The 71,555-nt window shown below is 45.4% G+C and overlaps 3 protein-coding genes across 5 annotated transcripts; 2 read left to right on the top strand and 1 right to left on the bottom strand.

Annotated features, from left to right (window-relative positions):
• The first annotated feature begins 22,774 nt into the window (after positions 1-22,774).
• Positions 22,775-32,647, top strand: LOC124688630 (vacuolar sorting protein 18-like). Its single transcript, XM_047222287.1, has 24 exons — positions 22,775-22,891; positions 23,045-23,340; positions 23,420-23,632; positions 23,715-23,854; positions 23,959-24,054; positions 24,464-24,531; positions 24,647-24,748; positions 25,466-25,604; positions 25,715-25,855; positions 25,933-26,052; positions 26,229-26,285; positions 26,367-26,426; positions 26,763-26,870; positions 27,009-27,169; positions 27,662-27,740; positions 28,358-28,420; positions 28,556-28,689; positions 30,111-30,216; positions 30,526-30,714; positions 30,832-31,059; positions 31,230-31,385; positions 31,690-31,851; positions 31,965-32,081; positions 32,157-32,647. Exons 2-24 carry the CDS (start codon positions 23,181-23,183, stop codon positions 32,331-32,333), a joined length of 2,976 nt encoding a protein of 991 aa, XP_047078243.1. The 5' UTR covers positions 22,775-22,891; positions 23,045-23,180; the 3' UTR covers positions 32,334-32,647.
• A 729-nt stretch (positions 32,648-33,376) lies between these two features.
• On the top strand, positions 33,377-35,055 carry LOC124683004 (sugar transport protein MST5). Its single transcript, XM_047217593.1, has 2 exons — positions 33,377-33,527; positions 33,628-35,055. The coding sequence occupies exons 1-2, from the start codon at positions 33,395-33,397 to the stop codon at positions 35,034-35,036; spliced, it is 1,542 nt and encodes a 513-aa protein (XP_047073549.1). The 5' UTR covers positions 33,377-33,394; the 3' UTR covers positions 35,037-35,055.
• Positions 35,056-43,503: 8,448 nt separating this feature from the next.
• On the bottom strand, positions 43,504-49,736 carry LOC124688604 (diacylglycerol kinase 1-like). Of its 3 annotated transcripts, XM_047222276.1 has the most exons (14): positions 49,512-49,736; positions 47,678-47,913; positions 47,474-47,596; positions 47,255-47,383; positions 46,755-46,840; positions 46,144-46,267; positions 45,980-46,028; positions 45,692-45,774; positions 45,505-45,572; positions 44,803-44,880; positions 44,472-44,559; positions 44,279-44,395; positions 43,752-44,115; positions 43,504-43,720 (listed from the first exon to the last, which is right to left on the bottom strand). In XM_047222276.1, exons 2-13 carry the CDS (start codon positions 47,897-47,899, stop codon positions 43,771-43,773), a joined length of 1,512 nt encoding a protein of 503 aa, XP_047078232.1. In that variant the 5' UTR covers positions 47,900-47,913; positions 49,512-49,736; the 3' UTR covers positions 43,504-43,720; positions 43,752-43,770. The 3 variants fall into 3 exon arrangements, with proteins under 3 accessions (XP_047078232.1, XP_047078221.1, XP_047078226.1); XM_047222265.1 differs by having other exon boundaries at positions 43,504-44,115; XM_047222270.1 differs by having other exon boundaries at positions 43,504-44,115; positions 47,678-47,900.
• Positions 49,737-71,555: the final 21,819 nt, after the last annotated feature.

The raw sequence follows: 71,555 nt of genomic DNA, 5'->3' as shown, positions 1-71,555 counted from the left end.
CAATCCTGCCCTAGTTTGTCCACCATTAGAGCCACTTCAAGAAACACAAGAATCACGAGATCTCCTCCTCCAACCATCCAAAGCTCTTGATCTTTGGAGAATCAAAGGAGAAGACCCCGATCTACATCTTCACCGAAGCGATTTACATTTCCCCCTCATATGCTTGAGGGCCCCTTTGCTAGTGTTCCTCTTTGGAAACCCTAGTTTTTTGTGGTTGATTTGTTCTTGTTGTTGTTGTGTTGTTTCAGATATTGGGAGCCTCCAATTCGGTTGTGGATGTGTGCCCCAGGAACCTTGTAAAGACCTGTTTTCTGCCTCGAGGAATTCCCTTAGTGGAAGTGGGCTAGGCCTTTGTGGCGTTGCTCACAGGAGACCTGAGTGAGGCCTTTGTGGCGTTGGTCTGGCCTTCGTGGCGACCACACTCCTCCAAACGTAGACGTACTTCCTCTCAAAAGGAAGAAACTACGGGAATCATCTTTGTGTCTCCGCGTGCTCTACTCTCGGTTACCTCTATCCATATTAGCTCTACTATATCTTGTCTAGCTATATCTTGCTTAGTTGTAGATCTTGTCATATAGGTAAATTCATATAGTTGCATATCCAGAGAATTTACCTTTGTGTCAAACCTAAACCGAAAAAGAACTAAAAGTTGGTTAGCACCTAATCACCCCCTCTAGGTGCGTCATACGATCCTTTCCCATGCAACATAGATGCATATGAATGATTCATATAGTGCAACATAGATGCATATGAATGATTTTAGAAATTTATGTGCATAACATTGACACAGTAAACCATTGACCACGAGGGTACTAAACTAACGACTCTAAACAAAATTGGTTACTAATTTCCTCATCATGAAGATGAAGATGCCGACAACATGCATGAACCTTCGACACAACTCTCCTAAAAATGAACATGATTTTGTATGTTGGTTGCTACGACTATTGTCAATTTATTATGTGGTTTTTATTACATGATTTTATTAACCGTGTTAGCAAATAGATGACGTCCTACAATGCGAGCATCCAAATTACGACAATTTGACTATCAATTAAGCAAATGTTGCGGTCAGAAACCCACCGGCGGGCAGCGACTGGCAACACCGTAGAGCCGGGAACAACTAGGGCTGCGGCTGGCCCCAGTCCCTCAGAGCGACGGCCCGCAAAGCCTCCTGGTCACACGTCCGATGCTCGTCGCAAGGGCGTGCCACCCGACCTATACCCGGTCGGGAAGGTGTTGGATGATGCCTCGCTTAGTTTCCTCGCATGGCATACACGTAAACGTTAAATACGAGCCTCGATCGGCTCTCGGGTTGTCTCGTGAATCGGCTCAAAGAGCCGATCCACCCATGATTCGTACAAGGTGTCCGAATATATGGTGGTCCCGCTTGATCAAGATAAAGTTAAAACGATCTACGACGATTTAGGGTTTTCACCGCATAATCGGATCATCCTACTCACGATTGGGCCTCGCGCTCGCGTACGGTGACCGTAAGCCGATCCTAGACAAGGCCTAAAAACCAACACGAGGTTGATCCCGGAACATCCTGTCTAGGGCTAGCAAACTCCACCCTACACGCCGCTGGATCCTCCAACCCTTTGTAAGGCCTAACTATTGCGGATATTAAACTAATCCTTGAAGAACAAGGAGCAACCGTAACGGATCGGATCTACTAAACTATGATCAAGCGGGGTGCCGCCCCTACACCTAAGATAGGTGTAAGGGCGGCTAGATGCATAAGGGTTGCACTACGACAAGCATATGATACGAAGAACAATGCTAACCCTAACACATCTAAGATAACTACGTTGCTCGCCATCAAAAAGGCTTCAGCGACGAGCAACGCATGAACAACGAGATAGGCTTGTGCTGCCTAGATCGCAAGATGCGATCTAGGCAGCATGGTGCTTACCGGAGAAACCCTCGAGACGAAGGAGTTGGCGATGCGCCGAGATTTGTTTGTGTTGAACGTTGGTTGTTGTTTATTTCATAAACCCTAGATACATATTTATAGTCCAGGGGACTTTCTAATTCAGTGCGTGCACCTAACCGTGCACGAGTAAAACTCTAACTCCTAACAGACACGTATCCTACTATGGTACAGATACATGGGCAAACTAGCCCAAACTTTGCATGTAAGGCCGATTCACATATTCCTTCTATACATATATTCTTCAAACCCATCTTGATCGCGGCCCACCTCTGACTCGGTCAAATTCTGGTGATAACACATGCCCCCCTGGTTTTGGAAATGACATTTCCAAAATCATTACACTTTTCTTTCGTCGGGTCATGTTGTGGCAGAGCAGAGCTGCCGCAGAATCTTCCATCATTTCGCCGCGCCTCCTTGGCTACTCTGCAAAATCTTGACAGCCTCAGCATCACTCCCTCGGAAACTGCAATAGCATTAAATTTCCACTAGGCTCCTTCTTTATTTAACAGTGCCGACTGATTAGCCCTCTTCATCCTCTTCCTCTGTTCTAGCTATCGGCACCAAAAAACCCTCTTCCCTGCAGCAATGTCTTCCTCTTCCTCTTCCCCCTCAGGCATCCCCCTCCAACCGTCGCCGAAGAACAAGACTGAGGACGACCCCCACTCTGGGGCGAACCCCATCTCCTCCGGTAAGGAGGAGAAAGAAGGAGAAGTAGAGAAGACCAAGGCCTCCCCCTCCACCAAGCTCCATCCGAAGAAGCGCTCCCGCATGTGGGCGGACAGCGAGGACGAAGATGATGACGAAGAAGGAGAAGAGGAGGAGGAGGAAGATGATTCCTCCTCTTCCGCTGGGTACCCGCCGACGAAACGCTTCCGCTCTTGGGCGGACAGCGAGGATGATGATGATGACGAGGAAGACGAAGCTCCGACCAAAGGCTGGGGCAGCAGCGACGAGGAGCTTCCCGGGAGCAGCGCCGACGACATCGACGACGGCGATGATGAGGACAGCGACGACTAGTAGAGTAGGACTAGTAGTAGCAGTGCACTAGGCACCAGATCCCTCTTTTGAGAGCCATCGGCTCTTTCTTGTAAAGCTGCTCCTTTGAACTAATGAAAATTGTTCTCCCGATTTATCTTTCAATTAGTTCAATTTCAATCCCCCAGCTCGTCTCACCAAGGCCGATAGCAACGTATCAGACCCCTCCTCTTTTTAGACGCCCATGAAGCCGGGCTCAGATATCGATTAGACCGTCAGTCAAGCACTTCTCAAATTCAGACTGTGATTTGGCACTCCGCAAACCTATAGCCGATGACTGTTCATCGGCCATTTTTGAGAATCCAGTCTTCCTCCCTTTCTTGTAGCAACAGGACGGTCCAAACCCTGTAAAAGACGATAGCCTCCCTTTCCAGCTCCCCTCCGTAGCCTTAGCAGTCTTCCTCTGCAAGCAGCTCAGCGTTTTCGGAGAAGGCCGCGATACAGGGTCAGCCGATGCAACTCCAATCGGCTCCCGAAAAATAGAGCATCCACCAAATTAGCTGCCCCCCCGAGCCTTAATCAAGGCGAGAACATCAGCGAGGATGCACAGATCTAACAGGAAAGGCTTTGACTTCAGGTAATCTGGTAATCCGAGACAGCCACCAGGAAGAACCAGCCAAACTTGCCACATCGATCAGCTTTTTTCCGTTGACCGCCGGTGTCTTGCATGTCAAACTGATGTTACCGCTGAACTACCGCAAAGGGTTGTCTTTCATTGCAATCTTTGGCGCAAATCTGAGTCTCGGGCCATGCATCGGCTTTATACCCTTAAGACGATGTCTGCTGCATCGGCTGTGCTTAAATTTTTTTGAATTTTTTACGGCCGATTTATGTATCGGCCCCCATACTTCAATACCCATCATCAAAGGATATCTTAGGCTGCTGGGCATTTGCGCTGCTGGGCATTTGCAAGACGCTTCTACTGAATATCCTCGTGTTTTATCCACCTGGGTGCCCCCCCGAGCCGATTCTTTCAAGGGACTTGATGGTATCGGCTCTGTTGGATTAAATGTTGAACCCAAGCAGAATGGAAGGTGAGGATAATTTTGGCCGATTGCTGGAATCGGCCTCCACGTTGCTTGCTCGATGAAGGTTTTGTAATGTTCCTCCATAAATTTTTTGGGGCCGATCACAAGGATCAGCCTCGCCACGTTTGCTCATTGATTTGCTCTAGCTACATGGTTAGGCCAGTGGATACGACCAGCCTAACTTCATCCTCTGTCATGTCGATGCGCTCGCCGTCGTCCACCTTGAGTGCATCGTTTAATCCTCGAGCAGTAAACTCCGTTGGGAGGACGAGGACCATGTTTGTGCCAGCCGATGTCTCATCATCGGCTTTCCTTCGCTTGGGGCGCCACTCTTTTCTTTGTGGCCGACCTTCTTCGTCCAGGGTTCGCTGAATTTTGGCGGCCAGATCAGGCCGTGCCTTCCTCAACGTGTGTAGGTATAATCTTTCAGCTTCCTCCAACCCACGCGGACGCTGAACCCTTCGCTTCTCGGGAACGGCCGAGCCCATCGGGGCACCACCTTGGCCGATGATACTTGTCTTCTTCATCATCGTCCTCTAGTTCCTCGAGATCTTCCACCCGAGCGGACTCAGCATGCTTGTTCCGAGGCGGGAGAGGCCCTAGACGTTTGAACACGGACACGTTAGCTGCATCCTTCTTCTTCTGTTTGCATTCTGGGACAATCGGCTCATTCCTGAATCCCAGCAGTGTCTGAAGAAGGGGCAGTCCCAGTGCCTATCCACGTCGTCTTGCTCCCTCGACTTTTCCTTGGCGTGGCGCTCGTATCGCTCCTCGTCGTGATCATGCCGACGACGTCTCCTGTCGTCCCTAGCCAGACGATCTTCTTCATCATCGTCGTTGTATCGTCGGCGTTGGTCATACTGACTCACATACTTGTTGAGGAGGTGATCAGAGAGAGGTCGTGTATATCTTATGTTCTTCACTTCTCCCTCCGTGACGTAGCGCTTGCCGTCTTGGCGGAGCCGATCGCGTGGAGCGGCTTCCTCTGTGTCTTTGCTATGAGAGCAGCTGCCCTCATCTCCGTCCTTACCAGAGTGGTGCCCAAGCCCTACCATGTTGATATTGCACGAGAGATCCGGCTGGCACCCTCCATGGTAAGTATACTCCACCATGTTCACGGCGGGAAGGGGTGTGTGTCGACCTTCATGGCGTACTGGTTGAAAATTAGCCGTCCATTTTCTATCGCCATTTGGATCGCTGCCGCCACACCCTGCGGTCGTTAGTGGTGTGGGTGAACGTGTTATGCCACTTGCACTATGGCTTTCCGTTCAGCTCCTGCACCGTGGGGATCTTGTGGCCTTCGGGTACCTTTATATGCTTCTCCGTGAGTAAGAGATCGAAAATCTGCTCAGTTTTGGTCACGTCGAAGTCGAACCCTTTTGGAGGGCCTTGTGGCTTCACCCATTTGCAGGACACGGGGCCCGCCGCTCGAGTCCATTCAGCCACTGCTACCTCTCGATCTCCCGCAAGCACCTTCATCCTCGTCCGCCTCAACCGTGGCCACCGCACGCTTGAATTTGTCCTGGTAAACATCCGGGTGGCGCTGTTCATATGCCGACAGCCTCGCACCATGTGCGCCAATGAAGGGTAGTCCGCTTGGGAGGCCACGTCCTTGATCGATGATGAGAGACCCACCACCGCCAACTCGATCGCTTCTTTTTCACTTACGTGAACCGAAAAGCATCGGTTCCTAATGGTCCCGAAGCGCTGGATGTATTCGACACCGTCTCCCCGCGCTTCGTCGTACTTGTGCTAGATCGGCAATGCCAGCCTCGGTAGCCTCCGAGTGATACCGCTCATGGAACCGCTCTTCCAACTGCTTCCAAGTCCGGATGGAGTTCGGTGGCGGCGATGTGTACCACCCGAAAGCCGATCCCGTGAGGGACTCGCGCGAAGAACCTCACACGCAACTCGTCTGATGCTGAGATCGTGCCCAGCTGTGCCAAATATCGGCTCACATGCTCGATGGAGCTGGAACCATCCGATCCACTAAACTTTGTGAAGTCCGGGAGCCGATATTTGGGTGGTAGCGGGATCAATTCGTAATCATTGGGGTACGGCTTGGTGTAGCCGAACGTCTTCCTTTTCGGCATCATGCCGAACTCGATCTTTCGAATTGTACAAATCTGATCCGCGGTGATGGCCGAAGGTGTCGAACCCCGAAGATTCGCCGGGGTGGCATACTTAGCCAGCCATGCTTGCTTTTCCGGCTTCCGAGCCAACCGCAGGAGCCGGGCTCGGGAGGTTTGTCGGAGTGGCGTACCGATACGTCTCCGACGTATCGATAATTTCTTATGTTCTATGCCATATTATTGATGATACCTACATGTTTTATGCACACTTTATGTCATATTCGTGCATTTTTCGGAACTAACCTATTAACAAGATGCCGAAGTGCCGCTTGTCGTTTTCCGCTGTTTTTGGTTTCGTAAATCCTAGTAAAGAAATATTTTCGGAATCGGACGAAATCAAGACCGAGGGCCTTATAATTCCCTGAAGCTTCCGGAGCACCGCAGAAGAGCCGGAGGGGTGCCGTGGGGGCCCACACCACCCGGCCGCGCGGCCCAAGGGGGCGCGCGCCCCCCTATGGTGGCACCACCCCGTGGCCCCTCCGACTCCGATTCTTCGCCTATTTAAGCCGTCGTGACCTAAAAACATCGAGAGAAAAGACGAACCTCCAGAAAGACTCCAGGGGCGCCGCCACATCGCGAAACTCCAATTCGGGGGACAGAAGTCTCTGTTCCGGCACCCTGCCGGGGCGGGGAATTGCCCCCGGAGCCGTCTCCACCGCCGTCTTCACCGCCATCTTCACCGCCATCGCTGCCTCCATGATGAGGAGGGAGTAATCCACCCCCGAGGCCGAGGGCTCCGCTCGTAGCTATGTGGTTCATCTCTCTCCCATGTACCTCAATACAATAATCTCATGAGCTGCTTTACATGATTGAGATTCATATGAGTTTTGTATCACCACTATTCTATGTGCTACTCTAGCAAAGTTATTAAAGTAGTTCTATTCCTCCTGCACGAGTGTAAAGACGACAGTGTGTGCACCGTGTTAGTACTTGGTTTATGCTATGATCATGATCTCTTGTAGATTGCGAAGTTAACTATTGCTATGATAATATTGATGTGATCTATTCCTCCTACATATGCATGAAGGTGACAAGTGTGCATGCTATGTTAGTACTTGGTTTAGTCTTTTGATCTATCTTACACTAAAGGTTACTAAAATATGAGCATTATTGTGGAGCTTGTTAACTCCGGCATTGAGGGTTCGTGTAATCCTACGCAATGTGTTCATCATCCAACAAGAGTGTAGAGTATGCATTTTTCTGTTCTGTTATGTGATCAATGTTGAGAGTGTCCACTAGTGAAAGTCTAATCCCTAGGCCTTGTTCCTAAATATCGCTATCGCTGCTTGTTTACTCGTTTTATCTGCGTTACTACCGCTCGCGTTACTATCGCTTGTTTATCGTCTCCGGGCAAAGCACTGTTCGGTGCCGTTGCTACTACTTATTCATACCACCCGTATTTCACTATCTCTTCGCCGAACTAGTGCACCTATTAGGTGTGTTGGGGACACAAGAGACTTCTTGCTTTGTGGTTGCAGTGGTTGCATGAGAGGGATATCTTTGACCTCTTCCTCCCCGAGATCGATAAACCTTGGGTGATCCACTTAAGGGAAACTTGCTGCCGTTCTACAAGCCTCTCGCTCTTGGAGGCCCAACACTCGTCTACAAGAATAGAAGCTCCCGTAGACATCAAGCACTTTTCTGGCGCCGTTGCCGGGAGGAAAGGTAAAAGGCTCTCATACTCCGGTCTCGTGTAAAGTATTTTTCTCGGCGCCGTTGTGTGTGTGCTCGAAGCTATTTCCTTTAGATCCTGCAATTGCATCTTTTTGTTTCTTGTTTACACTAGTTAGGCATAATGGAAAACAACAAAAAGTTTAGTGAGCTTTTTAATCTTTTTCCCGATTTAGAATTGTTTGGTGCAAACATTAAAAAACCAATGGAACCTCATTTGCATGCTAGTAGCGATGTTATTAGTATGAATGCAATTACTGCTAATGCTATGGAGAAGTCTAAGCTTGGGGAAGCTAGTTTTTGTGATCTTTTTAGCTTCCCATCTTCGAGTGAGAAAATTTGCTCGATAATACTTTATCTCCCATATGCGATAACTCTAATGATGCTTGTGATATTTTAAATGCACCTACCGAAAGTACTCCATATAAAATACCTATGAAAATTATTGAACGTGTTATGGATAACCGCTATGAAGGGGATGGAACCGTGCATCCTGGAGATCATTTACTCGTTTTTGCATGAATTATGCGGGTTATTCAAGTGTGCAGTATCTCTATGGATGAAGTGAAGAAGAAATTATTCTCTATGTCGTTGTCCGGTAAAGCGGCGCATTGGCATAAACTGTCGAAGGATGAGCATTCTCTTGGTTGGAAGGATATTGTGCATCTATTTTATTCTAAATTCTATCCTCCAAGTGAAATTCACAAAGACCGAAACCGAATATATAATTTCTGGCCTCATGATGGAGAGAGTGTTGCCCAAGCATGGGAGAGATTGAAGTCTTTAATGCTCAAATGCCCCAATCATGAGCTTCCGTGTAATATCATTATTGATAATTTCTATGCGAGACTTTCTCTTCAAGATAAGACTTTGCTCGGATGCTACTTGTTCCGGATCATTCACGCGCAACAAAGAAGAGTTTAAAAGGGACCTTCTTGATCGGATTAAGGAGAACGTCGAAGATTGGGAGAACGACAAAGGTAAAGAGTCAGGTATAAATTATGATTATGACATTGAAACTTTTATGGATACCGATAAATTTCGAAATATGAGTGCTACTTATGGTCTTGACTCTCAAGTTGCTGCAAATCTTTATAAAGCCTTTGCTTCTTATTTTGAATTGCCTAAAAAGAATTTTGATAAGTATCATGAACCTTTTAAAGAGGCTTGTATGAAGAATGAAATTGTTGTTAATTATTGTAATGAGCATGCTCAAACTCCTAAGAATGTTATTTCCTATAAGCATGTTAATTTTTGTGGAATACATAGACCTTGTGGAATTAATCAAATCAAAGATGAATACCGTATCCATCATGCTAATGAAAAAACTAGAAAGTGGTTTAGGGCTCTAGATGATCTTGGTAAAAAAGTTTGTGCCCTCTATCCTTTTATTTGTGAAGTTTGCCATGAAGTGGGTCATTTTAATTTTCAATGCTCCTCCAATGATAAATTGAACCCAATGAGTGCTGCAAATTTGTATTGTGATGATGAAATTACTCCTAATCAAGCATGATGAACTTACTTTATTTTTGGGGTGTGAAGAACTCGTCGAGAAAAATCTCTTTGTTACATATGAGTGATCTTGATGTTGATGATGTCCCGCATGGGTGTTTTTCTTATTGCATTGATAATAGCCATACAAATACTTACATACAAAATATTTTATAAGATGACACCTTGCCAAAATATGATAGGACCGCCGTGTGTTTTCAACTAATTAATGAAAAGGAGGGATCCTCCCAAGTTTCTTCTATTGTTTCTGAAAGTAAATCAGGTTATACGGACAAGCCACCCTTCAAGCCTCTTCCTCCTAAAAAAGGGAATGAGGAGAAGGAAGAGAAGAAGAAGAAGAAGGGAACGAAGAAGAAGAAGAAGAAGGAGAATAAAAAGAAAGAGGTAACGGCGTATCCCCGCGTGAATGAGATAACGCTAGGTAACCGTAAGTATGTTGCTCCTAATGATTATTGTGACAATGAATCTGAATACGATGATCTTCCTATGCCCTTTACATACATTAGCGATCATGATTTGAATGAGCACACTACTTTTGATATTACAAATCTCTCGGGAAACTAATTCTGAAAATGATGATAATAATTGCCATAGTGTCGATACTATCCATGCTTCCTCCCATAATGATATAGAAAGCTCTAAGCTTGGGGAAGAGGTGTTTGAAAATCCTTTAGCTACTGGTCATTATGTTCTTGATACATCTCCTTCTAATAACAATGATGGTGTGGACACAGATAAATCGACTGTGAAAGATAACTATTCTATTTCCTATGATGACACTGTGCCCCCGATCTCTGATGATTATTATAAAGAAGGGATTTCTATTTTCGTGCCCTCGGGTCCTTAGTTGTACTCAGTTTTCCCCAGCTCCTTAGTTTTTCCTCAGTTTTCCCCAACTTCTTGTCTATAACCCGCAGAAAGAGCTCGGACGGAAGGAATCCCGTTTAGTTGACGTTGGTTGGTGCCGGCAAGTGGGGCCGCCGTTGGTGCCCCGCAGTGGACACGTCTCCACTTATCCGCATCATCGTGGGACCCACAACTTGTCCACGTGAGAGCGCCGGACCCACAGCCTACCTGTGTGACCGTTGCAAAATGGGAGCCCGAGCTAGCACCGCGCCCATGCCCGTGCCATTGCTTCCCCTTTCTTTCTCCGCGCCCCATTGTTCTTCTTCTCCGCCAGCCGGCAGCCCTTCTCCGGCACGCGGGTGATGTCTAGTTTCTCTTCGACCTCCCGTTCTTCATGGCCGCAGTATGGACCCGTGCCTTTGACAAGATGCCTCTGATCGCCCACGCCACGAGCCTCCGAAGCGGTCGATCCGTAAGACGGACGAGAACGGCAACCGTGGACGTGAGTTCGTTGCATGCGAGAGCTTGCCATATAGAGAGGGGGATAAGGTTAGATCTCGCTCCAATTTCTCTCGTTTTCTCTCGATTTTCTTGTTATTCCCTCGAATTTGGGATTTAGGGTTCACGTTGTTGTTTTTAGATCTTGAAGAAATGCAGGCATTTCGAGTGGATCGATGTGTACGTTCGCGAGGCTTCGCTTGCAGGAATCAATTGGCGCTATTGGGGGCGCAATTTGGGAGGGGGGACTTGTCTGTAGAGAATGCGGCGGAGAGAGGAGCCGTTCCGATTAGGGACCTTCCGATTATGCCTAATGCTCCCAATGCGGAACCGGTGGAAGTGAAGGGAGAACCGAAGAAAATGAACAAGCGATTAAGGCAGCTGATCGAGTTGAAGAAGCAAGCTAATCCGATGGCCGGTTGTTTTTTTTGTTGTATAATTACGATCGGATTCTTATCATTGCTCACCAGGCGCTAGAAGTTGTTACAAGGGATACCTAGTTACAAATCCATTATTCAGCTTGGGATGTACTTGTAGTTGTTTTCAAAGTTAGTGTGTGCATTCACCGAAATTACCAAACTATATTCCCTAAAAGAAAAGGACAACTAAAGATAGTTGATAATTGTTAGAGGGGTGACAAATAATGCAATCGCCGAAATTCGCAAAAATGTATGCCTCATGTTTATAACAAATTTATACCACTTTTAGGCCGTTTCAAAATACCAATACTATATCCCAAACTATATTCCCTAAAAGAAAAGGACAGCTCAAGATAGTTGATAATTGTTAGAGGGGTGACAAATAATGCAATCCCGAAATCCGCAAATATGTATGCCTCATGTTTATACCAAAATTATACCACTTTTAGGCCTTTCCAAAATACCAATACCATATCCCAAACTATATTCCCTAAAAGAAAAGGACAGCTAAAGATAGTTGATAATTGTTAGAGGGGTGACAAATAATGCAATCGCCGAAATCCGCAAAAATGTATGCCTCATGTTTATACCAAAATTATACCACTTTTAGGCCTTTCCAAAATACCAATACCATATCCCAAACTATATTCCCTAAAAGAAAAGGACAGCTAAAGATAGTTGATAATTGTTAGAGGGGTGACAAATAATGCAATCGCCGAAATCTGCAAAAATGTATGCCTCATGTTTATAACAAAATTATACCACTTTTAGGCCGTTTCAAAATACCAATACTATATCCCAAACTATATTCCCTAAAAGAAAAGGACAGCTCAAGATAGTTGATAATTGTTAGAGGGCTGACAAATAATGCAATCACCGAAATCCGCAAATATGTATGCCTCATGTTTATACCAATACTATATAGGGATTAAGTGGCAAACTCGTCATTGCATTCTCCACCGACAGAGAGAGAGAGAGAGAGATGGGTGGCCACGAAGAGAGAGAGAGAGAGAGAGAGGTTGCCACGAAGAGACGGATAGGGGTATACTGCCTGCTAGATCGCTGGATCAACGGTTCGTGGAGTCGATCCGTGTGACAACGGCTCAACCAATCGTGATAAGTTTGGGCTTCTCGCAGCATTTGTGACAAGTACTTGAGGGCAAAACTGAGTAGTACTAAGAATCCAAGGGCACATAAATAGTAAATAGACTAAGGGATTCAAACAAAAGAATTACAAAATGAAAAATGTGTGTTTTGTACAATATAATTCATATTGGGCTACATCAAATTATTTGCAATTCAAATATACATGAGTGTGACAATTATGGCATCATTTAGACAAACTATGTTTTGGGAAAGATGTTTTGCAAAGGGGTTTGGGTGGAAAACCATGCATCTTCATAGCTACACTAGTGATTCCGAGAAGTGGCAATTTGTGGTAAAACTTGATTTATATATGTTTGTTAAGGTTTTCTAGGTGGCGAGGTTGCGTAGGAAGACTCCATGAGTAGTTGCCACTATGTTTTTATTTTTTTGGATTTTTTTGCGCATGAAATGACTCAATTAGCTATGTTAATCTCATTTGTTGACTCTCTCGTTGACCAGCTACTTGAGGGTAAACCGAGTATATTGCACTTGCCGGTCTAAGTCCTCGAGGGGAAAACCGAGTACGTGATAAAATTTCCGTATAAGGCCCGAGGTTATAACCGAGTACACCAAACGTCCCGTGGTTAGACTCGGGTAGCGGTGCACGCCGTCAGCCGTGCATAGCGGACGCGTGTTGCCGTGCATAGCGGACGCGTGTTGCGGTACACGCCACCTTCGTCTTTATAGAGCCCCTCTTTCTCTCCCTCGACGCACGTTCTCACCGGCTCACCGCAACCGCCTCTCCCGTCCCATCATCTTCTCCACAACCGAAGAAAAACCCCGAAGAAAACCACCGGCGATGGAGAAGAATGAGATGCCCATTGTTGGCACATCAGCCCGCCGCCCCGTCCGGGCCCCTGTCGGCTGCTTCCATCGTAGCAGCCGGCGCATCGGCCGCCGCCCCCGTCCGAGCCCCCGTCGCCGCTTCCAACGTAGCAGCCGGCGCATCGGCCGCCGCCCCCGTCCGTGCCCCCGTCGCTGCTTCCAACGTAGCAGCCGGCGCATCGGCCGCCGCCCCGTCCGTGCCCCTGTCGGCTGCTTCCAACGTAGCAGCCGGCGCATCGGCCGCCGCCACCGTCCGGTCCCCGTCGATTGGGACCCGTACGAACCAGTGCGATACGACGCGCCGGAGAACCCCTACGACACCACCATCGTCGACAACGAGCCGGAGGTAACCCTTTGTTCCCTAGTTCTTATCTCATTTCAATCATTTTGTGTTAGATCTACCGTTATTACGGTTCGTCCGTTCCTAGTTCAATCCTTTTTGTTAGATCTTGCGTTATTACTCGTTCGTCCGTTCCTAGTTCGATCCTTTTGTGTTAGATCTTGCGTTATTAGTGTTTGTGATTTGCTTTTGTTTAAGATTTGTGCCGATGATGATGAATATTTGGGCATAAATTGATTCGGGGTTTGGTCGATAAACAATTGGTGTGTACAAATTTGTTGTGCATGATCTTTGGTTTGCCGACTCAAATCCTGGATATAAGTGTGTCCAATGTAACTGAGGCTACCTCTTTTTTTCGAGCCCATATTATCATGCATGATTTTTTGTTCACTCTCTGTTCCATCATCGTTGCAATTGACTCCGTGTTTTTTGCACGATCTTTGGTGCTACGTGACAGGTGCAGAGCAGCGGCGTCGACAGCGACGACGAGTCCTTCCACACCAAGACTCGTCACGTCCTCAGGAGGCTGCAGTCCGGCCATTACGATGGCCCTTTTGCTCGAGGCATTTACAAGTGCCCCTTCTGCAACAGGAAGCTCCGCGCCACCGACTTCAACTCCCCGGTGAACCATGCTGAATCCATTGGCGGATGTGGCGCTAGAGTTGGAAGGACCGTGAACGTGCATGCGTACATGACCAAACACAAAGCACTTGGGATTCACTCGCGCAACCTCCAAGCGAGTCACACGCGCTACCCGGAGGCGTTGAACGTGCCTACTTCACTCTCTCGTATGTGATCTGCTCTATCCGTAGAGCAGCTTAATTTCATGTAAATTGTAGCTTATGTTGGATCTATCGGTACTACTTTTGGATCTGTCCCTGAATATATCTATGCTATGTTGGTTGCCGTATGCAGCTTATCCTATATTTTTTCTCCGGATTTGTGCCCTAGATTTCCTACCCGATTGGGTAAAAACGAAGGCATAAAGAAATGAATGGCGTTAAAAAACGAAGGAGAAGTCTGCTCTAGATTTGCTACCAATTTGGGCTATCAAATATGAATAAGATCGAGCGATAGAGAGGAAAAAGGTACATTGAAAACTGCTAATCTGGGCGGAAGAGACAGAAACCACTCGTGCCCCCGTCCCGGACCCACACGGCTCCACACGCTACGGCCCCACACGCTACGGCCACACAAACACGGCCTCGTCTCCGTCCCACGCGGTCCCACACGACGCGACCCCACAAACGACACGACCCCACTCGTCGGCACGGAACGGTCAACTTAACGGATTCCTTCCGTCCGAGCTCCTTCTGCGGTTCAGACAAGGGCTTGGGGAAAACTGAGGAAAAACTAAGGAGCTGGGGAAAACTGAGTACAACTAAGGACCTGAGGGCACGAAAATAGAAATCCCTATAAAGAATGCTATGATATAGGTTCTAACTATCCTTATGAAACTTGTCATAGTCATGATTGGATTACCAAAAACAATTCCCTTAATATGCAATTTGTTTACCATGTTCAAATTCTTGATAATAATCTTGCTCCAATTACTATTAATGAGAATAACTTTTCTTATGCCAAATTTACTTCTATGCATATGAACCATGATAAGAATGTTTTAAGTGATGGGTATATTGTGGATTTCATCAATGATGCTACTGAAAGTTATTATGAGAGAGGGAAATATGGTTATATGCATCTTAATAATATTAAGTTTCCCCTCTTTATGTTGAGAATCCGGAAGTTACTCGTGTTTTATCCTCTTATGCTTGTCACTTTGTTCTTCATGAATTCATTTGTGTACAAGATTCCTCTTCATAGGAAGCATGTTAGACTTAAATTTGTTTTGAACTTGTCTCTTGAAGCTCTCTTTTGCTTCAAATACTATTTCCGCGAATGGATTATTAAAACTACCGAGCCCATCTTAATGGCTATAAAGAAAGAACTTCTTGGGAGATAACCCATGTGTTTATTTTGCTACAGTACTTTGTTTTATATTTGTGTCTTGGAAGTTGTTTACTACCGTAGCAACCTCTCCTTATCTTAGTTTTATGTTTTGTTGTGCCAAGTAAAGTCTTTGATAGAAAAGTAAATACTAGATTTGGATTACTCGCGCAGTTCCAGCATTTCTTTGCTGTCACGAATCTGGGTCTAATTCTCTGTAGGTAACTCAGAAAATTATGCCAATTTACGTGAGTGATCCTCAGATATGTACGCAACTTTCATTCAATTTGGGAATTTTCATTTGAGCAAGTCTGGTGCCCTTTTAAAATTCGTCTTTACGGATCGTTCGCTTTTGACAGATTCCGCCTTTTATTTCGCATTGCTTCTTTCGCTATGTTGGGTGGATTTCTTTGTTCCATTACCTTCCAGGTAGCTTTGAGCAATGTCCAGAAGTGTTAAGAATGATTGTGTCACCTCTGAACATGTGAGTTTTTGATTATGCACTAACCCTCTAATGAGTTTGTTTCGAGTTTGGTGTGGAGGAAGTTTTCAAGGGTCAAGAGAGGAGGATGATATACTATGATCAAGGAGAGTGAAAGCTCTAAGCTTGGGGATGCCCCGGTGGTTCACCCCTGCATATATTAAGAAGACTCAAGCGTCTAAGCTTGGGGATGCCCAAGGCATCCCCTTCTTCATCGACAACATTATCGGGTTCCTCCCCTGAAACTATATTTTTATTCCGTCACATCTTATGCACTTTGCTTGGAGCGTCGGTTTGTTTTTGTTTTTTGTTTTGTTTGAATAAAATGGATCCTATCATTCACTTTGTGGGAGAGAGACACGCTCCGTCTGTAGCATATGGACAAGTATGTCCTTAGGCTCTACTCATAGTATTCATGGCGAAGTTTCATCTTCGTTAAATTGTTATATGGTTGGAATTGGAAAATGATACATGTAGTAACTCTAAAATGTCATGGATAATTTGATACTTGGCAATTGTTATGCTCATGTTTAAGCTCTTGCATCATATACTTTTCACCCATTAATGAAGAAATACTTAGAGCTTGCTAATTTGGTTTGCATATTTGGTTTCTCTAGAGTCTAGATAACATCTAGTATTGAGTTTTGAACAACAAGGAAGACGGTATGGAGTCTTATAATGTTTACAATATGTCTTTTATGTGAGTTTTGCTGTACCGTTCATCCTTGTGTTTGTTTCAAATAACCTTGCTAGCCTAAACCCTGTATCGAGAGGGAATACTTCTCATGCATCCAAAATCCTTGAGCCAACCACTATGCCATTTGTGTCCACCATACCTACCTACTACATGGTATTTATCCGTCATTCCAAAGTAAATTGCTTGAGTGCTACCTTTAAAATTCCATCATTCACCTTTGCAATATATAGCTCATGGGACAAATAGCTTAAAAACTATTGTGGTATTGAATATGTACTTATGCACTTTATCTCTTATTAAGTTGCTTGTTGAGCGATAACCATGTTTCGGGGACGCCATCAACTATTCTTTGTTGGATATCATGTGAGTTGCTATGCATGTCCGTCTTGTCCGAAGCAAGAGAGATCTACCACCTTCATGGTTGGAGCATGCATATTGTTAGAGAAGAACTTTGGGCCGCTAACTAAAGCCATGATTCATGGTGGAAGTTTCGGTTTGGACATATATCCTCAATCTCATATGAGAATAATAATTGTTGCCACATGCTTATGCATTAAAGAGGAGTCCATTATCTCGTTGTCCATGTTGTCCCGGTATGGATGTCTAAGTTGAGAATAATCAAAAGCGAGAAATCCAAAATGCGAGCTTTCTCCTTAGACCTTTGTACAGAGCGGCATGGAGGTACCCCATTGTGACACTTGGTCAAAACATGTGCATTGCAAAGATCCGGTAGTCCAAGTTAATTAGGACAAGGTGCGGGCACTATTAGTATACTATGCATGAGGCTTGCAACTTGTAAGATATAATGTACATAACTCATATGCTTTATTACTACCGTTGACAAAATTGTTTCATGTTTTCAAAATAAAAGCTCTAGCACAAATATAGCAATCGATGCTTTCCTCTTTGAAGGACCATTCTTTTTACTTTTATGTTGAGTCAGTTCACCTATCTCTCTCCACCTCAAGAAGCAAACACTTGTGTGAACTGTGCATTGATTCCTACATATTTGCATATTGCACTCGTTATATTACTCTATGTTGACAATTATCCATGAGATATACATGTTACAAGTTGAAAGCAACCGCTGAAACTTAATCTTCCTTTGTGTTGCTTCAATGCCTTTACTTTGATTTATTGCTTTATGAGTTAACTCTTATGCAAGACTTATTGATGCTTGTCTTGAAGTACTATTCATGAAAAGTCTTTGCTTTATTATTCACTTGTTTACTCATGTCATTACCATTGTTTTGATCACTGCATTCATTACATATGTTTACAAATAGTATGATCAAGGTTATGATGGCATGTCACTTCGAAATTATCTTTGTTATCGTTTTACCTGCTCGGACGAGCGGAACTAAGCTTGGGGATGCTTGATACGTCTCAGACGTATCGATAATTTCTTATGTTCTATGCCATATTATTGATGATACCTACATGTTTTATGCACACTTTATGTCATATTCGTGCATTTTCCGGAACTAACCTATTAACAAGATGCCGAAGTGCCGATTCTTTGTTTTCTCGCTGTTTTTGGTTTCGAAATCCTAGTAAAGAAATATTTTCGAAATCGGACGAAATCAAGACCGAGGGCCTTATAATTCCCGGAAGCTTCCGGAGCACCGGAGAAGAGTCGGAGGGTTCCGGTGGGGCCCACACCACCGGCAGCGCGGCCCAGGGGGCGCCCCCTATGGTGGCACCACCCCGTGGCCCCTCCGACTCCGATTCTTCGCCTATTTAAGCCGTCGTGACCTAAAAACATCGAGAGAAAAGACGAACCTCCAGAAAGACTCCAGGGGCGCCGCCACATCGCGAAACTCCAATTCGGGGGACGAAGTCTCGTTCCGGCACCCTGCCGGGGCGGGAATTGCCCCGGAGCCGTCTCCACCGCCGTCTTCACCGCCATCTTCACCGCCATCGCTTGCCTCCATGATGAGGAGGGAGTAATCCACCCCGAGGCTGAGGGCTCCGCTGTAGCTATGTGGTTCATCTCTCTCCCATGTACCTCAATACAATAATCTCATGAGCTGCTTTACATGATTGAGATTCATATGAGTTTTGTATCACCACTATTCTATGTGCTACTCTAGCAAAGTTATTAAAGTAGTTCTATTCCTCCTGCACGAGTGTAAAGACGACAGTGTGTGCACCGTGTTAGTACTTGGTTTATGCTATGATCATGATATCTTGTAGATTGCGAAGTTAACTATTGCTATGATAATATTGATGTGATCTATTCCTCCTACATATGCATGAAGGTGACGGTGTGCATGCTATGTTAGTACTTGGTTTAGTCTTTTGATCTATCTTACACTAAAGGTTACTAAAATATGAGCATTATTGTGGAGCTTGTTAACTCCGGCATTGAGGGTTCGTGTAATCCTACGCAATGTGTTCATCATCCAACAAGAGTGTAGAGTATGCATTTATACTGTTACTGTTATGTGATCAATGTTGAGAGTGTCCACTAGTGAAAGTCTAATCCCTAGGCCTTGTTCCTAAATATCGCTATCGCTGCTTGTTTCTTGTTTTTCTTGCGTTACTCACTGCTGCGTTACTACCGCTTGTTTATCGTCCTGGGCAAAGCACTCGTTGCGGTGCCGTTGCTACTACTTATTCATACCACCTGTATTTCACTATCTCTTCGCCGAACTAGTGCACCTATTAGGTGTGTTGGGGACACAAGAGACTTCTTGCTTTGTGGTTGCGGGGTTGCATGAGAGGGATATCTTTGACCTCTTCCTCCCTGAGATCGATAAACCTTGGGTGATCCACTTAAGGGAAACTTGCTGCTGTTCTACAAACCTCTGCTCTTGGAGGCCCAACACTGTCTACAAGAATAGAAGCTCCCGTAGACATCACGTACTTAGCTAACCACGTTTGCTTCTCAAGATCGGCTCCCGACGTTCCTCCTGCTGTTCCAGAGGCCCCTGCTGTTGCAACCTGGTTCGAGAGTGCCCAGGTATTGCGGTCCGGTACGTATGCGCACGCGTATCCGTGCGGGATCTCCTTGGGTGCCTCGGGTAGGAATTGGTAGTCACTAGGATCACCACCAATCTTGTAGACGACGTATGCCGATGAGTTCGGCACTTACGGTGCTGCCCATGCGAACGGCGGCGGAGGATGGGACCGGAGTGGCATCTCTCCTTTGTAAGTCCCCGAGCTGGTCCCGACGGAGAATACCGATGGCTCATGATTTCCTGGACCACGCGCGGAGCGACACGCTCCAAAGTGTTTACCGAGCTCTCGAGTGGCGATGCGACGAATGAGCCACCATGTAGTTGATCTCCTGACGCGGCGACACGGTGCGTTCTTCGACGGGGCGGACGGGTCCACTCCATCGAGTGCGCCTTCGGGTGAGAACCCTTTCCACCCGACGCCGTGGGGAGCGGGTTCTGTGGAAAGAGCCGATGAGTTCGGCTTCGAGGACTGCCTTGATCTCATCATGCTTCTTCTTGAGCTCGTCAGGCAGATCCTCGTACTTGACCGGAGTGCTTTCCGCCATCTCGGATGTAGATGGCGATGGGGTGGATGTCGAAGATGGTCCCACCGGGCGTGCCAGAATGTGTTGCGGTCAGAAACCCACCGGCGGGCAGCGGCCGGCAACACCGTAGAGCCGGGAACAACTAGGGCTGCGGCCGGCCCGGTCCCTCGGAGCGACGGCCCGCAAAGCCTCCCTGGTCACACGTCCGATGCTGTCGCAAGGGCGTGCCACCTGACCTATACCCGGTCGGGAAGGTGTTGGATGATGCCTCGCTTAGTTTCCTGCATGGCATACACGTAAACGTTAAATACGAGCCTCGATCGGCTCTCGGGTTGTCTCGTGAATCGGCTCAAAGAGCCGATCCACCCATGATTCGTACAAGGTGTCCGAATATATGGTGGTCCTGATTGATCAAGATAAAGTTAAAACGATCTACGACGATTTAGGGTTTTCACCGCATAATCGGATCATCCTACTCACGATTGGGCCTCGCGCTCGCGTACGGTGACCGTAAGCCGATCCTAGACAAGGCCTAAAAACCAACACGAGGTTGATCCCCGGAACATCCTGTCTAGGGCTAGCAAACTCCACCCTACACGCCGCTGGATCCTCCAACCCTTTGTAAGGCCTAACTATTGCGGATATTAAACTAATCCTTGAAGAACAAGGAGCAACCGTAACGGATCGGATCTACTAAACTATGATCAAGCGGGGTGCCGCCCCTACACCTAAGATAGGTGTAAGGGCGGCTAGATGCATAAGGGTTGCACTACGACAGCATATGATACGAAGAACAATGCTAACCCTAACACATCTAAGATAACTACGTTGCTCGCCATCAAAAAGGCTTCGAGCACGAGCAACGCATGAACAACGAGATAGGCTTGTCTTGCCTAGATCGCAAGATGCGATCTAGGCGAGCATGGTGCTTACCGGAGAAACCCTCGAGACGAAGGAGTTGGCGATGCGCCGAGATTTGTTTGTGTTGAACGTTGGTTGTTGTTTATTTCATAAACCCTAGATACATATTTATAGTCCAGGGGACTTTCTAATTCAGGCGTGCACCTAACCGTGCACGAGTAAAACTCTAACTCCTAACAGACACGTATCCTACTATGGTACAGATACATGGGCAAACTAGCCCAAACTTTGCATGTAAGGCCGATTCACATATTCCTTCTATACATATATTCTTCAAACCCATCTTGATCGCGGCCCACCTCTGACTCGGTCAAATTCTGGTGAGAACAGAAAAATATTCAAATTTGTCAAATAAAAATAGCATTACTAGATTTTCCATTAAAGTTTCAAAGTGTATCACAAATCTATGAATTTGTACTAATATATTCATATAAATAATGATCAAATCTGTGGTCTAAAGACTAGGTTGAAAGCTAAACCATTATTAATAGAAAGCCACATGCATCGAACCAACCGTGCCCATATATATCTTACCCCCTTCATCCCTCCATCATATTTGAGCAACCGATGACCTCAAAACACGTAATTTTTAAAATCTTCGTTCGTTGGAAAATCTTAGTTTCTATAGTGCATGGAATTAACCTCAAAAACCCAACTTTTGATCGTTCTTTTGATATTTGATTTTACTTGATTTTTTTTATTTGTTTTAGCTATGCTGAACAACTCAACTCAACTCATCACGACTTTTATTCGATATTCAAACTTCAAAATAGATCATGAAAAAGTTGAGATATAACCTCAAATTCCTTTTTAGATGAAATGGAACTTAATTTTGCTCACTGTTCAAAAAATCGCCCGATTCAACGATTAATCGACCGATTAATCACTGCTTGATGGTCACCGATTAGCCGATAAACTCATTTATCACCTGATTAGCTCATTTATCGCCCGATTAATCGACCGATTTGCCTATTAATCGCTAATCGCCAGCCGACCGAGTTGACACCGATAAACGATTTCTTCAACATTGATTTTGCTACATGCTTGACCTATATTTTCATTTCGGTTTTCGGTATGAGTGCAAGTTCTGATGTTCATGAATTAGAGCTCTTATTAGTTTTGCCTATATGATCATGCATGCTTATGTTCTTATGTTCTGAACTTTACTTGCCATTGTTTCCTACTTATATGATCAGACATGCTTAATTTAGTTCATATGCTCTATCTTGCTAGAAATACAACTGACACGTGGTGTTCTACGGAGAGTACCGAAATCTACACTTGTTGGGATGATGTTAGCTCGCAAATGACTGGTTACGCGGGGAATCGTCACAAAGGGTTCAAGACAAGAGAGGAGGCAGAAGAAACCTAACCCCAATTCTTAGCGAAACAATCAAACTACTATGAACCTTTCAAGATCGTAGTACATGTTGTTTCCAAGATCGAAGAACATGGAGCACCAAATTTCACAGGTAATCGTGAATCAAGTTGGCTCAAAGATTTTACCAAAGAACCAAGGCGAGCCCTAAATGCAAGTTGTTACATTGTTGGCAACTACTCGTAGTGCAAATACATGATCAGCCTCGGTTTTTTACTCATGGAGCAGCTAGCGGAACAAAACCTGGAAACAAGAAAAAACCATACCAGCAACCGAAACTCGCACCTGAATTCTGAAACTGTGCGGTGTCCGGCTCTTTCTTCTCCCGTTTTTTTTTTTTTGTAAGGACGTTGGCTCTTTCTTCTCCCGTGTGCCAAAAAAACAGGTCCGGTCCAACGGGCTGAACCGGACCCCGTCCCGGCGCCTCCTCCGCCAAAGCCGTCGCTCTGTGGCCGGCTCCAGATCCGGTCATCTACACCGCCGCCGTCCGCCCCGCGCCCCTCAGCTCGTCGGGACAAACCTCCAACGCCGCCCACCTCCTCCTTCCCAACCTCCAAGCCCTGGTCCTCTTCCGCCCCGCCAATCCTCCGCGGTGAGCTCGCCAAGCACGCTGTCTCCGAGGGGATAGTTACTGAGTTCTTGCTGTGATTCGATTGATTCTAGGATATAATCTCTGATACGTCAATGAGTTGTTGGTAGTTTCAGACTCCTGATCCCCCCACGCCCTGTTCCGTTTCTGCATTAGGTTCAGAATCAGTTAGGCTGGACGGCGGGAGAAGTTGCCGGCGAGACGACAGCGCGCAGTCACGCACGGAATTATCCTCCGAATTGAAAGTTTAGACCTTTCCCCGCCTCCGATCAAGCTCACCGGCCAAGCCGCCATGGACGCCGGGCAGCTCTTCTCCGTCGACCCGCTCGAGCGCCAGGCCGCGAGGGGCCATGGCGCCGTCACCTCCATGGCGGCCGGCAGCGACGTCATCGTCCTCGGCACTTCCCGGGGCTGGCTCGTCCGCCACGATTTCTCCTTCGAGGACGCCCAGGGCGAGTCCCATCCCTCCCCACTGTACTCCACTCTGCATGCCCGTTTTTGTTCAGCTAATTAACACCACCCCTCCTCCAGATCTCGACCTCGGGCTCGGCCGCTCCGGCGAGCACTCGGTGCACCGGGTGTTCCTGGACCCAGGGGGCAAGCACTGCGTCGTCACGGTGATCCACCCAGGAGGCGCCGAAACCTACTACCACCACGCCAGGTGGCCGCGCCCCAAGCCACTGCCCCGCCTCCGCGGCCTCCTCGTCAATGCTGTCGCCTGGAATCGCCAATCCATCACAGAAGGTTTTTTTTCCAACTATATCCTGATCCCCTCCGCTGTTTCGCTCTTCTTGACTGGTTAGCCTCTGCGATTTCGGTGCTGCAGCCTCAACCAAGGAGATAATCCTGGGGACCGAAACTGGGCAGCTCTTTGAGATGGCCGTGGATGAGGCCGACAAGAAGGAGAAGTATGTCAAGCTGCTTTTCGAGCTCACCGAGCTGCACGAGGGCATCAAAGACCTGCAGGTTTGAATTCTTGCTACCAGTACCAGGGCCACGGTTCAATGCATAATTTTGTGTTGATGGGCTTTTTTGTTGGAGTGGGTGTTATCGAGTAATTTGTTGCGCAGATGGAGACAACTGTGGTTGGGAATGCCACAAGGTACTATGTGATGGCTGTCACGCCCACACGGCTTTACTCATTCACCGGCATTGGTTCGCTAGAAGTAAGTAACATTTCTCTATTTTTTTTATCTGTTGCATCTTTCAGTATTTTATCGAGATTGATTGCATTTGTGAAAAAACAACAACTTACTGTTAGACCTGGGAATTCGACAGTATCATTGATATTGCCGCTTACATCGAGTAACATGATTCAGTGCATCGAAAATGCTACACATTATACTCAGCCGTTTGAAATCAGTATATCTTCCTTCTAGACTAGATAGATGTAGGTGATTGTAACGTGCACTTGGAATGTCCTTTCTTTCTGTGAGCAGCTTCAGATACTACACGTTTTCTGCAGATGATTTTGTGTATGTTCTGCTCTTTTAGTTTCAGTTTTTAAGAGATGCAAGATGTGTGTATATGCTCATTTCTTATGATATCGTCTGTAATAACAACCTTGCTTCACAGACTGTTTTTGCTAGCTATGCCGACCGTGCCATTCACTTCATGGAGCTACCAGGAGAAATTCCTAATAGGTAAGTGTAGTATGGTTTATACGAGTGTTATAGCAAAGTGCCTGCTATTTGTGCTCTATTATTGTGCGTAGGGGTTTTCTGTTTGTAACATATGTTTGCATTGCATGGCATCCAGTGAACTACATTTCTTCATCAAGCAAAGAAGGGCTAAACATTTTGGATGGCTTTCTGGAGCTGGAATTTATTACGGCGAACTGAATTTTGGAGCTCAACACAGGTGTAGTGTGTAACTTAATTTCATCCTGTAATTTACTAATTTGTAAAAGGAATTAGATCATGGTTTTCTCTAAACCAGATTTCACCTAGCAATAAATTTCTCCTAATACACGCATTTGTCGTTACTGACCTAAACTTGTTATAAGTTTAATCATTGAACTTATGGCGAATGAGGAAAATCATCTACTGATGCATTCCCGAATGTAAGCTGGTGTCTAGACAGGCCACAAAGAATTGAGATGATTAAATTCTTATAGGGGTTACGTTCAAAATTAGCTTTGTACCCATTTGTTGTGATAAGAATTAATGATCAATGTTTTACCTTCATAACTTGAAACTGTGAAAACTCATGAGATACTCTTTTGAAATATACTCCTTAGTACATGAGCCTAATGATTGTCTCTGTTACTTTAAGCCTATGTACTTGAAATTTCATAGTTTTTAGCTGTCTGGTTGAATGTGTAAGGTTCTTTCTTTTATGGCAAACTCACAGATAGCATCGAACCAGCTTAGTCGCAACACACAGTGAGCCTAATGTTAAGAAAGTACAAGTGTCTATAAAACTTTTATTAAGCCTATGGTTTCTCAAAAGAAATAGACTACGGTGCTACTTTAGTTTTTCTTGCTATAATATTTTCGCCACTGCTTTCTTCTTGAATTAATATTGGGAAACTCAATTGAGAGCACTTTATTTATCTACTATTTGTTAGTTCTGCAGTTCTACTAGCGGAGATGAGAATTTTGTGGAAAACAAGGGTTTCTTTGACTATTCAAAACTCGGAGATTCCAGCATGAAACCAGCGTCATTTGCATTGTCTGAGTTCCATTTTCTGCTCTTGATTGGAGACAAAATTAAGGTAAGATGCTGCAAAAAATAGCTTTGCATATTTTATCTGTGATTTACTTTGCATTCATGCATAATTTCTCTTTTCCCAAGTATCAATTGCACATAACTTGTATTTCTTAGGTTGTGAACAGAATCAGTCAGAAAATTGTGGAGGAGATTGTAGTTGATAATACAGCTGAATCTTCAAAAGGAATCATTGGGCTCTGTAGTGATGCATCAACTGGAGTTTTCTATGCATTTGATGACAGTTCTATATTCCAGGTATGGAATTCTGATGCTTGCTTTTGAGTCATGTATTAATGCTTCTAGGATGGTGGTGCTAATTATGTTTGCTATAGGTTTCTACGTCTGATGAGGGTCGTGATATGTGGCAAGTATACTTGGATATGAAGACATACGCTGTTGCGCTGTCCCATTGCCGTAATGCTTTTCAGAGGGACCAAGTTTATCTGGTGCAGGTAATGTTTTATTCTTTGAGATTAATGTGAAGTAATGCTCATACATCTCGATGCATGTGAACATGTTTGCAGAATAGTCACATGTGATTTTTTGTGCTCCTGCATCGCGATAAGCTGGATCTTGTCTTGCAATGATCAATGACTTCTGTTCTTGTATAAAACCTTTTTGTTTGCAGGCTGATGCTGCATTTGCTGCAAAAGAATATTACATAGCAGCTTCGTTCTATGCTAAGGTGAAACCCGTAGTGTGTTCCTTAGTAGTTTTTCTTTCTATTTTGTTGTCCTGTTCATTGACATCATGTTGTTTGGTTCAGATGAATTATATCCTATCATTTGAGGAGATCAGTTTAAAATTTATATCTGTCGGTGAGCAGGTAATTTGTTCAAAACTTTCTGATATTTTTACAAGTTTTTAGAAGCCATCTTTCTAGAATATACTCCTACTGAGTCAATGGGTATTGTTGAAAACTTCTCTGTGATCTATTTCTTGTTGATGTATTCATTTATCCTCATCTTTGTCACATCCATGTGAAATATAGAAGGTTCAGTACGTCTTGGATTCATCTTGAGATCTATTTCTTGTTGTGCATTTACTTAGGCGAAGCTTTCGTTGTTCTGTGTTGTGCTATTTCATAGGATTTATGCTGTTATAACATTTTCTATGTGACTCTTGATTTATATCTGCAATCATGGACTTGTCTACTCGACAGGATGCTCTCAGGACTTTCTTACTGCGAAGGCTCGATAACCTCACAAAAAATGATAAGATGCAGATAACGATGATCTCGACTTGGGCTACTGAGCTGTACTTAGACAAGGTACCTACTGCCCACGATTCCATTTTGCAGCACTCTATAATAATGTACTTCAATTGCTTTGCAATTGAAATAGTGCTTCAATGGCTGTGTAACTGCATTTGTGGGGCTTACTCGGTATATTTTGCGTAATATTTGTAGATTAATCGTCTCCTGTTGGAAGATGACACAGGCACCACTACAAATACAGTAACAGATTCCCACAGCTCAGCATATCGTTCAGTAGTAAATGAATTCCGTGCGTTTCTCAGTGATAGCAAAGACGTATTAGATGAAGCAACAACTATGATACTATTGGAAAGGTATGTCTATTATTGTTGTGCATTGCATGTCAGTTGGATTCTTAGTTTGTTCCCATTCTGATAGTCATATATACACAATCATGCAGGTACGCAACATATGTAAAGTAATTGAGACTACATTTATGTTGTATACTTGTGATGAGCTAAAATATGAACGTGAAGCATCGATCGAAACTTGCGATTAAGTAATAAGACCCAGACAAACCTGAGATGATTGGAAAGCTAATCATTGTCTTGTTATAACCCCCAGACTCTGTGTATAGCCGTAGTATTATGGATTGAGAAGTATATCTTCGTAGCTATAACATATCTATTTTTAGGATTTTAGCAGGGAGAATGCTGAGGTGCCTGTAGAACAGAAGCACACTATTTTCATAGCCTTCTTTTGTACTTGTAATGAACAAGATGTACTGTGTTTTCTCTGTTCCAATGCATTACTGGTTCCATGCATGAGCTTGGGTCCTCTGATTAATCTGTTTAAATTGTTGGCAGTTACGGCAGAGTGGATGAACTGGTATATTTTGCTGGTTTGAAGGAGCAGTATGAAATTGTGGTTCATCATTACATTCAGGTCAAGCACTTATTAACTTAAGAAAGCTAGTCTTAACACAATATCTTTTGTTTCATGTTTTAGTGAAGGTAGACCCACTAATAACACGTGCCATGACCTCTTTAGGCCTAGTCGAGGTCAGAAAGCAGTTGGGCAAGCTGCATAACCCGTCTAACTATTTTTTAGAAGCATGTTCCTGTAACATATGTACTGGTATGGGCTCAGGCCAGTCCAGACTAGCTTGGGCTGTATCTGAGCTGGGACAGTCTCATGTTCCCGCTATAGATATGTAGCATCAAATTCACTTATCTCTCCTTTTCTTGAATACCTTTATTTTTTCAATAAATTCGCATATGTGTAAAAATAATAAATGGAGCAGTTATTCAGCGTAATACATCGATCTATAAATATGTCCAAATTTTCTTCCTTTATGCTTGTCTCAATACACGTCCTTTATCAAGTATCACTGCATACTTTATTACACATATTTTTTTGAACCCATTGCTTCACTTCAATATACTCTTCAAAAATCATAAATCGACACACAGTTTATATATGTTATATGGACCATTCTTCTTACAAACCCATTGACCTTGGCTGAGGTACTGGTGCTAATGTTTTGCTGCTTGCTTGTTCAGCAAGGAGAAGCAAGGAAAGCCTTGGAAGTGCTTCAACGACCTAATGTTACAGTAGACCTTGTGGTACTTTTCTACAACTCAGAAAATTGTTATTCTGCTTACCATACAAAACTTACCTTTATTTACTTACATTGGTTATTAAGCAGCTAAACTTCTTAAGTGTATAAAAATGTCCACCTAAAACTTGTTTTCTTGCAGTATAAATTCGCCCCAGATTTGATCATGTTAGATGCCTATGAGACAGTCGAATCATGGATGATTGCAAGAAGCAAGTTGAATCCAGGGAAGCTTATACCTGCAATGATGCGTTATGTGAGCGAACCACATGCCAAGTATGATACGCAAACAACTTATTATCTCTTCTGTTATCTTGAGTACTACTCTATAAACGAGTCTTCATGTACAACAACAACAACATCAAAGCCTTTCTCCCAAGCAAGTTGCAGTAGGCTAGATATGAACCCAACAAAACATAAGGAAACCAAAACAAGGAGAGGGAGAAAAAAACAAATAAACTAAGATTCCGGCACATGGATCGCTGATTTCCATGCAGTCATATCAAGAGCCAAATCTTTAGGGACATTCCAGTCCCTCAAGTCTCTTTTTACCGCTTCTGCCCATGTCAACTTTGGTGGTCCTCTGCCCCTCGTATTTTCCAGTGATGCGTTATGTGAGTGAACCACATTCCCATTGCCAAGTATGATACACAAACAGCTTATTATCTATTCTGTTCTCTTATTATACTACTATAAACGAGTCTTCGTGTAACAAAATTTCTACTAGCTTACTTCTAACTTCTAAGAGCCTATACTCTCAGTGCAGTGTAAGTTACATCTTGGTAAAAAGATTGGCTTCGGCCTCCAAACACTCGTTTGGAAGCTTGGTTTCAGCCCAGCTCCAATCTGTCTTTTCCTTAATACACCTGGAAAAAAGAATTCTGCTGGGTTGGCTGCCGCCCGCTCTCCACTTTTCATGCTTACGTGCTGCAACTGCCTGACTACTGCACGCTACGAAGGCAAAGCTGGCAGCACCGCACGAGGAGGTCGGCGACGGCAGACACACATTCTTCTCCTGGCTGCTCCGCCACCGCTGGTAACCGCGTGAGAAGGTGGTGCTTGCCTCTCCCGGGCATGATGAAGGCGACTTTGGCAGCTGCACGTTCTTCTCCCACTTGGCGTCCCATTCATTTCCTGTGATGCGCCATCTCATGCCTGCTCGTTGACCCATCTGGTCCTCAGTTCTTGTTTACTTGATGCTTCGCAGATCCAGTTTCTTATGTTATATTAATTATAAGAACCTGCAGGATGAAGAACCAATCAGTGTGAAGTACAAGAGATTGCCAATTCTGTTCTATTAGTCGTATGTGATAACCTCTGAACTACCTTGGTATCCAAATAAGTTTACAATCAGAAAAAATACCATTATATTCAATTGTTTTGGGATTTTTAGTAAAATACCATTGTTATGTGTTTCCAAGGGTATGCATATCATGTGTCCCAAACAGGGTCTAAAGGTTTTAGCATTTCAGGGAAACTATGAATGTTACAATAAACAATACGTTGAAATGTTAAATTCAAGTCTGTAGCCATATTGGAATTTCATCCCATTTGAGATGGAGAAACTTTGAATCAAACTATTAGAAAGTGTTCTAGTGGGTATTATTCTCTGCTCTGGAGCAACATGTACTCCTGAGCAGCTAACTTTTCTGTTCTTTAGATGATTTGTGAACTGAACATGTTAGCAACTCTTGCAGGAATGAAACACATGAAGTCATTAAATACTTGGAATTTTGTGTCAAAGATTTGAACAATGAGGATCCTGGAGTGCACAATTTGTTGCTCTCATTGTATTCCAAGAAGGTATATTTTCTTGCCATAATGCATATTTTGCTGTTCATGTGTGCTATATGCCAAGAAGGTACATTATGTTGCCATTATTTCAAAATAGAAAGAAATGCAGACTAATTTTACATTGGCAATAGGCATTGACTTTATGCCCATGCATAATAGCAGCATCACTTACTATCGCATTGCAGTCATGTCATTATTCACCTTTCCCCTGTTCCTTTACCATGTTGTAACATGTGTGTACCATAAGTCAATATTTGTCGCACATGCGAACTGATGAAAGGTATGTTGTTTTTAATACGTTGGTCTTTTCATCTGTAGGAGGATGAATCCCAGCTTTTGCAATTTCTCGACACTAAGTTCGGTAGTGGACAAGCAAATGGCCCCGAGTTCTTTTATGAACCCCAGTATGCTCTGCGTCTATGTCTCCAAGAGAAGAGAATGCGTGCTTGTGTTCGTATTTACAGCATGATGTCCATGCACGAGGAAGCTGTGGCACTTGCTTTGAGGGTAAACTTCACTATATATTATCTGAGAAGCATCTGCTGTCCTTTACATATTGATGCTTATTTTGTTCTCATTTCCTGAGGTTCTCCTTATTGCTGTACTTTGTTTGGTCCTCACTAGGTGGACTTAGAGCTTGCAAAGGCAGAAGCAGACAAAGTTGAAGATGATGAAGAGCTTAGGAAAAAGCTGTGGCTTAAGGTTGCAAAGCATGTCATCGAGCAAGAGAAAGGAGTCAAGAGAGAGAACATAAAGAAAGCTATAGAGTTCCTATCAGAGACTAACAACTTGCTGAAGATTGAGGATATCTTGCCATTTTTCCCAGACTTTGTATTGATTGACGACTTTAAAGTAAGATATATGAATCTGATCTATGCATATATAGAATGACCTTCTAATGTTCATTTTGTTCTTGAAGGCTCATGATTCCACGTCGTTCCTAGCTCTTAGTTAGTGTTCCACGTATCAGTCATGTTAGTTCCATGTTCTTGGCAATAACAATGAAAACATGATTCGAGCAGGAGGAGATCTGCAAATCTCTCAAGGACTATAACAGCCAGATTGAGCAACTGAAGCAGGAGATGGATGATGCTACGCGTGGAGCAGACAACATAAGGAGTGATATCGGTGCCCTTGCTCAGAGATATACTGTGATTGATCGTGAGGAGGAATGTGGGGTAAGAGAATGGTGCCATGAGATCACTGGTATATCAGATTTGCTTGGCTTGTGTGCCTGTTGCAGTTTTTTACATGAGAGTTAATTAGTTTCCCATCCTTTGCATACTGGGCATGTGGTAAGCGATGTTTGAGAAAAAAGATGACCCAAAGTATAGGCTGACATCTGTTTTGTTAATACAGAGCCTCCTCAAGTGCATACACATTTTTTCCTCTCAGTGCAGACGGTTCACCGTCGTATGATTTATGTACTTAATATCTTCTGCGCTGAATCATGGTGCTTATTATTTGTCATATACTTAACAGGTATGCCGGCGCAAAATATTGACTGTGGGAGGATTGCACCAGGTAGGAAGAAGTTATACATCTGTTGGACACATGGCCCCTTTCTATGTGTTTCCCTGTGGACACGCCTTCCATGCGAATTGTTTGATTGGCCATGTAACTCGCTGCACTAGCCAAGTTCAAGTAAGTCTCTCTGCGGAGGTTCAATCGTTTGTCCCATTTCTCAATAATAGACTAGACTTGAGTTCATTATTGTGTGTACATGTGGGCTAAGGTTGAGTTTGTCTTTCTTGTAGGCTGAGAGGATACTGAACCTTCAGAAGCAGCTTAGCTTAATGGACGGGAAAGCAGCCAAAGACAATGGCGGGATTGGAAACGGTGAACCTATTATGAGTACAACACCAGTTGATAAGGTTTGGCGATATTTTAACTCAGAATATATTTCACTCTGCAGTCCTTATGCCTGATGTCATCATAATTGTTAACAGCTGAGGTCGCAGTTGGACGATGCTGTAGCAAGCGAGTGCCCCTTCTGCGGCGATCTGATGATCAAGGAGATCTCGATGCCTTTCATTCTCCCTGAAGAGTCGGCCGAAAAGGCTTCATGGGAAATCAAACCTCAACCGGCGGCTCAGAAGATTCTTCCGATGACCATGTCTATATGATACCATGGACGTCTGTACCTGGTGTTGACGACCTAGTCCTAGATTTTTTGGTGGATTTGGTTGTGACAGTTGTGCAGCCTGTGTACTTATTCAGTGTTCCTCACCAGAGGTGTTTTTCTCCTTACAGCTTTTGTTCATAAAAACTTGAGTTACTGGGCCCTTGTACAGTGCAGGACCTCATTCTGTAATTCTACCAGCTAGTTTCTGCGAAGATGTATTTCCCCGCAGTTGTGCTAATAAAGCACGACGGTTGTATTGTATAGTTGTACAAGAAATATTTTGATTCAGTTGTGAAAACTGGCAAATCATCTGTAGCTGCATCTGAAGTAGTGAACGTTTATACTCCCTTCGTTCCAAAATAAGTTTCGCAGATTTGTCTGGATTTACATGTATCTAGACGCAAATCTAGACAAATCTGCAACTTATTTTCGAACAGAGGAAGGGGAAGACGCTCTTGTAGTTTCTGTGGTATATTGGAGTAACTGAGTTTACAATCTCTGAATAATGTTCATCTCCTTTTTTTGAGGGATGAAGAATTGACTGAAGAAGTTGTGTAGCATGGTAGTATCTGCACGCATGATACATTCGGGGTTTCGTGCGGCATCCGTAGGAGGATCTTGCGTTCCAAACAGGGCCTTGGACACTGGCAACGGAACAATGCTTCATCAGCATTGTTTACACATGCAAACTGCAATGGAAGTTTGCATTCGACTGTTGCAAATCCGTTGCAACGGACACTGCTTCTCAGTTAAGAGGAGCAAGAAAGAAGAAAAGACTAATTATGGATTGAAAAGGCCGAGACCGGTCTCAAGCAAACGGAAGAACAATGGTGCTCTAATATTAGATTAGAAGCATGCTTCATTGCAGGACGTGATCATAAATAGCTAGCTTGCATTCTCGTCCATGAGTGTATCCATTGGACAAGGTTTGCCACTCTAGGTGCTATAAAGACAACAATAGCCTCCTCCTAAACTTGGCTACGTACGTCCCCTCCAATCCTTCTTCATCCTCGAACCTTTTCCACCCGTCGGTCGCTGTTGTCTGTCGCCGGTCCCGCAGCCATGGCGGGCGGCGTGGTGATAAGCTCCTCCGGGGGCAAGGTCTACCCTGGGCACATGACGGCCTTCGTCTTCTTCTCCTGCCTCGTTGCCTCCTCCGGCGGGCTCATCTTCGGCTACGACATCGGCATCTCCGGTATGCCTTGAGACGTACAGTAGGAAATGGAAAGAAATTGATTGATGATCATGGGTCAAGTAACTAACGAGAGTGAAATATATAATTTGCGTGGGTGAAGGTGGCGTGACGTCCATGGACTCATTCTTGAGCGAGTTCTTCCCATCGGTGTACGCCCAGTCGCAGGCGAACAAGGACACGAACCAGTACTGCAAGTTCAACAGCCAGCTGCTGACGCTCTTCACGTCGTCGCTGTACCTGGCGGCGCTTGCGACGTCCTTCGTGGCCGCCTCCGTCACGCGCATCTTCGGCCGCAAGTGGTCCATGTTCTGCGGCGGCATCACCTTCCTCGCCGGCTCTGCCCTCAACGGCGCCGCCACGAACCTGATGATGCTCATCATGGGCCGCCTCCTCCTCGGCGTCGGGGTCGGCTTCGCCAACCAGTCCGTCCCGCTCTACCTCTCCGAAATGGCCCCTGCCAACCTCCGCGGCATGCTTAACATCGGCTTCCAGCTCATGACCACCATCGGCATCCTCTCCGCGAACCTCATTAACTACGCCACCGTCAGCATCGAGGGCGGCTGGGGCTGGCGCATCGGCCTCGGCCTCGCCGGCGTCCCGGCCCTCATCATCACAGTAGGCGCGCTCGCCCTTCCCGACACCCCCAACTCCCTCATCGCCCGGGGATACAACGCCGAGGCCAAGAAGGTGCTGATCAAGGTCCGGGGCACCTCCGACGTGAACGACGAGTACGACGACATGGTGGCCGCCAGCGAGGAGGCCAATGCCATCAAGCACCCTTGGCGGAATATCCTGGAGCCAAAGTACCGGCCCCAGCTCACCATCGCCGTGCTCATCCCATGCTTCCAGCAGCTCACGGGGATCAACGTCATCATGTTCTACGCGCCCGTGCTGTTCCTCACCATCGGCTTCGGCGGGGACGCGTCCCTCATGTCCGCCGTCATCACGGGCCTCGTCAACATGTTTGCCACCATCATCTCCATCATGTGCGTCGACCGCCTCGGTCGCCGCGTCCTGTTCCTGCAGGGCGGCACGCAGATGTTCGTGTCCCAGGTGGTGGTGGGCACCCTCATCGCGCTCCAGTTCGGCACCACGGGCGTCGGCGAGATGTCCAGGTCCTACGCCCTGCTGCTCGTCGTCTTCATCTGCCTCTACGTCGCCGGCTTCGCCTGGTCGTGGGGTCCCCTGGGGTGGCTCGTGCCCAGCGAGGTGTTCTCGCTGGAGATCAGGTCTGCGGGGCAGAGCATAGCCGTGTGCGTCAACATGACGCTCACCTTCATCATCGGCCAGGCGTTCCTCACCATGCTCTGCCACCTCAAGTTCGGCCTCTTCTACTTCTTCGCGGCGTGGATGGTTATCATGACCACATTCATCGCACTCTTCCTGCCGGAGACCAAGGGGGTGCCAATCGACGAGATGAGCCTCATCTGGAGCAGACACTGGTTCTGGAAAAAGTACGTCCCCGCCGGACACGAAGGCGGCAGCAACCGCAGAATGCACGGCGTCTAGCTTAGCTGCTCGTGCGTGTCCGCCAGATGTAGTTAGCTGCAGACTCAGTCAGAAGATAATGTTTGGCAGACATCGGAGGTCGCAGAATTTTCTTTACCTTTGGATTTATTTCAGGAATTTTAATTAGGACAGATTTTTTTAGAAATTAATTAAGCCCTGCAGATGTAGAGGTTAATTTTCGGTTAGACATTTCAAAGATTCAATTTAGTGGTTTCCTGTTGCAAATAAAATTGTCTTATTTATACTCGATACTACGCATTTCCAGAAAAAGACTTTAACCGTAAATTTGGTCAATAAAATAGAAGATATACTAACTCAGGAATTATAAGGCCCATGTGCCAATTCGCTAAAACCAAGAAACTATACTTACATGGCTCACCTCATTAATTATTGCATGCACCAACAATTTCACATGCATAAGAGAAGAGAGAGAAAAATGAGAACAATGCAGTGGGGAGAGAGAACAATTAATGAGAGGCCATATGATATTTAGCAGTTAAAAAAAGCTCATAGGCCTTAGGACATGTACAATGATAGAGAAGACAAACTTTCTCTTAGCAGTCCAGGCCATCTAGAGAAAATACTAAATATAAACGGTGCAATGCATTATCTCTTATTTTTATCAAATCTCTCAATGTAATCATCGGATCTCAACTTATAAATGAAAAAGGAAAGATATTTCATCCCTTTGTTCCTGTGCTTTGTATATGAAGTACTTCTATTTTGTTTGAAATACTTACTTATCTGCGCGCTTCTGATGGAAGTAGCCCCGAGCATACGACCCAACTCGTGGAGGAGTCATAACGCTCGGTTAATGCTATAAATTTACTGATGAATACATAATGTTCTGCACAGTAGTGCTACTATTGTAACTTGTAGGTTTTTGTATGCAACTTTGTAAAGCCTTTGATTGAAGAATGAATTGATACACTACCATCACGCGAAGCTGTTTCCTTAGCCTGATGCTTTGCTGACATGTCAGTTAGCATGCAAGTGGGTCATAATTATCAAAGGTATACCTGCTAGGCAGAATCAGCTACTCAAGCCTTTGCATATGGGTAAAGGGTGCATAGAATAAGTATATAAGTTGTGCATGACACAGCCCTCGAGTATATGGTGTATTAAAGGAAATATAAGCTTATAAAGTTATAATGGAGGAAAATTTAGCTTTATTGATAGAGCGTAGCTACATTGTAGGCCAAGTAGCCTTATTGTAAGATGATGGAAGAAAAATCCTTAGCGGAGAACCGTTAAAGCTGTGCGACATTCCATGGGTTGGAATACTGACTCCTCTCTTGACATTCTTAAGTCGATAGGCTCCACTAGGTATTACCTGAGATAACAAAGGGTCCTTCCAGGGGGGGCTCAAGCTTTACATGGCCTTCGTGCTTGAGGCACGGAACAAGGTCTCCTTTAGAGAAAGATATGGGCCGTAGTTGACAGTTGTGATAGTTCCGTAGACCCTGCTCGTATATAGAGTTGCGGGCAAGAGCAACATATCGAGCTTCATCGAGGACATCGACATCATCTTCGAGTGCAGTTGATGATGTGTCCTCATTGTAGGCAGCGACACGAGGTACATTAAAGCGTACCTCAGATGGAAGCACAACCTCAACACAGTGAACCATGAAAAAAGGTGTAAAGGTCGTCGATCTATCAGGGGTCATATGTAAACTACACAAGACTGAGGGCAATTCTTCAGGCCAAGCACCTGTTGCACGCTCGAGGGGCCGCTGAAGTATTCTCGTTAGGCCGCTGCAAACGAGGCCATTTGCTTTTTCAACATGACCATTGGTCCAAGGATGTGCTACCGATGCATGGCTAACTAGGATCCTCAACTCCTTGCAATAACCTTGAAACTCCTTTGAAGTAAAGTTAGAGCCATTATCGGTGATGGTGATGATGCTGTGGGGAACGCTAAATCTCAAGACTATTGACTTGATGAAAGTTTACGGCCGCAGTCGCAACTTGATTGGTAACAACCATGATTTCTATCCACTTTCTGAACTTGTCGACCGCGATAAACAAGTAGACCTGAACTACACGGGAGGATTTTTCCAACTTACCGACCATGTCGAGTCTCCATTGAGCGAAAGGCCATGCAAGGTATATTGTATTTAACTCTGCAACAGGTGCATGAGGTTTAGTTGCAAAACGCTTGCAAGCGTCGCACTTACTGACAAGGTCCTTGGCATCCTGCGTTGTTGTAGGCTAGTAAAACCCAGCGCCCTAAGAGCATTGGCCACAAGCGCTCGACTGCTAGCATGGTGACCACAGATGCCCTCATGGATGTCGAGCACGATACTCCTATCATCATCGGGTGCAATACACCTTTGTAGGATGCTAGATATTGCTACGTTTGTAGAGTTCATCATTAATAACTTGATAGGTAGTGGAACGATGAATGATGTGCCATGCCTCTTTTGGAAGTTGGAACCCCTGGAAGCTCATGTCATATGAGATTCGCGAGGTACGGGTTTGTTCACATTGGTTCAATCAGTTATAGTTTTGCTGGACCTTCTCAATGTCTTGCTCGCCTACTAATGTAGATGTCTCGGGCACAACCCCCAAGTGTGTTATCGGTTGCTGAGTTGATGCTGAAGGCTTCACCTTGATGGAGTGCTCTTGAATTTGCTCGAGGAAGACCCCTGCTGGGATGGGTGCTCGAGTAGATCCGATGTTGGCCAATGTGTCAGCCTCTTCATTGCTAGCACGGTCTACAATGGAAGACTATTCTGCATAAGCTGCTGTTGCTGGGCTCCATGATTCACCGATGGTGGAGGGAGGTGCATTGTATGCGATTGCCCCATGCACGGAGGGTGACCTTGATTGACGGCATGTTCCTGCATGTTGCTGTAGGTTTCGTGGAGCCTTTTGAAGTGGCGACAGTCCTTGCGTAGATGGTTTGACCTTTTACCACTGTCATCCATGTAGAAGTGAATGGTGCATGGTCTTGCTAATATCTGGGACGCCGAAGGTCCTTCATCCTGGATTCGTTGTGGCTGAAAATCACGCCTAGTCTTCGCTAGCCTCCTCCGTCACGATTGTTTCCATTACAGTAGCTGTTGCTATGATTATCGTCATCTCATCTCGTCATCTCGTCTCTCAGAGAAACCAGCAACGACCAACTCGGGGTGGTCGATTCTGTCATAGTTGCGATTCCTACGTTTCCTTCTGCTGTCGCTATTGCGGTCGAACCTCCTTCCTTCCATGTCATCATCCGAACATCCTCGGTTGTGCACAACATCTTCTCCATCACCCCATTGGTTGAGCAATGGATTTAGGCTTTTTTCCAACCCAGTTCTTCTGTGAGTTCTTTACTGCGTACTTCATTGTTTAAAGCCTCGATTGCTCTCTCTTCCGAGATGTCTTCGGCTGAGTTCTTCAAATTAATCAACCTATGAATATATGAGCGTATAGGCTCATTATGCCTTTGAGTGCATGATCACAACTCCTCGATGGACGATGGACGTTTGTAAGTGGCCTGAAAGTTGCGAATGAAGATGTGTTTTAACTCATCCCAGTTGTGGACTGATCCTGCGGGGAGGCTTTCGAGTCATGCGCGGGCGGAAACCCTAAGATGCAGCTGTAGAGACTGCATGGTTATGTCTCTGTGCCTCCACTGCACCAGACCACCGTCAAATGATCGGTCAACCAAGTCTTTGGTTCTTCGGATCCATCATACTTACGATGATCGGTGGAGAGCTTAAATCCTTTGGGCATCGGTTTTTAATGAATACAACGATTAAAAAAGCTCGCACCGCACACCTTCTCGTCATCACAAGAATCTCTAGACTCAAGGTTGGCACGTTATACACGATCTCTATCAATCTTACGTTCCGCGATACCGTTACGGGCATCGTGGTTTCGTTGTCTTTGATCTGGAGAATCCCGTCGCGGGCTACGATGGTGACGTGGACATCAATTTACCCTTTGGAGAATGGTTAGCTAGCCGTGGTTCGACTGCCTTTTCTTTTTGGTGGTTTGCCTCCGGCAGAAGCGTGGCCGTTGCCATGTTTAAACCAAAGAGAGCTGCCTGATGAGCACTTGCACATGGATCATTTTCTAGAGGTTGTGTGGAGAGTAGGTACGTGGCGGCCGCAATCATGCCACCTTGCGGTATATTGGCCACTATGTCACCCAACTCATCTACCGTGAAGGCTAAAGTAAGATCTTTAGACATTAATTGTTGGTCATCTTTGCCAACACGGGGCAATCGAGATCCTTGTTTCTGGGCGCCTCCTCCTCCAGTGGCGATCTTGAAGAACAAATGGAAGATAGTTTTGCACGCCGCTGACTAGATTCGTCGGCGGCCTTCTTTCGAGCATCGAGTGCCTTCCTTTCTTCTTCCATATTTTTCTTTTCAATTAATAACTTCTTATGCTCATCTTCCATCCCGACTTGTCGACCTGCAAGGAGGCAATGATAAGAAATCAACTCGTCTTTTGGTTTCAGCTCCCGTGAGGGGTTTCTCACCTCTAATGGTCCCCATGTCCCTCTTCCAAGCCAAAGGAGGAAGAACATGGTTGGTTCGAGCAGTGACTATGTCATTAATTTTTCATTGAGAGGAGCCTTCCCGTGCCCTTGGCCATTTCTCAACAAGGGTTTCGGTAGCGATGACTACCACACACTGGAAGTGTGCTAGGCGAGTGCTCTGACTACCACCATTGTTGCGGGTGGCGAGACAACTCTCACGACTCCTCGTAAGATAGTATGGACGCATGACATGATGAGCGTCATAGGTGAAGCAATACACTGTTGTTGGTGTAGAGGTCGATATAGATGTTGAGTGCGGGGTCAGCGTTGAGTCAATCTCGCTGCAAGAGCCAACAGAAGATGTAGTTGTAGATTCCGAAGTGGCTGATGGTGATGTCGACTCCGTATGAACCAAGAAGATTGGATCCATGAGGAGGCTATAGCCCACCAAATTGAAGTGAAAGCGGAAACTTCCGAAAGTCATCTCTTCTCCCTCGTGAAAGGAGGCAAAGGCCGATCGCACGGCCGACGGGTGTATTCTGTAAGCCATAGATCCATATCAGATCGATTCTCCGAAAACCGACGAGTTGAAGATTCATGGGATAGAAACTGCAAAGACATATATACATCACGCAGACTTCCCACAGATGGCTCCAATTAACGTCGGGGTAACCACGGTAATGCCCATACGTGATGGACTTGAGTTTTGGGGAATAAGCATGATGATGGTATCGACGGTGTACAAGCACATGAAACAGGGACAAATCAAATTTTACCCAGCTTCAGGCCTCCGAAGGAGAAACCCTACATGTTGCTTGTTGCTTGTATTGATGATGAGATCACATAAATCGACAAGATTGGCTATGGCGAGGTTTATCTAGCGTGGCTAGGGTTTGGTGTTTCGTAGGGTGTGTGTAATGTCTTGCATAGATCCGCTCGAGAGGCCCCTCCTGGACTTCATAAAGGAGGCATGTCTCAGGTACTACATTATCCGAGTCGTGGACAGATTAAGAATTGATTTTTCCTTGATTGATACACCATGCTCCTGGGCTTCGAGTGCTTTATAGCAGCTATCTTCTCTTGGGCTTCAAGGATCATCATGTGAATTTTTCTTGGATCACACCATGTATGTTAGTATGAGGTATCCAATAAAGTATGCCTACATCACTCCCCTCTTCACCATCTCTTTGGCCAGCGATTGTTCTTGTTTTTGAGAATTCAACACTTTATTGATCAAATAATGTCAATATAAAGTTTGTTGTGGATAAACTCCGGGAACAAATCACGGAAGAAAACACTACCAAAGCTTTCACCTCTACGAGCTAAACAATGTGCTGCATTATTATGACGATGACTAACATGATGAAAAGTCACCAAAGACAAGGGCGCATCTAGGGTCTTGATGTCCTCAACCATCACTCCAGCTAGCGATCGATCATGGATTGGAGAAAGAATCCGTTGGATGATCGAGAGGCAATCCGACACCAAGATGAATATGTCCGAACCTTCTTCCTTTACGAGGGAAAATGCACTTCTAATAGCGAGTGCTTCAACAATTTCCAGCACCGTGACCTCATCAAGTAATTTGCTGCATGCGGTGAGAAATTTACCATTGTGGTCCCTGATCACGACGCGTGCCCCTATCCGGGAAGAAGAAGAGAACAAAGCTGCATCAACGTTAATGACAGCCGGCGGCGGAGACCAATATGTTGTTGAAGAAGAGGTCTCACGTCTATGGTCGGTAGGAGTCTTGAATAGATGCAACAAGATCAACTTGATATACACTTTTATTTGTTCCGCAAGGCTGCTTGGGTGCTTTCTTCTCTCCGCATTACGAATGCCATTGTGCGCCTCCCATATGTGCCACACCATAATAGCCAAAGTGACCGCTTCTCGGACATTTGATCTAGTCAGAAAGTTCAAAACCTAGGATTTTGGAGTTGAGAAGTGCTTGCTGAGAAGATGAACATGATACACTGTTGTAATTGCTCGCCAAACTTCAACCGCATAAGGGCAAAACACAATCGTTTGTATGGCACTCTCCTCTCTATTGCAAAACAAGCATGCATCGTACGCTGAGATGTTGCATCGTCGAAGTTGAGATTCACTAGAAAGAGAGTCATGTCCCAAACGCCAAAGAGTAATCTTCATTTTCCCCGGGGCTTTGATACTCCATAACCTCTTCCAAAGAGTCTCCTCAACAGTGGAGTCTATAGACAAACCACGTTTACTCAAGCTTTGCCGTGACACAAACTCCTCAGATCTCATCAAATTATATGCTGATTTTCTTTTTGAGGGAAAGCCTTCCTGGCAGATTATATTAATTTGGGTAATAGGGATACATCATTCGAAATGACATCAACTAAAAAATCAGGTCCAGCCGCTCTACTAGCTAACCTATCTGCCGCCATATTCGCCTCCATAGGGCAATGCTCGAAGATCACATCCACAAACTCCCGGCAAAATAAAGTGCAATCTCCAAAGATAGCTGCAGCTGGTCCATATGTGTTGCCGCCACTTTTCATAACTTCAATGACTTGTGAGCAGTCTGAGTGCACTATCAGCCTATTACATCCCATTACGCCCTGCAACAAAATTATAGGCTGATTTGATCGTGTACACACCGAGCTTGGCGATTGTTCATCTTGACACAGAGTTTTGAGTCGGTAAAATCCTCTTGATCGAAATAGGTGCGAGACCTCGATCCAGCCCGTGCATCCTCGCCACGTTAGACGTTTATGTGGGCCCTTCTCGGCAGCCACAAAATGTAGGTTATAAAATGGAAATAAAAGTAGACATCGGCAGGATAATTGAGTGCATTCCTATTAGTAAGGCTGTCAAGGGTTAATTTGTCACATAAAATCGATTTCTTGGCAAATAAGCATTTTGTCCGAGCCATTCTTGCCCAGCAAGTAGTAACCCACTACAGTTTTCTTGGCCTTTCAGATGGCTTCATTAGCCACCGCCGAGTTGTGAAGAAGCGATCTGATCAACGGCAAGGTCGGTGATGAGCCTGGGCTACCTGAGCAGGGTGTGCGTCAGGGTGGTGCAGGCCGCCGTGCGGGCAGAACAGCCGGCGTCGACCAAGCCGCCGACTATTCCTAGGCCGTCGCTGGCGGCGCCCGCTCCTCACCGTCGGGCGTGGTTCTCAGGAGGCACGGCTGAGATGCAGGCGACGGCGAAGACAGCGGCGGCAGAGAAGATGAGGAGAGCGGAGAAGGACGAGAGCGTGATGCATCTCATCTGCTGGGGACCAGATTAGAGGTTTAGTCTCATGTTGATGCTGTCCTTTGATTGTGATTTTGAGTGCAGAAATGTAGATGAAAAATCGTCTTCCTATCTCAGTTCGTGGAAGTATCACTAGTTCTTAGCAGCATATGTTATCCTAGATACTCATTTAGAGTCTCTTTGGTTCACATGATATCTGAAATGCAGGAATAGGGTAAATGTAGGAATAATTAGAAATAGGGAAAACATGGAATAATATATGTCATGATATGTTGAATCATGTATCGATTTATAATACAGTACATTGTCATCTGGTTGCGTTGCAGGAAGAGCATAATAACTTTTCTGAAGTATTGTGTATATGCCATAGTTTAATATAAACAAAGGAAATTTACATTAGGTTGCATGCAAAGTAGACCATAGAAAAACTTCCTATGAACTGAAATCATACTAACCAAACAGGATCTATAAGAAAAGTTCCTACGAAAGAGGTCCTTAATTTTTTTTGTTTCTATAGTGCACATAACTGGACAATTTAGTTCGCAACTGTAAGCTCGATCTTCACTGGGTGTTTCTTGAGATATTAAACGGGATGCATCTACGAGTTACCACATATAATCAGGCGATTTTTTTAAAAAAGGCCTCAATTTTGAACAATCGATTGCAGATAAATCAAAATGATTTACAACATTAAACTAGTATACAGGAAGTAGAAATGTTGCAGCATATACTATGTAGAGTTAAAAGAACAACTACCACAGAAATATTTAAAAGATCCAGCAACGCTAACTTTTCAATTAATAGAATGTAGAAAATGTACAGGGTTAACAAGGAAATGGACTTATAGAAAACATAGTAAAATTCTATGTGGAATAACTTGTGTATTTCTATCCAGAATCTGCTCTATACATTCCATACTTAATATCAAATTTTAAATTTAACAAAATTAGCTGCTCCGCACCTGCATCGCTTACTTGAAGTATTGTAAACTGTTACAGTATGATATTTAAGATCAAAATGGATATGCAGCTCAGCTGAGATGAGCAATGTCGATCTCATCAGGGAGCTTGAACGTATCCGCGGCCCCAAACTTCCTCCTGCCATCCTCCCACTCATCCTCGTCCCCAACACCATCCTTGTCTTCATCGCCATGGTCGTGGTGGTGGCTATCATGACCGAGCGACGACAACGGGTCACTGAAGCTCTTCGACTTGCAGGGCTCATTCGCTAGCATGGTCACCTGACCTAGGCAGGAGATCTCCACAACGATAGTGTCGTCGTCCTTTGGGAGGGGCTGCTTCCATGGCTCCCCATCGACCCTCATGAATGTGTGGTCCGCCGCACCTTTGTGGAACTCGAAGCGGATCCTGTGGGCCTGGTTTTGCAGGATATCAGCATGAGATAAAATGAAAGAAGAAAAGAGTTCTGAAGCAGAAAATTACACAGCAAATTATTGCGTCGCAACAGGCAATCATGTCTCATTTTCAGTTCTGAGATGCCAAAACGATGGTAGGAGGAGCGGAAGAAGCACTCTATACCTGTGCAAGGCGATGGCCGTGTCCATTAGGAGCCAGCAAAACCAGCCCATGCCAAGCATCACGAAACCCAACAACCTCAAGAAGACCATCATCAACGTAAGGCGCTGTGAATTCCCTCTACAGATTGTCACAGGAAATATGTGAATCATATCAACACGCATCAATTGACAGGGCATGTCGTATGGAAACTCACATCTTCTGCTCTTCTCGTGCCAGGTGTGCCCCATGGATTGAAACCTCCGGAAAAACTAGGCAGATTGAGACAGACGATCGACCGAATGCTGCGAGAGGTAGAGTAGCACAGATAAGCAATCTACTACCCAAGAAGATTACTAATGTTGTCATGATATTGGTAGAACCCAAATAGAATTTATTTAGTAAGGTAACGGAACAGAAGGAACAAAGTAAGCAAAAAATTCCACATACTTGTATGATATCATACTCTAAGCCCGTAGGTTTAAATTACAATGTACAAGAATAAAATAAAGTGTGATCCACTGAAACTGAAAGGCATCAAAGTTTACCTGTGATGAATTTGTAGTTCTTCCCAGTGGCCACCAGCTCTTTTCATAACCTTCACCTTTGCAAATTGAGGAATATTCCTGGAACAAAGCATTCTAGCTTATCAATAAAAGATAAAAAAGGACCAAACTGTAAAAATAATTAGCAATATCCCTTTGTAACCTAAAACTGTCCAGAATAAGCTGATGCCTAAATCTAATTAAACTAAAAAGTTTGGTACTTGGTAGTGATCTAGAAATTGGAGTTAACAGAAATGGATAAATTAGTCTTGATGTGGTCTTGTAAAGTACATTCTCTCCCCTTCCAGTTTATTCGCAGAGATCACTTGGAGTTCCGTGGTCTATCTTTATAAAAAACTCGAGGAACATCTTCTGGTCCAGATCAGATACACTCTGTCTTCACAAATGAAAGTAAATGACACTATAGGGATTTCTCAATTGAGTTTCATGGGCGAAATGGTCCACCCAAAAGGCTCTTCTGATCATAAAGTGGGACCATACTCATACTTGAACACTCTTATTTACGTGTAGGCTCTCTCAGCACAAAGATCTCTTGGCTTTGATGCCATATTGAGTTGCATGCCATAAAGAGTCTAAGATGATGAGGAAAGGTCAGCATACTTCAACATGTCCAAAACATTCAAAATAACAGGTACATATGCGATTAAGAAGATTATATAAATGCACGATAAATGAACAAACTACCTCGAAGACGGATGACTTAGAGATGCACAAAACCATCCTTGTTTAAGTCCAAGCTTAGCATATGCACCCTGTATAGATGATTGCATTGACAATTCCCAAGACTAAGCATTCCTTGAATGACACTAGCTGATGATTTGTCTAATCAACTGAGGGAAAGGAAATTATCTCCTAAGAATTAAAAAGACACCTGATTGGTCATCTGGTTTTTGAATTTCTCTGGATTTCTCTTCCTTTCAGAATGAAATGCATAAGACACTTCTGCATCCATCCCTGCAACATGTAAATCATGATCAACACGTATGACTTACCATTTTTTGCATTAATATATGCTTGAGGGTTCACTGAAGAAACTTTGGAATTTAGTATCAGAAGTGATAATCAGATAGGGCACTAAACAGCTGGGCTGTTGATGGTACATATTCCTCTGTGGTTCATGTCAGAAATTAATTAGGCAGATAAACATAGAAATCATTACCCATACTGAAGTAATTCCAAAATCCTCCGCGGAATGTGTGGTAACCTTCCTGGAGGGAAGAAGGAAAAACAACCAGAAAACATTGAATTAGATTTAGTAACCAGATGTCTTACTTTGATGCACATATCTAACAATAAGAAATACTTGCATAAAGGCATGCGTACCACATCGTGTGAGTCACCACTTGACACACGGTGGAACGCATGTAGTGAATGAGGCAACTCTAAGGGAGCAATGGGTTCACATGGACCTTCCTTTGGAGCTCGCATCCTCAAAAGTAGATGCCAACTGAAACATTAATGTGACCATTAGATTGCACAATTATGCATGCATAAGATGCAGATTACAGACATAAACAAATGAAGTGGCGATTCTTAAGTTACTTAAGAAACAAGAATCAGCTACTCCCTCCGATCCATAATAAGTGTCGGGGCTTTAGTTCAATTTAGTCCAAATTTGAACTAAAACCCCGACACTTATTATGGATCGGAGGGAGTACCTTATATAGATTACAGCAACCTCGAAAAAAATAGATTACAGTCCAAATTTGAACTAAAACCCCGACACTTATTATGGATCGGAGGGAGTAGCTTATATAGATTACAGCAACCTCGAAAAAAATAGATTATAGAAGCATGAGAAGAAATGAAATGAACCTTGAAGCATACTACATTATTGTTGGAAATGTTGACAGTTAAGCAGTTTTTTAATCCTCCAGGCAAGAAATACATAAATAAAATAATATGACTTATAAACATTACATTTCAGGCGGTACCTATCAATTTTAATCTCTTTTGCGTGTTTCACAAGCCCAAGGAACGATTTTACAGCCTCTTGGTCTGTAGAAGGATTTTTCTTTCCCTGAAATGTAGAATTCAGAATGAGTTATAATGCTTCCCTACATACAGAAGCAAGTGTAGACAAGTTCCTCACGGGAAACAAGCTTGGGGTGAAAGAAAGAGCTAAATCAGTCGGCGAATAGCATTAGCATCCAAGCGGCTAGAAACAAAGGGGATCAAAGAACTTTTACATCCACCGTACGTAACTTAGACGACAGAAAACAATAAAACACAACAATGGTATCACGCTATGCACAGCACTAGCTCAGGCATCAGAAGAGTGTAGCCGAGTCACCTTCTTTCTGCCACCTTTCATCAGGGAGAATAGGTAAACATGGCTTTTATCTTTTCTTTTTGTCGTAAAACTTGAAGCACACAAAATCATGAATGGAATATGTTTTACATGCATAATGTGCACAATAAGTTGACCACCTACCCATCCAAATGAAAATGGAAGGTTGTTTCCAGTTCCCAGAGGTACGGTAGCAACTGGAGGGGGGTGGGAAAGCTTAAGATCGCTCACTACCCCAAGCAGCCAACTTGCTGTACCATCGCCGCCTGCAACCTATCCAAATTTATTCAGTCAACACATGAAACAGCAGGCCTAGAAAGGCATCATCTTAGCATGATATATCTTGAAGATGTCATCACTCACAATTAATCTCATCGTCCTCCAAATTTGAACAGCGAGAATGTCCCCCTCAATCTTGAGCCTTTCAACGTTGACATACAAACGGCGCAAAACCTTATCCGGAGCCTCTTCTGACAGATCAATAACCTGAAGAACAACATAATGGCTCTGACAACAATTCCAGAACTCAAAATGCTACTAGGATCTTCAGAGAGCCAGACAAAGTACCTGGGCTTCATTGAGAAGCTCACGGTATGTGGTGATCAAGCTACTTCCAAGTTGGCCACCAGATTTCGAGTTGATGAACACTAATACAGGACATTGTGGAGCATGATCAACAAGCACCTGTTGGGCATCTGGTTTTAAAATGTAATCTGGAATACGGTACTCCTCCAAAGGCCCACACGGCTTAGAAGAAGAATCTCTAGGGGTGTCTATCTCCTCTTCCATTCTGCAAAACAGGTCTACACATTTAAATGGTTTAGTTCAACTCAGCAGACTACAATGTAAATATATAGTAGGATTTCTTGCATTTATCGTCAAGCAAATAACGAATCAAACAAATTCACCCAAAAGAATAGTAACGAATTTCAGGGTACATAGACCACAAGGGCGTGGAAAGGGGAATTGAGTTCAGTCCTAGGTAGGGCCTTAGATTAACCACAGTCATGAGATTTATGATTTATCTCCCCGAAGCAATATATTTCAAATATTTATTAAGAATTAGCAATCCAATATATTATTAATATAAGAAAACATGAGTCTAAGAGATCTAGAGCATTTTGACCTTCCATCTTTCTAATTGTAAAGCTAAAATGAAAAAATCGTAATTATCATGTAATGTAAGGTTAGAATTCTAACATGTAAGAATGCTGATATCTAGAGCAGACATTTTTTTTTCTGTAAATGCTGATACCTTTGTAGATAACAATCGATTCTCCAAAATGCAAGCCTAAGGATACTAAACTATTTCCAATTTGTCTTGTACCCTTACAAATAAAAAATTAGCTTCCGTTCAATCATTTGATAAATCAATTAAATACAGCCTTAACATGTGTATCAGAAAGAAGCTGTGGGGTAGACTCAGGGACATTCAACTATCTGGGGACCCGGACAGGTTGGTGTGGCGGTGGACGACGGATGGACAGTATTCAGCTGGATCCTGCTATGACACCCTTTTCCAGGGGTCAATCATCTCAGGGTCTTGGAAGCTCAACTGGAAATCCTGGGCGCCACCTAGGGTGAAGTTCTTTATCTGGTTGGCCTGTCTTGACAGGTGCTGGACGGGTGAGAGGTTGGCACGACGGGGGCTGCCGCATGCGCCGAGATGCCCGTTATGTGATCAATCTGCTGAAACCATGAGGCACCTCCTTACAGGATGTTCCTTCTCTAGGACGGTGTGGTTTGAGGTTCTGTCGTGGATCCGATCCACCTCAGGCCCACCCACGGCTGAGGGTGACTTCGCGGAGTGGTGGTCGCTTGTGGTGCGGACTACCCCTCGCCAGCTGCGCAAGGGCACTTCGTCGGTTATCATGCTCACGGCATGGTGGATTTGGAAGCATCGGAACGCGGCGGTCTTCGACAATGCGCGGCCTTCGGTGACATCCTTGTTCAACGACATTGCTGCTGACGCGCGGCTTTGGGCGGACGCGGGAGCCCGGGGTGTGCGCCAGTTACTCCCCTAGTCTAGGGTTTTTTCCTTTTTCTTGGGTCGAGTTGTACGGCGTGGTGTGTCCGTCCTCGGACTTGTACATAAACTCTTCTTTATCTATCAATGCATCGAAACGCAAGGCTTTTGCGTTTTCGCGAAAAAAGAAAGAAGCCAAAAAAAAAAATGTCGCCACTTGTCGGTTCACCCGATTAAGCTGCGTAATCAAGACCAGAATTTACAGAAAGAAAAGAAAATCAAAAACACGGATGCAACAATTCCCGCGGTGTCATCACAAAACGGCTACCAAGATGAGATCCTCATCTTCAACGTGCTCAAGGTACAGGGAATCGAATCAAGAAATCTAGATAAGAGTAATTTTAGCGCGCGCGCGCCAGGCGTCGGGCTGTTTACCTGTGATCCCAAGGTTTGGCCTGTACGGGATCCGCGCGTCCGAGAAAAGGAGTGTGTGGCTGATCCGAAGCTCCGATTTGGAGGGGTATTAATGGGTGGAGGAAGAGGATGGTGGCGGGAGCGAGGGAGAGGAAGAGGGAGAGGGAGAGGGAGGAGGAAAGAGAGGCGCTTCCATTCGCTGCCCGGTTCACCTGCTTCTCAATCGTCTTGGGCCTTCATGATTGCGCAAGTCTGCATTGCTCCCACAGAAAAAGTCAGCACTGAGTTTTTTCTTTCTTAAATCCGTTATTTTATATATCCATGGGCAAAAACTAGTTAGACTTCGTTTGACTTGGCGGTGGATTACCAAAATCTCGTTCGATGCTTTTGCATATTTTCATGTTTGTTTGACCTGCTTTCGTGTACTTTTCTTGCTAATTTTAGACAATGAATTATAAAATAACGAAATTTTAGTAAGAGTTATGCTATGGCAAGTGTTTCACCATGTTTAAATCCCAATAAAGCATTATATTGTATGATAATGCATGATACTTCGAAAAGTGATTTTGACTCCCGAGTTCCAGTGGTCTTGCCATTAAAAAAAAGGTATTTTTACAAGTTATTAAAAAAATATGAAAATAATTCTGGAGCTTGTTGGTGATATATCCCACGATCATGCAAAATCACAATCCGAAATTCTTTTTATTTTATGCTAAACAAAAATGACAAAATCTGATATGTTTTGGAGATTTAAAAATGACTAATCAGATCTACACTTTTGTTATTTTTGTGTAGCCTAGAATATAAATCATTTGAAATTGTTTTTAACACGTTTGTGGGATACATCATTAACTATATACGATTTTTTTCAGAATTATTTAAAAACTCAAAAATATAATTTTTTATTTTTTAAAAAAATAAGATCACTGGTGCCAATGTGCAAAAAATCTCTGTTCATGATACTTACTCTATGCTACTTGGGCATTACGAGAGGACTTGGTTTACCGTAAACTCTGCATTTTCTGCATAACTACTATATTAAAGGGTAACAAACTTCTTTTTTCTCATAATTTTGGATTTCTTTTTTAGTTAACATGGAGCTAACACGTGTGTTACTTTGTGGTTCATTCCCACAGTATGTTTTCGGTGTACATTTTGGGTGTTCTCTTGGAATTTCCATGCTACCTTTCTCTGTAATGTATTTTATTTTACAGTGCTCTGTAGTGTGTTTCTTTGTTGCTTGGGTGGATGTAGCTGTTTTTGGTGGGTCTAAAGTCTTGGACTTTGTGTGACCGTACGGTCAAAGCGGCGCCCGTTCCAGAGTTTCCACAGTCCGACCGCTTCCGACCACGCCATTATCTTTGCCCCATCTCCCCCATCTTCTGTCTCATCTTCTTCATTCCTCCACGCCGTCGCCGTCATCCTCACACATGGAAGAGCCGCGCAAGTAGGCCGAGGACAGCGTGCCTGTGATCGAGGCGAGGCTCCGCGGCGGAGAAGGCCGGCGAGGCTCCGCGGCGGAGGAGGCCGGCGCGGTGCCGGGTCGTGCTGGCGAGCAGCAGGTCTCAAGGACCACGCCTCTCCCCGTGGAGCCGCCACTCCTGCGTGTTACGGGCGCGCTAAGGCGGGGCTCAAGGGCATGAGCAGGCTCAACCGCTCGAGCAGAGGCAGCGATGATTTGAGGTCGCGGCGATTGCGGCGTCAGACGGCGGCGACTCAAACGGCGTGTAGCAGGTGAATCTTTTGCCATAACTCCTCTACCCTCTCACTAAAACAGCTCTATGGTGGCACTTTACCGCACCCTAGAGCGCCCCCAATCCAGCAAAAGAGCTAGCGGCGACCTCTGGCATAGAGCACCCTACTTTGGTGGCGGCCGATGCAGAGGCGATGAACACGAGGCCGGGGATCGAGGTGGAGGAGGAGTAGGAGGAGGAGGAGGAGCCGGATATGGAGGAGGAGGAGGAGGCCAAAGGGGATGGGAAGCACGAGCACGAGGTGCACGGCGGCAAAGCGGAGGCCGTCCTGCAAGGTCTGCTGGGTCTATCGTACGCGTACTGTTGTTCACACATGGCGTGCATCCTTCCTTGGCGGTAGTGCGGCTGCAGTCCTGCCAGTCCATGTTCCCTTCCCTGAGATCTGGCTACTTCCCTTCATGTATGGCGGCCACCTCATGCCCCATGGACGATTGGACCGGCGAACTTAGCAGTTCTGGTTCGTTTTCCTTGCCCACTCAGCCACTCAGATTGACTTGTTAGGATTTCACGCACCTTATTCTTGCATCAGACATTAGGATACATGGCTGTGTACGGCTATGAGGCAAAACAGGCTGATTAGTAATGGAAAGGTACATTCCAATTTGTGAACAAAATAAATTGATAATACGATTGCTGAATACATGATAATTTTGCTTAATATCGTGCTCTACACTCAAATCACCTAATGTATCATCTGAATTACTTTGTTCAGTTATCTGTAGCTCAACTATTGTAGGCCTAAGTAACAGGAAGCAAAAGAAATAAAAAACTAATTAGTTTGGTGCGGATTTTGCTTTCATAGATACCCAGCTAGATGTAAAGAATGTCAACACATTGATGCATTACTCTGCAACATGCATCTCCCAACCTCTCATCCTTGGAAACTATTTTGTTGCCTTATGAATCCGTTCATAATGTGTTGTATGGTATTTAAAATCCCAGTTTGGAATAACTTAATTTCAAAGTGTTCTCCTGATTCTCTTGACAGAATCTTTGCAGAGGACTAGCTATGGAGGATGTTGCAGGCTCTACAACAAAGTGCAATGTTCCCATATCATCAGCACTTATATTGCTGTCTTGGCCTGATGAGGGTGGCGTTGGTGTTCTGCGTTTTGTGCTTCAGGTTGGTGATAGCTCCTCTAATATATCTTGCTGTTGGTGCTATTTTTTTGCTCCAGTCAGACTATAAATAGGTGCTTAGTACCCACTATGGTACCTAATTTAATGGTTTCTTAGAGAGGTACTTAATCCTGTAGATCATTCCCAAACTAGAGAACGTTCAATTTTTTTTTTCATTTTGGACATCACAACAGAAAACGTTCGTGCGTAATTTCAGATATCATGATTCTACTTTTTTTTGAGCTTGAAGTTAAAAAACAGACCATTGTTCTTGAATTGGAGAAGTGCACTCAGCACTGGGAATCTGATAATCCTACTTTTCTGTCTGTTACCATTGAGTAAAGGCCTGACCGTTGCTGTTTTAGGCAACAAGTAAAACGTTTTGCTGGAAAGAACATATACAAAATATGTCGAGTGAAGATAGCTCTTGAAGCTTGCTTCCTTTCGGTGGAAGCACTGTGGAAGCATGTCACTGTGGAAAACTGCGGTTTTACGAGGTGATTTTAAGCAACTATTTTCAGTTGTTAAAGGAGGTAGCAGGGATGAGATAATTGATTCTTTACTCAGCGTGCTTGGCCAATTTGCTCAGAAACGGTTTGGTTCTGTAAGGTGATTGTTGGTTTGCCTAGACCATGTTGTATATCTGCAACTTTTTGGTTATTAAAAAGGAAAAACACGTTTTCTTTTGATGTGCGTTCCTGCTTGCAGTTGTGTCACGCAATATTTGATTACCTACTTTTACCATTGCTCTTATTTCTTCATTTTGGTTGACGACCCCTAATCTCCTGCAAAATGAAGAAAAAATGTGACCGTGGTCACTCACCAGTCAGGCACTTTTGCTGCTGGAGTAAGTTCAGTAAGAGTTTGATATGTCCCTTATATTCATGTATTTTTATTGATGAAATTATCTCTGCTGACACAAAGCCACTCTTTGACAGTACATAGCGAGACTGCTACTACATGGGTCAGCGAGTTTTGAGGGCCACAGGGCCATGACCCTTCTCAAGGAAAAAGTCTTGAAGGGCATAGTGCTAAGGTGGACGAAAATATGCTGAGATGTAGATCTTGCTCTTCCACCAAAGGTTGTAAGTGTTATATGCTTGATGAATTGAATAAATGCTCTTTCTACCACTTGCAAGAAGATTTTTACACCTTAGGTGACATTGAGTCGGGATATACATGATGGATTTAATTGCTCCTCTTCCCACCAGTTGCACGAAGTTTAATTTGTACATCTTAGGTGAGTCTCTTTTGATAAAAATGAAATGGAATTTTATGAGGCATTGTATTCTCAGAGTTGCACTTAGTTTGATTTCTAAGTCCTCCTTACCTGCTTATTTAGTGATACCATATGGATTATTTCGTAGGCATCATTAGGTTATTATCTTGATTCTGCAAAAGTTGGAAAACAAGTTTCTTATGAACAATAACTTTTTCTTCGAGGCTTCTAACAGCTCTGTCAAAGAGCGGCCAACCCAACGCACTCACCAAAAAAGCAAGCATTAGCCGTTTTGTAGACCCAGTGTGGTGGCTTTGAGGTTCATACCGAGTTTGTGCATGCCTCCGCGTTTTGTAGACCCCATGCTTGATCTGAAGGTCACTCTTACTGCTATTCAAAGAAATGCAACCATTTGCTTTTGCAGTTGAAAAAATAGCACCATATTTGTCTCTTTCGAAGGCCATTCATCTTTTATCATCAATTCTTCAATTACGTTTCAAAGATGTATTTTTTCTTTGATTTAACCATTCAGATTTACAATGTTGAATCTGCCAAAGAAACTAGAGTTGACAGGCCCATAGCCTCGAGAGATTCAAGACCATCAGAAAATCAAATAGGTGGACCAATTCGATCCTTTGGTTTTTATCCTCTTTGTCTCTATTGTAAAAGTGCTATTTTGTTACTCTTAAATTTACTTACGTGATTTAACCATTCAGATTTACAATGTTGAATCTGCCAAAGAAACTAGAGTTGACAGGCCCATAGCCTCGAGAGATTCAAGACCATCAGAAAATCAAATAGGTGGACCAATTCGATCCTTTGGTTTTTATCCTCTTTGTCTCTATTGTAAAAGTGCTATTTTGTTACTCTTAAATTTACTTACGTGATTATAAACAATGTACCTATGAGATAGAGAAACTTCTCTTTCCCTTCTCAAGTAAGGTGATTACAGATAATATCATAGGAGTTACAAATAATGTCACATGAGAACCGTACAGCCAACATATACATAGAGGAATCCAAATGACATGGTTTCCTTTATTTTGCACACATGCTTCTTACTTGTGGGTTGGCAGTACATGTTTTAGAGTCTGAGTAGACTTCACTGCTCCATTAAATGATGTCTCCCGAATTCTAGAGTAATTAACTTGCAATCTCTCACACACCAGGTTTGGGTGATATCAAGGCACTAGAATGACTTTTAAAGTAGTTTGTTGCTGCATATTAATTTTGATAAAATTAAGGTGTTATAAATTTCTTTGCAAATTAAGCCGATACAGAAAATAACTGTGTAACTTTGCGATAATTGAATAATTGCATAGTCAGTACATACTTTGCAGACTTCAGTAAGTCAGTACGACTATGTACTTTTTTTATTCCCACACCAAATAGTGATATATACTGAATGCATGATGGTACTCTCTTTAATTAAAAATCTGATTTCCCTTGCATGCTCTGCTTCCTTAATTTAGCATTATAGAGAAGTTTAAATTAAGTTTGCGTGTTCAGGGAGCCATCAGGCCGCAAGGCCAAAAACAAGCTGTTATTTTCATTTTCCTTGGTGCTCACGAAGAAAATGCAGTGGTATTCATGCACTAATCAGTGTCTCAAACATACTATGCTACTAAAGTCATTAGTGGAAATAAAATTACTCTTAATGCACAAGTGAAGTCGGCCATTTCCTCGAAGAGGGAAATTTTGGGAGAGAAGATCACTTAAATGCATGAATAATGTTGGGCTACTGACATTCATGCTACGGAACAATCTATTATCTAAACGCTCTATGGATGCATTTCCCATAGCTTTGATAAGGCACAGATCCTCTTCTTGCTTGAAAACTAATGGTATGTTATTTATAACTCAGTATTATCCACTGACAAAGTTATGTTGTTGATTTTCATGTGGTATTGGAGCCTTACTTTCTTTGGGTTATAGAGCCATTGCCATCACACGGGTTCTTGCTGCCACCACTGATTGGGCGAGAACCGAGAATCTTACCGCGGTGAAGAGTGTTGGCTTTGCCGACGGTGAAAATGTTGACCACCTGACAAAGGAAACAATAGTCCTCCCAGCCATTCACCTTGGTCAAGGGAAAGGAGATCATTGTTCTTTCTTAGGACGATGAAGACTACTACCGGGAAAGCTGGGGCTAACGACTAGAAGGGCACAAGAAAAATGATTGTACGTAATATCATGTAACTTAGTTAACTGGTGTCGTTCCTTACACCTGCAGGATCTATTTCGTGCAGCCAAAATCGGATAACTCGGTTGTATAACGATACCTTACATTTAAGTTAGTGCGATGGAAGTCAGACCGGCCACATTTGATAGTTGGCTCCAAATCATATATATAATGGATAAGCCCCTACCGAGGCGCTTCGTCTTTTGCTGAAGACCAGGTTGGCTTACTGATCTATGCTGCCTGCTTTCGACCGATTGGCTGAACCATAGACCATATAAGCCTTAAAAATGTAGAACCGCAGGGGCACGCATTGTTTTGTATGGGATAAGCAGCATCATATGTTTAATCTACCATTGAACTATAAGTTGTAACTCATATTTGTGTGTACCAGATATATTCATGAAATTTCCCTACATAGTCACTACTATGCATGCGTTGTAACCTCCAGTATAGTTTCATCGGCGCGGCGTGCCGCCGCGCCACGCCACATTTTGCTAGTCTTGTTTAAGCGTGGAGTAGATTGAAACCCGGAAGCGCAGCCAGTTGAACGAAATCCTTACACACACCCCTACAACTATTAACGTTTCAAAGGGCTTAAATTCTAAGTTAGAGGTGTCAGCACGGAGTATAAGTCTTCCTAAATATAGCTATTCTCAAGGTTAAGCTGGGCCGGCCGTATGTCGTGCAGAGCTATTCTTTTTTTTTTTGAGAGTAAAGCACAATATATTAAGCAAGCAAGCCGCCTCATTAAAAACCTTCCAGTCCCCTTAGGTACCCTGGTAAGGAAAAGAGTGCGTCAGAAACTTGCTGCTTTAGTCAGGCAGAGCCAAATTACAATCCTTCTTGATACCCTCCAACACACATGTCGGGGCAGAACCAAGGAGGTAACCCGAGGTACCACTCTTGCCTAATTGTGCTAAACTATGAGCTACTGAATTACACATCCGATCCACTTTAGCAATTCTAATACTAGAGAACACTTTCAGCAGCTCCCTGCTTTCACTGTAGATGCACCAAAATTGTTGGACTTGTCCATATCATTGCACGTAAGAACTTGAACAGCCCGCATGCAATCCGATTCAAGGACAGATGATCGTCCATTAAGAGCAATCAAATGTTTTAAACCCTGCAAACATGCTAGCGCTTCAGCATCTTCTGCTCCTGCACACCCAGGTATAAATCTCCAGTCCGTGAGAACTGGTTTACCATGATGATCACGAACCACAACGCCAATTCCACCTCTTCTGGTCGTTGAATCCCAGGCTGCGTCTACATTCGCCTTCAGCTCACCTTCTGTCGGAACCAGCCAGCCCGAGACAGTGTGTGCGCCATCGGTGTTTGCTAGGTGCTCCGGTTCCGCTGGAGCTTTGCCCTTCACCTCCCAACCAGCTCCGGTAGCAGCCGCATAGGATGTGATATAGCTACACAGGTAGGGAACCGAGGCCGAGACCCTCGCTTTCCCATCCCCATGGACGATGTTGTTTCGATGATGCCAGACTCTCCAAAGCATGAAGATGATTTTCGTTCTCATTTGTTCAGAAACATTGGACAAAAGAAGGAAGAACCACTCATCTCCATTGAATCTAAAAACCTCCTCAGTAGGTAAATCCCAGTGGCTACGAAGCTCATGTCGCAAAGCTTTTGCCAACGTGCATCTGATGAGAGCATGATGTGAATCTTCTCCTTCAGCCCCACATATGGTACAAATCGGATCGACCGAGTTTATGCGCCGATGTAAGGCAGACCGAACAGCCAGGGTCGATGAGGCCACCTTCCATGCAAAAACACGGAGTTTACGGGGAACCTTGGCCTTCCAGATTAGCTCCCAGATTTTCCTATCTCCATTTGGTTCCGAACTGGACTGCCCACCGCTGAGATTCGACAGGCGCGGTTGGAGGCCAAGGCGGTAAGCTGAACGAACGGAAAACAGACCATTACTTTCCGGGAACCAAGCCACGAAATCATCACATTGTCTGCTCGGAATCTGGATTGCCAGGATCGCTTCTACATCCATAGGTATACAACATTCTCGAACCCTCTCTTCATCCCATGTCCTAGTATCGGGATTTATGAGTTCTGAAACCCATCGGCGCCTCGCGTTCCCTCTCCTAGTCATAACTTTTAGAGCATCTGCACGTGGAATCCAATTGTCACGGAAAATCCGCACACTCGACCCAGACCCAATCCTCCAAATAGCCCCTTTCTTTAGCAGCTCCAGTCCGTGCATTACCCCTTCCCATGCCGGCGACACGTTTTGAATGAACGCTGTATCAAGGAGATGCGCTGATGGGAAGTATCTTGCTTTCAGTAACCTTGCACATAAGCTGTCAGGGAATTGGATTAATCGCCACGCTTGACGGGCTAAGAGAGCTTGGTTAAAAATTCTGAGATCCCTAAATCCGATACCACCCTGTGATTTTGGTCGGGTCAATTTTTCCCAGGACATCCAGTGCATACGTTTCCTGTTTTCTACATCTCCCCACCAAAAGTCTCGGATAATGTGAGATAGATCTTCAGTAAGGCCGACTGGAAATTTGAAAACCCCCATAGCATATGTCGCCAAGGATTGCAGAACAGCCTTGACAAGTGTTTCTTTTGCAGCAGATGACAAATATTTCTCTGTCCAGTCACCGGCCCTATTTTGGAAGCTTTCCTTCAATGTTTTAAATTTGCCCTTCTTCATTTTACCCTCAGGAACGGGTAATCCAAGATATTTCTCCTCAAAGCTTGAGGTCTCATAGTTGAGGATCTCTTTGATCGCATGTTGCGTCTCCGGGGTGCATTGATTGCCGTACATTATTGAACACTTTCCCAGACTAACAAGCTGTCCCGTACTTTTTTCATACTTGTCAAGAATTGACTTGATCACCGTTGCTTGCTGGATAGAGGCTTCAAAGAATAAAAGACTATCATCCGCGAAGAAAAGATGAGATATGCCAGGGGCACGTCTACATATTTGAAGCTCATGGAGTGCTCCATTTTCAATCTCTTTTCTGATCAAGCATGATAAACCGTCAGCCACAAACAAAAATAAATATGGCGAAAGTGGATCACCTTGGCGAAGACCGCGAGAAGGAGAGAAAGAGTCCAACATATGTCCGTTAAAGCGAACTGAGTACCGTACGGAGGTCACACATGCCATCACCCACCGTATCCATTTACTTTGAAAGCCCAACTTCGCTAAAACTCCTTCCAAGAAACTCCAATCTACCCGGTCATAAGCTTTGGCCATATCCAACTTATAAGCACAAAATTTTGCTCTAGCAGCACCCCCCGTCTGAATAGAATGGATGCACTCGAACGCCATCAAAGCATTGTCAGTAATAAGTCTGCCGGGAATGAAAGCACTTTGAGTCGGCGCAATGATCTCATCTAAAATAAGGCGCAGCCGATTTGCAACGCACTTCGACACCACTTTGTAGGTTACGTTGCATAAGCTAATAGGCCTGAAATCCTTCAATTCTTCCGGTTCATTCTTTTTTGGGATCATGACGATAGCCGTGTCATTAACTTCCGATGGCATAACTCCAGTTTCAAAAAACAACTGCACGGCTGCGACAACCTCCTCTTTGATTAAGCCCCAGTTCCGTTGTAGAAACCTAGCAGGAAAACCGTCCGGTCCCGGAGCCTTCAAAGGTCCAATCTGAAAAAGTGCATCACTAATTTCCTTCTCTGTATAGTCCGCACATAGAGCCTCATTCATGTCATCGGTAACCACTGTCTCAACCAAATTTGTAACCCCATCTGGAATAACAGAATCATCTTTTGTGTACAGATTTTGGAAGAAAGCAGAAGTCATATTTTCCATCTCTCGAGTATCCATGGTCCATGAGCCATCAGGTCTTTTCAACTTACGAATCTTGTTTTTCTTTTGTCTCTTTGATGCTTGTCGATGAAAAAACTTTGTATTTTGATCCCCTTCCCGCAGCCAAGTAATGCGAGAACGTTGTAGCCATGCTATCTCCTCCCTGTACAGGAGTTCATCCATCTCTTTTGTGAGTTTTAGAATCTCCACACTACTACTATCGTCGTTCCGACCATGCAACTCTTCAAGTTTGTCCCTCTTCTTTTTGATTTCCTTTGACAGCGATTTAAAATGGACAGCCTTCCACCTGTACAAACCAGACATAACCTCCTTGAGGGAACTATTTATATCGCCTAGATCTTGACAAGGCACTCTGCGCGACCATGCTTCCTCTACTGCCGCTGATAGGGAGGGCTCCCGCTCCCAAGCCACTTCATACCGTCGAATCGGTCTATCCACCCGGCAATTTTCAGCCTGCTCCACCGATAAAAGAAGAGGAGTATGATCCGACCTGGATGAGGAGATGTGCCTCAGTCTGTATTCTGAGAAGTAACTTGACCAAGCTGGGGTAGCCACCGCTCTGTCCAAACGGACCTTTACATTGCGCTCTCCTTTTTGTTTATTATCCCAAGTCCAAGGAGTACCTACAAAACCAATATCATAGAGATCACAGAAGGACAAAGTCTCTCTGAACTCCCTCATCAGACTTTCGGAACGTCTTGTCCGCGAAAAGTGCTCTTCTTGCCACATTGGCTCATTAAAATCTCCCAACATTAACCAGGGTTCAGAAGAGTTATTTTTAACTGATCTAATAGTAGTCCAAAACTGATGTCGATCGCTTGCTTTTGGTTCACCATAAACAAAAGTGCACCGCCACATATGATCATATGTCCCACCACTGATATGCACATCAATATGTCGTTTACTAAAAGAGAGCAGATCAACAGTAATCCCTTCCTGCCAATATAGTGCAATACCTCCTCCTTTGCCATCTCCAGAAACTTGAAAACAGCCCGTCATGCCAATACGGAAACGAAGATTTTTTACTCGTTCGTCACTTTGTCTAGTTTCACACAGGAACACCAAACAGGGTTTATAGGACTGTACTAGGCAGTCCAACTCTCGAACTGTCGCAGGATGCCCCAACCCACGACAATTCCAGCCTAGGAGACACATTAGGCCCGGCGGTCATCCTCAAGGGATGCCGCCGATGATGCCAGATTTTCAAATTCAGAATCCTGATTGTGCGCTTTCTTTGCCTTCTTCAAATCTTTTGTTTTCACATACTGTGGGGGAAGAGGGGGTGTAGGGACCTCGCCTTCTGTAGGACTAGCCTCCATCCTATTTTCACCACTGTCTTCAGGCGAAATCATCTCCAATTGCTTCCTGGCTCCATGATCGTTTTGACTACCCTCTATCACATGGGTATTATGCGTACCAGGTTTAATTGGGCTTGTGGCAGTGTCCTTCAAATCCTCCACGGTATTTAACTCAGCATCATCTGAAGAGCGCTTTTTTGGACCAGCACTGTGTGACTCAACTCTACCAGCAAAACCTCCACGAACAGGAGCTCGGGGGGTGAAACGGCGCGGAACCGGCGTAGGCTGGCTTGCTCGTGCAGAGCTATTCTAGCCTTGACTTCACCTCCAAGGGGATGCGTCTGGCATGTGCACATTTGGCAAGCAGCATACCCGGTGTACCTTGAGAGAAGAGCATAAGCCCAGGGCCTATTGGCTCTTTGACTTGCGCTGTTGCGCAAATTGGTTTCTTCATGATCAGTTAACCAGGCCAGGGGTGATAACAATTTTCTCTTTGGCTAGCTTTCTCCATGTTATTCAGATGACGAGGCGTCAGGCATATCTTGATTTGCGACGACGGAAGACGATGCACATAACAGTTTATATTTGTGCACTCGTCAGCATCTGGCGACCCTCCTTGTTCCTAATGCAAACCGTTCTGCCTCATCCTTCTCTCCCGAGAGGCGGCAGCGGCCAAGTTCCTCCCAATCTCCACCAGCCAGGACGTTGGCCTTGAATATCTCCTCTTCTTCCTGGGTTTGTCCGAGTCCCGCCGTCCATCTCTTCAGATGGTGCGTCGACAAGGAAAGGCTCTGGAGGGTCTGTTCTTTGGAAGCGTTCGATGTTGGTCGTGACGCGGCTTTGTAGTTTAGCTTAGGTCAGGCTCCTCTAGGTTTTGTTGTTGTTGTGTCTGTGGTGGAGTGTGTGTGCTACGCTCGTTGTTTGCAGCGAGTTGTAGTCTTCTTGTATGTTTTTTTCTGCCTTCTATAAAGATATGGTACGCCGTTGGCGTACTCGCGAAAAAAAAAAGAATATCTCCTCTTCCTCCGCTGGCTGCTCCAGCAGCGGCGGGAGGGAGAGGGGATCCCGTTCCTCCGTTCTGACCTAGTAGTTATGGTTAGGTTTTGTCTCATGTGGTGCATCGTTGGTTGGTGGGAGCGGCGTCCAGACTAATAAATCTACCTCAACTCTACTCCCACACTGGCGGCAATCTTTTGGGGTGCACCTCGGAGTTGATGGCAACGTGTGATGATCGGTCCTTCAGATCGACAGCTTGGTCTTCTCGTCGTTCTTCAGATCTAGCGAGATTAGTTTCTCGATCTGTCGCTGGCATTCATTGTTATCCGGGACGACACTGGTGGTCGGGGCGAGGTGGTTGTTCTGGACCAAAGATGTTGGCCCGGAGGTGGTGGATTTGTTGTTCTTCTCCGACTTCATCGATGGGAGGCGGAGGACCTTGGTCCAAGACAGCACGGGACGTTTCCCGGTCGACGTGCCACAACGATATGTGACTCACTGCTTGTAGCAGGCCTGTTCACCGACTCACAAAGCCTCGTTGGTGACGGTGCTTTTTTGGATCTTGCAATGGTGAAGGCTCGGCCTCTAGTCAGGCATCCATTTCGACGGTGCTGGAGTTGGACGGCAGCCGCTGGCTACGGTGGTTGCAGGAAACCCTAGAGATCGTTTTGTATTTCTCGATCTTTTAGACTTTTATCTGCAAATTCTGGGTAATCATTTTATCCTGGTTTGTCTTTTAGTTTCTACGTGTGTTGCTTCATGTAACTTGTTTTTTGATTAATGAAATGTGTGGTTGCTCTAAGAAAAACAATAGCCGTCGGCTGCTCCCCATCCCTCCTCCTCCTCTTCCCCGTCTCACGGTCATCAGGAGACACCGTCGGGCAAAGCCCGTGAGGTGTCAGCGGCGGCGGGGATTTTTTCCGCGTGTGGCGACCTCATTCTCCTTCCGTCTGGCGCCCGTGATGACATGGAATGTCAGCGACAGCGGGGTGCTGCGGCCTTCCCAGCGACGATCCCGGCGTGTCGACGATGGAGGGTGAGCTCCACCGCCTGGTGGTGGTGCTCCCATGGCTGCGCCTGCCAGATCCAGGTACGCTCAGTGTCTTGGGCCTTGGCGGGGTTGTGGGTCTGGTACCGCGGTTATGGGCCGGTGTCGGGCTGCAGCGATGGGTTGGCAACGTGATGATGCCGCCGTCGTTATCCTTGGCAGTGGTGGCCTAGTCTCCCGGCCTCGTGGCATTGTCGGGATTCAACTGTGGCCATGGCGGCCATGGCCGGTGTGTCGACTTGCCCTGTTGGGAACTGGTCGGTGGCGCGGGGGCTGTTGGCTCGGTTTAAAGGATGCGGTCATAGGATCCCTCTCACACCGTGATAAAAGAACTGCTTGTTGCCGGTTTTTGTTGATATGACCGGAGTGTTGAGTTTCGAAAGGCTTCGTCGGCAAACTCCAATGGAGGACATGTCGTAGATTGCCTGGTTGGATGGTATTCGGTCGCGTCAAACCATGTTTCTTCTGACCGTTTGGTTTCAGAGGAAGCGATGTGAAGCTCTGCAGTTTGTTGCCATCGTGGGACATATCTTTAGTTCATGGTGAAGCCAGTCATGGAGAATGGCACGGAAGCCGAAATCTGTGGACTGGTAATGGTTGTTTGAGTCCTAATGGCGATGAGATTTTGGCTCGGAGCAGCGGCATCGCCAAGTGGGGGCGACATCACAGGATAAATTTAGAATCTAAACTTGCAGGGTGGAAACCTAAGATCTGGTCTTAATTGGTTGTGCCTGACAATGACCTTGTTAAAGGCATTGTTTTGTGAGCGCATTTTCTCCTGGGTGAAAACCTATGATCTATAATCATGATGATGATGGTGCTTGTACACGGTTCCCTTCTTGAAAGCGTTTTTTTTTTTTGAGAAAGATGATTTTCTGGTGCTATCTTGATAGTGTTTGGTCTGCTGCTACAAAAAACAAATCACTGTAGCGGGATTTTTGTTTTCTGTGATGTCTAGTAAAATGGAGAAGTGGCCACCTCTTGAGGTAAAGATATCATCTGTTTACAAGGAAAAATACATTTAAGTTTGTCTAAATTGAGTTGTATATAGATACGTCAAAATTTAAACAAATCTCTAACATCTTTTTTTAGATGGAGGGAGTACGTAATATCATTAAAAACGGTTATCACAATTCAGAAACGTCATAATACATGCTCTCCTATACTGCCTTAGAGCATCTCCAGTCGCGTCCCCCAAACCGTCCCCCAAACCGCGCCAGATTGAGCGTTTGGGGGACGTGTTTTGTTCGTGCCGCTTTTCGGGGACGTCGCTCCCCAGCCGTGTCCCCCAAACGCCGCCCCCAAACATTTAAAATACTTTTTTTGATTTTTTTATTTTAATTTCCACAAACTAATAAATAATTTGGAACGTGGTTTACACGAAAACACAGTTTGAAACGTGGTTTGCACAAACTAATACATAGTTTGAACCGTCGTGGACACAAATATAAAATTTTGCAAAGAAACTAAACCTAACTAGGCCGTGCATCGAAGGTTTCCTGTGTTCGCTGCTAAGAAAGAACACTCGAGGGCACACCCAGTCACCTAAACTGGAAAATCCAGCGGGAGGATGGTGCCCTTGTTGGTTCTACCGATGAGGCGAACAGGCAGAAACCTCCGTGCACGTGTTCGCTGCGAAGAAAGAACACTCAGTCGTCCTGCTCGTCGGTGCTGTCGCCCTGGTAGTCCCGGCGGCACCGCGTCTCGTCGAAGACCTTGACGCTCATGTCCCTGTCGCCGAAGTAGGAGAACAGGAGGATGAAGCCGGCTTGGAGGCTGTGGTGCCGCGCGAACTTCTCCCAGCCCGATGTTGAGGTACATCTTGCCGCGCGCGTCGTAGATCACGTCGACGATCCACCGGTAGTAGCTGCACGCAGCCTCCCGCAGATGCATCGTGCGCGGGCGATCGTCGCCGGCGACGTAGTCGGCGAAGGAGTCCGGCAGCCTCTGGATGCCGCGCGGGTCGCCCTTGAGGACGAGGACGAACTCGAACAGCACGTCCGGCTCCACGTCCATCTCCGACGATGATGAAGGCGGCGGCGTGGAAGGCGACGGCGAGCGTTGAGCTCGCCGCGGCCACGACCACGACCACGACCACGGCCGCGAGGTCGGCCTCCGCCTCTACCGGACATAGCGTCGAGTCTTGTTGAGATGGTGGCGGCTAGGGTTTGGGAGAGAGGCGCTAGGGTTTGTGTGTGAGAGGGACGATGAGAGGCGGCCCTTTTATAGGCCGGAGGGAGGCGGGGAGCGGTGGCGCGCATTAACGCCGGCACGCAGAGCTAGGCGCGACGGGACGCGTCGCTGCGGGAGCTGCACCATCGCTGTGTCGCTGCGGGAACTGCACCGCCAATAACTTCCGTCGCGAGGTAGGCGACGGTTAGGTTAAAAATTTATTGTGCCGCTGACGAGTCGGCCCCGCCACTCCTCGTCTCGCTTTTCGTTGTGTCCGGCGTCCCCGGTGCGTCCCCTGTGGGACGGGGACGGGCTCGGGGTGCCGGACACCGTATGGGGGCGCGCCGGACAAAAATGGGCTTTGGGGGACGCGGCTGGAACGCATTTTCTGTCCGGCGCGCTCCAAATCCCTTTGGGGGACGCTTTGGGGGACGCGGCTGGAGATGCTCTTAGAGTCGTAGAAATGCAGAGAGTGGATTTTTTTTAACCCGAGCTACAAGTAACTCGTTTTTTGCAAAATTAAAGATAGGATTTTAAATTAAAGTTTTAACAAAATCTGAGAAAAAATCTAGATTTGGACAATGATGTAATCTACCAATCTGTAACATTTGAACTCGAGATACCTCATATTCTTGGCTCTAGAAAAATGACAAAATATGACAGATTTTGAAATTTTGAAATCTCACACTTCACTACTATTGATATCGGAATTTGTCATTTTTTGCACAGCTCCAAATATAAGGTATTTTCAGTTGAAACTTTTCACGTTTGTAGAGCACAATATTGTCAACATGTAGATTTAATTTCTGATTTTTTAAATAAATAAATATTGTTTTCAATTTTTTTTTGAAAAACAGCTACCCATGTACCTCAAGCTACACTTTGTGATTTCCGTAGAAATGCATGCCTTCTCTTATATTAAAAAGGACAGCCATTTTCTTTTTTTGGACGGATCCGACCCAGCAACTTATTGAGCAGACTATGCTTATCTCATTAAGAGCATTTCCAGCGGTCCAACGTAAACAGATGCAAAATGATTGTTTATGTTCGCGCGGTCGAAAAACGCGCTTGTCTTTAGCCCAGCGGCTCAACGCAAACTGATCGTGCTGTCCGTAGGGATGCATTCGGAACTAAATTTGTGTCGTGAATGCGTCTACGTGGACGCGTCCATTTGGCCTGCTTGGCTTCCTCTCTCTCTGTCCTTCTTAATTAATGCATGAGAAGCCCTTGCGGACAAAAAAAAAAGGCACTGCTGCTGGAAAGGTTCAAGCGCATACAGAAATGTTACCTATTTTCGTGTCCATGCCCGATGCAAACGGACACAAATCCCACCGGAGATGCCCTAATCTGAATGCGGATGCATCCCTTGAGTGCTCTCAAAACCGGAAAAAGGAGAACAAACACATTGAACCAAACACAACTTCTAGCTTCCGTCTAAAATTTGCAGGCTCTAAATATTACATGAGTTTCAGGCCCTTGCCCTTAAATACTTTCTTCTGTGTGCTCTGGTACTTGGTTCAAATATGAACTACATACCAGAGCACCCACAAACGGCAAACCAAAGGGGTCCTAAAGGTGGCGTGGCAGTTGTTGCATTCTCTGCGTTCAATCGCAATATGATACATCTAGCTTTCTTACTCAGTGTGTACTCCAGCGGTTGACAGCAACGTGATGACAAGTGTTGAACAAACTACTGTACATCGAACGATGAAAGTCAGGGTGGCCACGTGATAACTCATCGCAACCACATGTTCAAGCAAGCTATCCAAATTCGATGGCCGGTCCTAGGTCAATCCTTTTCTATCAAGGGGCCATTTCGTGAAGTTCCTCCTCGCCTTCTGGCAACATAGAGTCCAACCAAAACCATTGTTTCGTATGACAACCAAGGCATGGCGTTTTTCTCTAAGGGCAGCTCAATTAGACTTAAGCATGTAAAACTGAGGTGATCTGTGATCAGCAATTCAGCATACGTACCCTTGTCTTACACTCTTACTTCTTCTTCTTCGAAATAGGCTTTCGCCCCGCTTTATAAATAAAGCCGCAACGGCCGAACCGATACAAGGTGAAGAGGAGAACCTCTTACAAAGCATATCAAAGATAAAACAGAAGAAGAACACAGAAAACCTAAACTTGCCACTGGAGACAGATGCACGAAACCAAGTCGAGTCCGGACTCCACAACGACGCCCCCAAGAGGGTAACGACGCAACGCGCCGCCGCCGTCGAGACCGCGAGGTCCGAGGTTTTCACCCGGAGCCAAACCACGGGGCGGATGCCCACAACGACGCCCCCAAGAGGGTGACGACACCCGCGAGCATCGCCGCCGTTGGCGCCGAGGCGCTGAGTTTTCACCCGGAAGCATCCGCACACCGCACCCGAAACTAAGCCGCCCTAGTCCCCAAGCTAGGCTTCCGAAACATGATCCGGGAGTTGCCAAAGCCGAAGCGCCGCCAACACCGGGATCCCCCATCGTCCGCTCCTCGCCATCCCCATGACCGAAGAGAGAGACCACCACCACCGCCACGTTGCCCGCCGTAGAGCCACCCGCGCAGTCCACCTTCCGAGGCCGCCGCCCGCGCATCCCCACGAGCTCGAGCCCATGGCATGATCAGCACACCACAACACGAAGCGGCGGGGTATGACGACACCATAGCATGCAACCGTCAAAGCAAGTGGCATCCTAGGGGAGGGGATCCACCCACCGCCACCGGAGGAGCACGCCGTCCGGACGCGAGTAGCATGGCCGAGGAGGCCTAGATTAGGCCCGGCCGCCTGCCGGGCCACGATCAAGCCCCTTAGCCAAGCCGCCGCGCCGCTGCGCCTAGGCTGCCGCCGCCATCCAGCTGCAGCTTCATGCCAGACCTACCCAAGCCACCACCGAGCCGCCATGTGCTAGCCAAATGCCATGGACGGCGCCGCCGCAACCTCACTCCTCGCAAGATAGCCCGGCCGAGACCGCGCACCACCGCAAAGAAGCACCCTCGCCACGACGCCCGGGGACATAGCCGCGCCGTTACTGACGCCACCACGCCGCCGGTCAAGCCGGTCAATTTGTTGGCATCCCCAAACTCGCCACCGAACAGCAGCCAAAGCACCGCCTCCACCTTCTCGGACGTAGGAGGAACCTCGCGGGTCGCGCTGCCAAGGGCCGCCGGAACCAGGCCCACCTAGCCCAGATCCGGACCAGCAATGGTGCAGCATGGGGGGCTCCGCCGGCGTTGGCCAAATCCAGACCCACCTAGTCCAGGATGAGGCCCGTCCGGCCCAGATCGGGGCCCGCCTGGCCCCAATCCGAGCGGCGCCGCCACCAGCAACTCCCTCCGCCGCTGCCTTCCGTCGCTGCCCTCCGCCGCACGCCGCGTCCGCCCACCCCTCCGCCACGAGCCGCCGTCGACCTGCCGGACCGCCGCCGCTGGACCGAGCTCGGAGAGCCCCTAGGAGCACCGCCGCCGTCCGCTACTGCCCCGCGCAGAGCCGCACCGCGAGCGGGTAAAGGAGGTCCCGCCGCCGCCGGCACCGCGCGGGCTTTGCCCGGCGGCCCTCGCCGGCGGCGGCGGAGGAGGAGGAAGGAGAGGGAGTGGAGGCGAGGGGAGCTAGGGTTTCGCCCGGTCGTCGCTCGCGGGGGACGACCCGAGCGAACACTCTTACTTCCAATTGCTTCTCTGTCTCTTCGGACTTGACAGTCTTTAATAAGGGGAGAGAGGGGTTGGGATTGCCTGAACACGAGCTCCTCCGTTGACTCAAACCATATTAACTTATCGTGCAAGCCTACCATCTCCAAGAAGACTGCAGATCATCACCATGTGGCGAGCGTGATGTTCCCCTGCGAAGGCATCATCTTTGCTGGCCTCTCCGTTTACTCTCGCCGAGTTGGGAACTCGTGGCTGATACGTCTCCGACGTATCGATAATTTCTTATGTTCTATGCCATATTATTGATGATACCTACATGTTTTATGCACACTTTATGTCATATTTGTGCATTTTCTGGAACTAACCTATTAACAAGATGCCGAAGTGCCAGTTGCTGTTTCTGCTGTTTTTGGTTTCAGAAATCCTAGTAACGAAATATTCTCGGAATTGGACGAAATCAAAGCCCAGGGGCCTATTTTTCCACGAAGCTTCCGAAGTCCGAAGACGAGACGAAGAGGGGCCACGGGGTGGCCAAACCCTAGGGCGGCGCGGCCCCACCCCTGGCCGCGCCGGCCTATGGTGTGGGCCCCCTGTGCCGCCTCTTGACTTGCCCTTCCGCCTACTTAAAGCCTCCGTGACGAAACCCCCAGTACCGAGAGCCACGATACGGAAAACCTCACTGAGACGCCGTCGCCGCCGATCCCATCTCGGGGGATCCAGGAGATCGCCTCCGGCACCCTGCCGGAGAGGGGATTCATCTCCCGGAGGACTCTACACCGCCATGGTCGCCTCCGGAGTGATGAGTGAGTAGTCTACCCCTGGACTATGGGTCCATAGCGAGTAGCTAGATGGTTGTCTTCTCCTCATTGTGCTTCATTGTTGGATCTTGTGAGCTGCCTAACATGATCAAGATCATCTATCTGTTATTCTATATGTTGTGTTTGTCGGGATCCGATGGATAGAGAATACTATGTCATGTTAATTATCAAGTTATTATACATGTGTTGGTTATGATCTTGCATGCTCTCCGTTTCTAGTAGAGGCTCTGGCCAAGTTTTTACTTTTAACTCCAAGAGGGAGTACTTATGCTCGATAGTGGGTTCATGCCTGCATTGACACACGGGACGAGTGACGAAAAGTTCTAAGGTTGTGTTGTGCTTGTTGCCACTAGGGATAAAACATTGATGCTATGTCTAAGGATGTAGTTGTTGATTACATTACGCACCATACTTAATGCAATTGTCTGTTGCTAGCAACTTAATACTGGAGGGGGTTCGGATGATAACCTGAAGGTGGACTTTTTAGGCATAGATGCAGTTGGATGGCGGTCTATGTACTTTGTCGTAATGCCCAATTAAATCTCACTATACTTATCATGTCATGTATGTGCATTGTTATGCTCTCTCTATTTGTCAATTGCCCGACGGTAATTTGTTCACCCAACATGCTTTTATCTTATGGGAGAGACACCTCTAGTGAACTGTGGACCCCGGTCCATTCTTTAATACTTGAAATACAAATCTGCTGCAATACTTGTTTTATCTGTTTTCTCTGCAAACAATCATCTTCCACACAATACGGTTAATCCTTTGTTACAGCAAGCCGGTGAGATTGACAACCTCATCTGTTTCGTTGGGGCAAAGTACTTTGGTTGTGTTGTGCAGGTTCCACGTTGGCGCCGGAATCTCCGGTGTTGCGCCGCACTACATCCCGCCGCCATCAACCTTCAACGTGCTTCTTGGCTCCTCCTGGTTCGATAAACCTTGGTTTCTTTCTGAGGGAAAACTTGCTGCTGTGCGCATCATACCTTCCTCTTGGGGTTGCCCAACGAACGTGTGAAATACACGCCATCAAGCATATTTTCACGGCGCCGTTGCCGGGGAGATCAAGACACGCTGCAAGGGGAGTCTCCACTTCTCAATCTCTTTACTTTGTTTTTGTCTTGCTTTATTTTATTTACTACTTTGTTTGCTGCATTATATCAAAACACAAAAAAAAAATTAGTTGCTAGCTTTACTTTATTTGCTATCTTGTTTGCTATATCGAAAACACAAAAAAATTAGTTTACTTGCATTTATTTTATCTAGTTTGCTTTATTTACTGTTGCTAAAATGGCCAACGCTGAAAATACTAAGTTGTGTGACTTCACAACCACAAATAATAATGATTTCTTATGCACACCTATTGCTCCACCTTCTACTACAGCAGAATTCTTTGAAATTAAACCTGCTTTACTGAATCTTGTTATGAGAGAGCAATTTTCTGGTGTTAGTTCGATGATGCTTGCTGCCCATCTCAATAATTTTGTTGAACTATGTGAAATGCAAAAATATAAAGATGTAGATGGTGACATTATAAAATTAAAATTGTTCCCTTTCTCATTAAGAGGAAGAGCTAAAGATTGGTTGCTATCTCTGCCTAAGAATAGTATTGATTCATGGACTAAATGCAAGGATGCTTTTATTGGTAGATATTATCCCCTGCTAAAATTATATCTTTGAGGAGTAGCATAATGAATTTTAAACAATTGGATAATGAACATGTTGCTCAAGCTTGGGAAAGAATGAAATCTTTGGTTAAAAATTGCCCAACCCATGGACTGACTACTTGGATGATCATCCAAACCTTCTATGCAGGACTAAATTTTTCTTCACGGAATTTATTGGATTCAGCTGCTGGAGGTACCTTTATGTCCATCACTCTTGGTGAAGCAACAAAGCTTCTTGATAATATGATGGTTAATTACTCTGAATGGCACGTGGAAAGAGCTACACAAGGTAAGAAGGTAAATTCTATTGAAGAATCCTCCTCCTTGAATGA

This window comes from Lolium rigidum, chromosome 1 (genome assembly GCF_022539505.1).
Source record: "Lolium rigidum isolate FL_2022 chromosome 1, APGP_CSIRO_Lrig_0.1, whole genome shotgun sequence".
Classification (NCBI taxonomy): domain Eukaryota; kingdom Viridiplantae; phylum Streptophyta; class Magnoliopsida; order Poales; family Poaceae; genus Lolium; species Lolium rigidum.
This window is presented reverse-complemented; position numbering and strand designations above follow the sequence as displayed.

Coding starts and splice junctions, on each gene's coding strand:
- LOC124688630 (XM_047222287.1), top strand. CDS start 23,181: ATGGACGCCGGGCAGCTCTTCTCCGTCGACCCGCTCGAGCGCCAGGCC. Junction 23,855..23,958: donor AGGGCATCAAAGACCTGCAG/GTTTGAATTCTT, acceptor TTTGTTGCGCAG/ATGGAGACAACTGTGGTTGG. Junction 24,749..25,465: donor AATTTTGGAGCTCAACACAG/GTGTAGTGTGTA, acceptor TTAGTTCTGCAG/TTCTACTAGCGGAGATGAGA.
- LOC124683004 (XM_047217593.1), top strand. CDS start 33,395: ATGGCGGGCGGCGTGGTGATAAGCTCCTCCGGGGGCAAGGTCTACCCT. Junction 33,528..33,627: donor CTACGACATCGGCATCTCCG/GTATGCCTTGAG, acceptor GCGTGGGTGAAG/GTGGCGTGACGTCCATGGAC.
- LOC124688604 (XM_047222265.1), bottom strand. CDS start 47,899: ATGGAAGAGGAGATAGACACCCCTAGAGATTCTTCTTCTAAGCCGTGT. Junction 47,384..47,473: donor GGAGGACGATGAGATTAATT/GTGAGTGATGAC, acceptor AAATTTGGATAG/GTTGCAGGCGGCGATGGTAC. Junction 46,841..47,254: donor TTCCATTTTCATTTGGATGG/GTAGGTGGTCAA, acceptor TCTACATTTCAG/GGAAAGAAAAATCCTTCTAC.